This window comes from Zingiber officinale, chromosome 11B (assembly GCF_018446385.1).
Source record: "Zingiber officinale cultivar Zhangliang chromosome 11B, Zo_v1.1, whole genome shotgun sequence".
Taxonomy (NCBI): Eukaryota; Viridiplantae; Streptophyta; class Magnoliopsida; order Zingiberales; family Zingiberaceae; genus Zingiber; species Zingiber officinale.
In genome coordinates, this window is record NC_056007.1 from 23,396,080 (window position 1) to 23,468,168 (window position 72,089).

At 39.3% G+C, this 72,089-nt stretch overlaps 2 protein-coding genes and 1 long non-coding RNA gene across 3 annotated transcripts; 2 read left to right on the plus strand and 1 right to left on the minus strand.

The window, feature by feature from the left end:
• Positions 1–8,764: 8,764 nt before the first annotated feature.
• LOC122033838 lies at positions 8,765–38,706 on the plus strand. Its single transcript, XM_042593000.1, has 5 exons — positions 8,765–8,830; positions 10,390–10,518; positions 29,847–30,209; positions 37,512–37,616; positions 38,635–38,706. Exons 1-5 carry the CDS (start codon positions 8,765–8,767, stop codon positions 38,704–38,706), a joined length of 735 nt encoding a protein of 244 aa, XP_042448934.1.
• Positions 38,707–55,145: 16,439 nt separating this feature from the next.
• On the minus strand, positions 55,146–58,353 carry LOC122034461 (beta-glucosidase 12-like). Its single transcript, XM_042593723.1, has 13 exons — positions 58,177–58,353; positions 57,993–58,062; positions 57,482–57,540; positions 57,317–57,392; positions 57,159–57,236; positions 57,011–57,098; positions 56,652–56,907; positions 56,314–56,429; positions 56,024–56,241; positions 55,905–55,936; positions 55,698–55,800; positions 55,520–55,628; positions 55,146–55,385 (listed from the first exon to the last, which is right to left on the minus strand). The coding sequence occupies exons 1-13, from the start codon at positions 58,300–58,302 to the stop codon at positions 55,217–55,219; spliced, it is 1,500 nt and encodes a 499-aa protein (XP_042449657.1). The 5' UTR covers positions 58,303–58,353; the 3' UTR covers positions 55,146–55,216.
• A 4,409-nt stretch (positions 58,354–62,762) lies between these two features.
• Positions 62,763–65,242, plus strand: LOC122034641. The gene is made up of 2 exons (XR_006126747.1): positions 62,763–63,073; positions 65,043–65,242. It is a non-coding gene; the product is annotated as an uncharacterized LOC122034641 (long non-coding RNA).
• The last annotated feature ends 6,847 nt before the right edge of the window (positions 65,243–72,089 follow it).

The window sequence follows — 72,089 nt, forward strand, 5'->3', positions numbered from 1 at the left end:
AGCAAGTTTTCTATAGTAAATCCAACATATATGAAAAGCTGATTAACTTATTTTAACCTTCCCGATCAACTTGTTTCAATTAGACATAATAGGGTTTAGTCTATAATGTTTCTAAACTATTGAAAAGTTATAACTGTTTTCAAAATTTTTATGCCTTGTGACTTTCTGTGTTAAAACTAATAAAGTTTGCATTGAACTAAAGGTGAAGCATATGGGGCTTCTGTTTGGAAGATTCCTGAGCTCTATGGACAGTCGAATGCCCCACAACTCGAACAATTGGTCTCCCTTGACAAGCATTCTTTTAAGATCAAGTGGTAATCTCATTTTGGCATGTTTGTGTTTTCCAGTTTTTGCTGATATTAAAAGAAAAGAAGATACTTGGGCTCCAAGCACCTTTTAATGACTCCTTATTGGTATGCTTGTCAGCGTCCTTTGGTGGCCATCTGGGAAGCATGATAGACTAATCAGCATTGTTGAAGGAAATCTTTTCCTTTGGAGTATAGATTCGTCCAATGAAGTAGCCAAGGTAAGCTCCTTAAAGAACCTTCTATTATCTTTAGAAAGACTAATGGTTGTGCTATTAGGTTCCTTTGTGATATGAATGATAAACCTTGTAATGTGATAGTTGTCTATTGCTTTAGGTTTATATTAGTATATTTCAGCTGATTGTAAAATTTTGAATCTGTTATATAGAAAAAAATTACGAGAAGATAATTCTAAAGCTTTACCAAAATTTGAATCTGTAAAAAAATTTTGAATCTGTCAAACTGGGCAATGAAGGGGTTGTTGGCTTATTTATATGTATTATAGATGCGATCATGAAGCTTCATCAGTTGAAAATTTGAAATTCTGGTCACCAAAATGGAATTAGATTTTCTGTACTTTATTTGTTTGATTTCCTGATCATCTGAATTCCACGGATAGCTAAATCTGAAGAGGGAATTGGATTAAGGAGTTGAAAGTGAAAAGGATAGCGTGCTGGTTTTCCATTGCGGATTGACAGTAGGACCTAGAATCAAATAACTTGGTACCTAACCGCCTTATATACCAAGTATAAATTTTATTCTTTATTACTCATATCAATTTTATTATTTAAGAAGGTAGCTGCCTTCTTGCCGCATTCCTTGCTACTGTGGTTGGTAGCAGAAATCACAGAAAATAGGGGGCTTAGTGCAGGATATTCAGGATACCAAGATGGCATCAGAGGTAGTACAATAAATAGTATATCTCTTCATCAGAGGTAGCTTTGTTCTTCTATGCTTCCTTCACTGGATTTGTTGTGTAGTCATATTTCTTAGTTCAACCATTATCATGCCTAGTAAGTTGTTGTATGATGCTGTCGGTTCTTATCAATCTGTACACTTGAATTAGAAGGAGCAAATTATCTATGTTATATTCTACGCAGCATATACTAAGTGTCATATATGAAGGTTTTAGATTCTATGTTATATTCGTTATCTTCCACAGCAACCTTTAAAAACTCAGTATTCTATTTTATTTGATACATGTACACATTTGTTTTAGTTATTTGACATATGGTTGATTTATGTGTTTTTACCGTTTACAAATCTCAAGTACTCCAGAGTTGAAATTGATGAAGTGCGGTTCGAGTGGGCTGAATGCATGCTAGATTACATTTGAAGTGCGGTTCTACCTTGATGTGTTAAAAGAATGTTCTACCTTGATTTTGATATCTATTAGCTAGCTTTTGATGTAAAAAGAATGTTTTGGTATTTTATGGATACTGTTGTAAGAAGATTATTTATATAATTTGTGAATATTTGTGTATTTTATGGATATTGTTGAATGAAGAATATTTGTATAATTTGTGAATATTTGTGTTTTTTTTTATTATTGTCGGTTTTTCATTATTTCGGAAATCAAATTTGTGCTGTTAAAAAATATACATATTACATCGGTTTTCCACCGCTGCAAAACCGGTGTTATTAACTAATATTACATCGGTCATTTACCGCTGCCAAAACTGGTGTTATTAACATACAATATTACATCGGTTTTACACCGTTGATGAAACGGTGTTGTTAAGTGATACTACACCGGTTAATAACCGATTCGAAGACCGGTGTCGTTAAGTGATACTACACCGGTTTTAACCCGATGTCTAAAATGACAGACTTTTAACATCGGCTTCATAGACATCGGTCGAAAATGAAATAGACACCGGTGGAAAACCGATGTCTATGAGGGTTTTTGTTGTAGTGTTGAAAAGTCACCTAGGGCTAAGCATCTTCTCCAAGTGTCTCCTTGGTCGTCGTGTGTTATTGTCCTTCTTCATTTTTCTCACCGTCGTCCAGTAGACTAATTATTCTCTAATTTGTACATTACAAAACTTAAAGAAACCTCGAGTTACATTCGAGGGTAGTCTAAATTTACAACAAGAGTGATAAAAGATGAAGACACGACATGCAGGCCGTATTATGAATTACAACATACACACACATCCAATCACATTGGAGTTAAAGGTCATAACCATGCACCACGTCATATAACATTCACAATATTTCCGTGACATAAAATTTACTATGATTTCTACAAAGACTTATGAGTCGCAACACCATGGCGGTCTCGTTAGCCGGTTAGCGAGCGAGGGTCAAGGGGGCAGCGCCACTTGCGGGGGTTTCAGGGGGCAGCGCTTCCAAAGAAAAATTATTTTGCATACTCATTTTATGAGTTGCTGCCATAGCCGAGACCCTAAGCTCTAAAACCGACTTTGTTTTGTTCCCAACAAGACACCATTGGCCGAGACCTTGCTGGTCACAGTACCAATTATGTTTCGTTCCCAACAAAATAATTTTGGCCGAGACTCATAATCTGGCCGAGATCCTCAATTATGATTGAAACTCATAATATGACCGAAACTCATAATTTGAAGATCATAGTAAAGCTATCATGCAGTTTTATATCATATATAAAATTCTAACAACTTAGTATATCCCTTCGCAACCTGGCTCTGATACCACTATAAGGAACTAGGGCACTAAACACGCAAAAGAGTAGCGAAAAACATCTAGTTCCTTATCAAGAGGATCCATGCGAAGGGAAGAATAAACAACCTATACTAAGTTTCATGATAATTATACCTTTGGTGCGTGCACACGATCTCCTGACAACTAAGATCTCAGCACGATCAAGTGTTCGTACCTCTTTCGGTATCCCGTATCCACACGAACAAGTGTCTCCGTTTGTCTCATAAACTCTCAAAGTGGAGAAGAAAACTACCTTAGGTTGTGCTAGCAACCAAGAAGGTGAGTTTCGGCCAAGATGAGGAAAAGGAAGAAGAAGAAGAAAAAAAAATTTTCATCTAATGAAAATTATCATCCATAAATTTTCATTTATATCCATCTCATGAATACCAAAGGGTTTTACCCTTTCATCTTCCAATCCAATAGCTCAAAATTGACCATTCAATCCAATGGTTCAAAATTGACTATTCATCTTCCTTGGTGAACTTAAGTTCACCCAATGAGTCTAACTCATTAATTCTCATCCAATTTTAAATTCAATGAATTGTCATTTCATTCATTCGAATTGACTCCATGAGTCTAATTTGAATTGGACTCAATCCAATAATTAGATCTAATTGTGTCTAACTCAATAAGTCCAATTTAGATTAGACTTAATCCAATGATTCATCATATGAACTCATCTCTAAATTACTTGTTCTTTGTGTGTGACCCAATAGGTTCTTGTAACCTTGACAATGTATTCAAATCAATATTTAGATACATAAGCAATGAGTGACATCTAGCAAGACATCATTGCTACCCAACTGACGAGAAAGTTAAGATCTGACCTAACCTGTCTGTGGCTATTATCTTATATGACTTGGTCCTTCTATCCTTGATATCTAGATTGATCAATGAGGCATATACCGTGTCATCTTCTTATCAATCTTTGTATTTTTTGATCTTTAAGTAGACACATTCAATCAAATAAGCTCAATATCTTATATTGATTCATTTAATCATGGTCACGCTTTCTTGTATCCTACTAATCAACGGACCCAAAGATTTCACTTCCATTATATGGAAGGGATAGATCTCATCTACACCACTCACATCCCTCCACATAAGTTATAGCATACCCAGTGATCAACTTTATAGTCCACCCTGTTACAGGTGACGTTTGCCAATACCAAAGTATACAACGCCTTATGTAGGGAACCATAGTGACTTCAGATTTAAGGACTATTCATACCAATAGTCACATGAGAATGTTTATGGCACTCATATAACGATCCATGAAACATTCTCATAGCGGATCATTTAGTATATATTCTCTAATATATACCCATGTGTCAACCTGATATCTCATATCCATGACTTGTGAGATTAAGTCATCCATTGACCTACATGCTAATCTCAACACATTAATATTGTTCTTTCATATTAATGCTTGACTAGAAATAGTTTGTAATATTTCACTATCAATTCAACCAATTGATATGTTGTAGATTAGAACCCCCACTCCAGGACATTATTATACTTATTCATTCGGCAGTGAATTGAAATAAATATAATAACTGTTGGTGCAGCGGGGCCAGCAAGAGGGGAGGGGTGAATTGCCTGCAAATTAAAAGTACACTCCTCAAACTTTCAACTCTAAAATAATAGCAACAATAATAATAAGAAAATAAAATAAAGAAAGTAGGAAGGAAGACTCAGCAGTTGACTTGGTTACAACTAAGAGGCTTGTTAATCCAAGGCGGTGGAACATCGCACTATCAATCTCCTTCTTTGAAGGCGGACAAGCCTTTTACACACTAAGAATGCTCAGAAGTTGCTAGGAACTGAATACAAAGTTGAATGCTGAGTTGAATGACTAATTCCTAGCTCCAGGGGCCTTTATATAGCTCTTGGAAAACTTATCTCGAGCCTTGAGGGTGCCTCCAACGAAATTGAGGGCGCCTCCAGCCGAGGCATCGGATAAAACTCTATCCGAACTCGAAACAGTCATCTAGACTGGGTCGAGGGCACCCTCAATGGCCTTGAGGGTGCCCTGGACTGTTGGTTGCTACTCGGAAAGCCTAACGGTTCCACTGTACAAAAATTTTTGTACAAAGGTCTGAACCTTTTCCTAGCTACCATGTGTTCTTTTAAATTAAACTTGGATCGCCTGCGGAACTTTACACGTTTGATCCTAAGTTTAACTTATTTGTTCTTTTAGGTTTAGACTTGGATCTCCTGCGGAACTTAACACGTTCGATCCAAATCACCTAGGTTATTAATTCCATTAAATATTAATTTCCAAAATTGGCTTCCAAGACTGCATGGCGAGGCACATGGCCTTCTTGGATATGGGAGCAACCACCACCGCCTAGACAAAGCCTTTTAAGGAAAGCTAATATTTAATTTCCTTAAATAACTCTAGGTTAACCAAAAAGAACAATCGAATCACAAGGAAAAGAAAAATAAAAGAACACAACATCGAAAACTATTTCGAAAAAAACTAGAATCGCATGCCTCTTGTATTTGGTGTTTTTTTTACAAAGAAATAAAACCAGTATGATGCGAAAATTAAATACTAGTGTACCTTTTCCTTTGCAAGCAAAAACCTCTAGGTCTTCTACTGTATTCCTCTTCTAATCCCGGACGTTGTGTGGGCAACGATCTTCCGAGACGAGAACCACCAAGGCACCTTCTTCTTCCTTCCTTCAAGTTTCGGCCAAGCATATCTTCTAAAGGATGAAGAACTTTTTCCACCAACCAAGCTCCAAGGGATACAAGCTTTCTCTCCTTCTTTCTCAAGCTAGATCCGGCCACCTCCTCCAAGCTCCAAGAGATAAAGGATTTCGGCCACACAAGAGGAAGAGAGAAAAGGAGAAGGGCCGACCACACCAAGGAAGAAAAGAGGGAGAAAATAGAATAGAGTCGTTACCATGAAGGCTCCTCTACCCCCTCTTTTATAATCCTTGGTCTTGGCAAATAAGGAAATTTAAATAAAAACTTCCTTAATTCTTTTGCCATGAAAAGGAAAATTTATTTAATTAAAAACAATTTTCTCTTCTCAATTTACAATGGCCGGCCACTTAAAAACAAAACAAGGAGAGTTTTAATTAATTAAAACTTCCTAATTTATCTCCGGAAATTTATAAAAAATTTCTCCAATAATTTTTCCCTTCATGGTGGTTTGTAAAAAGGAAATTTTATAAATTAAAATCTTTCTTTTAAACATGTGGATGAAAAGAAAGTTATCTCTAAAAATTAAAATCTCTTTTAATTTACAAATAAGGAAAGATATCTAATCTTTTCTTAATCTTTTGTAGAAGCTTATAAAAGAGAATATTTAATTTTTAAACTCCCTTTTAAATCATGAATATGATTAAAAAGGAAAGTTTTCTTAAAATTTAAAATCCACCTCAACAAATAAGGAAAGATTTCAAATTTTAAACTCTCATTTAAACATGTGGATGATTTATAAATAAGGAAAGTTTTTACCAAAAATTAAAATCATCCTTTTAATTTACAACAGAGGAAAAAGATTAATCTCTTCTTAATCTTTTGTAGAAAGCTATAAAAGGAAATTTTTTATTTTTAAACTCTCTTTTAAATTATGATATCCACATAAGAAATAATTTTAATAAAAATCCTTTTTAATAATCTAGTTGCCGGCCACCTAAGCTTGGGACCCAAGCTTTGGCCGGCCACCAACTTGGCTCATCCACTTGGTCTTGGCCGGCCCTAGCTTGGGTTCCAAGCTAGCTTGGCCGGCCCATTAGGATGGGTAAGAAGGTGGGTATGTGGTGGGTATAAATCTCTATATACAAGAGGCTACGATAGGGACCGAGAGGAGGAATTAGTTTTGGTCTCCCGATGAAATTAAGCTTCCCGTGTTCGCCCTGAACACACAACTTAACTTCATCAATAATAATTCATACCACTAAAGAATTATTATTGAACTACCGCACCAATCCCAAATTACATTTTTGGGCTCCTTCTTATTATGAGTGTGTTAGTCTCCCTGTGTTTAAGATGTTGAATGTCCACTAATTAAGTGAGTTATTGACAACTCATTTAATTAATATCTTAGTCCAAGAGTAGTACCACTCAACCTTATCATCATGTCGGACTAAGTCCACCTGCAGGGTTTAACATGATGATCCTTATGAGCTCCTCTTGGGGCATTCTCAACCTAGATTACTAGGACACAGTTTCCTTCTATAATCAACAACACACACTATAAGTGATATCATTTCCCAACTTATCGGGCTTATTGATTTATTGAACTAAATCTCACCCATTGATAAATTAAAGAAACAAATATCAAATATATGTCCTTGTTATTATATTAGGATTAAGAGCACACACTTCCATAATAACTGAGATCTTTGTTCCTTCATAAAGTCAGTATAAAAAGAAACGACTTCTAATGGTCCTACTCAATACACTCTAAGTGTACTAGTGTAATAATATAGTTAAGACAAACTAATACCTAATTACACTACGATCTTCCAATGGTTTGTTCCTTTCCATCTTGATCGTGAGCTACTATTTATAATTTATAAGGTACTGATAACATGATCCTCTGTGTGTGACACCACACACCATGTTATCTACAATATAATTTAATTGAACAACTATATTTATCATAAATGTAAATATTTGACCAATGTGATTCTTATTTCTAGATAAATGTTTATACCAAAAGCTTAGGATTTTAGTATACATCCTAACATGGACAAGGTTAAGGGCGCCCTCAGGGAAATGAGGGCGCCCTCAAGCCTGTAGGCAGCGCAGGCGCATTCAACACTTCATTGAGGGTGCCTTAAGCTTGTTTTTCCAGCTCCTTTTGACTCATTTTCTTCTTCCGAAGCTCCGATTGCTTGGCTGATTGCGGCCAACGAAAATAGGGCTCACCTGAACTCAATTTATGGCCTTCTCCTCGAGCAGGCTTTAGACCCGGCTTCTCGTCCCTCAAACACTAAACACGTTCTTCTCGTCCACTGTTGTACTCTTCCGTAGCTCTCTCGTCCTTCGGACGCATCGAGCCCGTCGGCTCCCTTCTCGTGCCATCGTTCTCGCTAGCTGCGTCTTCCGCTCGACTTCTTGCGCTCCTAAGCTCCTGCACACTTAGACATAGGGATCAAAACAAAACAGGACCTAACCTAACTTGGTTGATCACATCAAAATAACCACGGGGTCCAACAATAACCAACTTTTCCTTTTATTAATAATAAAATATGATACAAAAGGAGCCCTTTACCATCATCTCATAATTGATATTAGGGTAATACTAACAGAAAGAGAGTTGCTATCGTCCATAATCTCTTGCTTTTGCTTAGTAAGGATGCACAATTAGATTAAGCTACTATAGATAGTTAACATTAATGAAAATAATAACAACTTAAAAAGAATAAGTAAGAAGGCTGAATTTTACTCGGTTACAACGTAGGTGGTTGTTAATCCAAGGCATATGAAAATACTAGAAAAATCTTCTTTGTTGAAGGCGTAGAAGCCTCTTACACTCTTTGGTAGCTCAGAAAGATACTAGATAATGAATACTAAAGTTATTGTTAATTTCTTAGCTCCACGGGTCTTTTAATAGCCCCTAAAAAATCTTATCCGTGGCTTGGCGGTGCCTCCAAGGAGATCCAAGGTGCCTTCAACAAGATAAGTTTTATCTATTGAAGATGAAACTTTATCTTCAGCGAACGACTATTGAATGCGCCTTCAAACTTGAAGGCGCCTTCCATGAGGCATTGAGGGTGCCTTCCATAGGCTATGGAAGGCACCTTCCACAGGCTATGGAAGGTGCCTTACACAAGGTAGATCAGTCTCCAGTTGATGTTCTTCGCATGGGTGATACTCAGGTTATCCGGAGTTGAGCTCACTCGAACCCAACTCCGACCTCCTCAAGAAAGCTTTCTCCCTGGCTTCTTATCCCTCAAACGTTGCGCACGTCCTTCTCGTCCACCAGTGTACTCTTCCACAGCTCCTCATCCCTCGGATGCACCGAGCTCCTTGGCTCCTTTCCCGTGCCATCCTTCTCGTCTGTTGTTTATTTTACTTGACTTGTACTCCTAAGTTCTTGCACACTTAGACACAAGACATCAAATATAGATAGGACATAACTTAACTCAAAACTACCTAGAGTACTTACAGTTATTGTTGTGATATAGCTGTCAGAGTTTGAAGATGATCCAGTAAAAGTAAGTAATGTAAAACTAGAACTGACATCAAGAGGTTTTATGAGAGCACTTGAGAACCCAAATAAAAAGGGGCAGAAAAAACTGATGCCTGATTTGCATTATCAGATACACTTGACAAAGAGTTTGACGTAACAAAACTAATTTTTACAGACCAACTAGCAAAACTCAATCCAACAGAAGCCCTAAAAGAAAGACTTTGAAAACTATTACTAAACTAATACCATGCGATTGTAAATACAGAGAGAGGAACTGAAGAAGTACTAACAGTACTTGACAATACAATGTAATATAAGTACTTAGAGTGACAAAGTTGCTTGAAATGTAAATGGATGGCTCTGTAGACTCATTCATCCAAGTAGTGTCATCACTTATTTTGGAAGTTGAAGAAACATCAAAACTAGTTAAGTTCAAGATAGGTGAATATGACATACTTGACCGTGTGGCATCTCCCAATGCATTAACTGCTTTGACAACTTTATCAAAATCTGAGCTTGAAGATATGATTTTTCTGTTTTCATCACTTGTAAGAAAGTGAGCCATTAGAACCAACCGCTGCTGAAGGAGACGGGTGGATCCATAAATTTTAAGGAGGGCTAATAAAATTTTATTTTACAACTATAAATATATCTAATAACAACTCTCTTATTCCAAGACTTCCATGAATCATTATTACTTTCAATCTCTAAGATTTGAACTCCAAAAGGGTATATAGTTGTTGTACTCTTTTGGATACATGAGACCTTTTGTCTTCTATCACTTTCTTCTTGACCAACAACTTTCCTACTCCTTAACTTGTTTTGTCTGCAGTACCCAGTGATCATGCTCGTCCATGAACTCGCACTCCTTGAAACTGAGGTTGCTCTCTTGAACACTGACATAACACTTTCTAAGTGTTGAAACTTGTTGTGGAATTGGAGAAGTGAATCCTTGAAATCATCAAAACCAGTAGCACCCTTATAGTTTCCAAGTACCTTGATCACCAACCCATGGAGCTACAGCCCGACATCCATCACTCTAGCGTGAGCGCATGACCTGAGAACGTCACCAAGAGTAGCCAACCAACCAACTCTGGGCTCAAGAACTAGTGAACAATGACCACCAGTTCTCATGTGCATTTCGACAAACAATTAAAGTGCTTGATGGTGGGAGCCGTTAGAAGAGAGGGAAGAGATGACAACCGCAAAAGAGGTGTCATCTCTCAGTGACATTTGGTCGAATAGGTGAAGGATGGCAGAAGAGCAGCAACAGGCAACGAACAATTGCAGGAAGCGGTTGGCAAGGAGCAAACCAATAAGGTAGTGAAGGAGGCTGGGGCAGGTTTGATGGACGTGGGCATAGAGAGCGACACTGTAGGATGAATCCTTGGACTCGGTGCACTCCTTGATGAGGGACAAGTAAAGGTCCTCCTTCACCAGGAGCTACAGGGCATCCATGAGCATGAGGACATCAGAGGAAGAACACAAAGAGTCCTCCGAGCTGAGTTCATCATCTTTACAGATTTTGAAGATGTTTTTTTTAGAGGAAGGATTGTCTGGGAGCGGAATGGATTGGATCCGGTGGGAGGTTTCTAGGGTCGATACAGTGGCAATAGCTTAGAGGATTCTTGAGCAGTTGATGAGGACTGGGAAGGGATCTTCTTGAGAGCGGTCGAGACAATGCGCTTAAAAGACTGCATAGTGATGTCGCTGGTGGCTAGATGAACTCATCCTTGGCTCCTTCTCCAGAAGATCTTGGTTAGGGCTTCAACTTAATTATAGGAGACTGAACTTCCTTTCTTTTTCATGGTTACACCTAGATCTAGAGCTCTTTCAAGATAGCCTGGAATGCCCCTAACTATTTTTTTTAGTATGAGGATGTCTTGAATCACAATTGCATTTATAACCAAAACATACTCTCAATTTAACTAAGGTACATAAATAGTTCTTAAAACCATTAACTACTAGCAACATTAGGTATTCATCATACAGTTCCAGAATTAGTTTTCAAAGAAAACATTTAACTAATACAAAAATTAATCTGGAAGATCTTCGGGTTGTACTGCCATCGTCCTAAGCTTGCTCACCTGTCAATGCCTCCGACCTCATTCGTCTCATTACCTAAAATAGTTAAAATTTGTGAGTCGAGAGACTTAGCACATTCAAACCATACTGTGGATTAATTAGTTCCTATATCCATGTGTCCAAGAGGGGAATCCTAACTTAACTAAATCTTTATTCATAGCAAAGTATTTTCCTTGTATATGCATACTAAAGTATAAATGTAATCATACTGTATGCAAGGACATACACATGAACGTGAGCATAAGTGCATAGATGTGAGCATGAACATACATTGGCATAAACATAAACATATATGAGCATAGACGTGAATGTGAGCATAAGAGCATAGGCATATGAGCATGAACATACATAACATAAACATACACCTAAACATAAGCATGAACATAGGCCTTCATGATTTAGCGTGCTCCTATGGGCGTGAGTCCCTAGATCATACCACTGTCCTATACATGAAATTAACTGATTTCTTAGATAAGCTTTCCCGGCATGCTTGGGACATATCTTACCTGCCTCCTACTCCTACCATAATTGGTAGGGATCCGAGCCTTGGAACGGATACCCCTACCCATACATACTTTAACTAATACTAAAGTATAAGCTCCCCAGGCTTGCCCAAGGTATATCTTACCCATAGTGTGAGCTACTCGAGAGGGGATCCCCCGATTGATGCTCGAAGCTCTCCGGACAAAAGGTACATGACTAATTCTAATGGTAAGCTTCCCGGACATGGGTCCCCAAAACTTAACTGGGTAAGTGGCTCGGGCGTGGGTCTCCAGGGTCACACTAATTACACTTAAACATGTACATAAGCATAACCATGATCACCACTCAAGCATGAAACATAAATATAAACATGTGCATAAATGGGATCATTACATGAGCATGGATATAACCAAAAACATGCACCTAACATAAGCTTGATCACTTTATAAGTATCGACATAAGCATGTATATAAACATAAATATGATCCCTACATATGCATGAACATAAACATGTACATAAATATAAACATGATCACTACACAACCATAACACATAAATATAAACATGTGCATAAACATAAGCAGGATTATTTCATGAGCATCAACGTAACCATCAACATGCACTTAACATGAACTTGTTCACTTCTTAAGTATGAACAGAAACATGATTATGTACCTAAACATGTGAGCACTACATAACATAACATAATTTGAAATTATCTAACTTATCCAATACATCTAGAGTGTTGAGTAAGTTGCTAACTTATAATTGAAAACAAGTAGAAGAACCTAAACATGGCGGTGAAGTAAAAACATGGTATTAACCCCTAAAAACGGTGAGGAAACTATCTTCCACATAATTCAAATCTTACAACTCATGCAACCATCTAGAACAACAAGAAAGAAATTGTTAACTTCTAAATGGGAAATAAGTAGAAGGATCTAAACATGATGGTAAAGCCAAAAGATGATTTTAAACCCCATCCTAAACTGAAACTAACATCGCCTACAAAGGTATCAAACATGGTTGAGTTCGTGATATGCTGAAACTAAATTTCCAAAATTCATATATAATACAAGTTATCCAGACATGGTTGATCCCAAATATGCCACACCTACAGTCCGAGACTACCATGCAATATAAAGTTATCAAAACATGATTGAGTTATAACCTCCTAAACCTTTAGATCCAAACCCACATGAAAGCTAAAGTTATCAACACGTGCTTAAGTTCTAACATCCTAGACCATTGATCCGAAACTAATATGAAATCTAGAGTCATCAAAACATGGTTACTTTCATAGCCTATTAAACCCTAAAATATGAAATTAGCATATAGCCTACAATGTTATCAAGATAAGAAGTAAGAGGACACATAAGCAAACTAAACCTAATCTGAGATTAACTTATGATGTCCAAGGTGATCATGGTCAAAAATAAAAAGAACTTGAACATAATTACACCTAAAATCTGAAATTAACATATGACTTAAGGTTAGCATAACATGGATAGTTTGTTTGGCATATAATCCCTAAATCTGAAACCTTCATTAATCATGAAGTAGTTAAAACATATTTATCTCCTAACATTCTAAGCCTTCATATCCAAAAACCTATATTAAATATAAAGTTATCAAGATATATTTTATCTCATACATTCTAAACCAAGAACTGAACTAGCTTAAGACATCTATTGATACCATGATAAGAAAGAAGGAGAAATATAAGTATAACTAATCTAATCCTAACTCAACACCTCTACCAAGGAATCTAACATCCATAGTTTATAGGAACCAATAAATTCATAAGATAAGAAGAACATGCCTTTAACTCCTTCTTGCTACTAAGCCTCTTCTTCTTCACTTCCCCTTATAGGTTGGTCCGACGGTGGTGGAGGCTAGGGCCGACAATGGTGAGGGCTAGGGGTTTAGCGAAAATGCAAAAAAAAAAAATATATAGGAGCAAGGCTTTTCTTTCTAAAGGAGCATGTATATATTGGTTGTACCAAGTCTAATCCAAAAAATTTTGAAAGATTCCATAACAAATTAAAATTTTATACACATAAATTTTCATATCAATTTTCTATGGAAAATAAATTCAAATATATATATATATATATATATATATATATATTAATATCTCAAATTTATTACATACTATATGATGCGGTGATAAGGAGGGTCCCACCCTGCGGAGGGTCATTACAATGAGGGAGGTCAAAGTCAAGGCGGTCAACTCCCCTATATCATCGGCCGGTCAGGCAACCCACTCGCCCGTCTGGGATAAAGAAGGTCTAATCCGACATCATCATAGCTCGGCCATGCACAAGCTTTCGACGCTCAGGAAAATAGGATAGAAGTATTTGCAAGGGGCACGCCGAGCGGTCACCCCGCTCGGCCTTACATCAATCCTCGGAGCCAGTGAAACGGAGTCACGACCAAGCAGGCTATATTCAGACACAATGATATTGTAGCCGAGCGGCTCCCCCGCATAGCGCATCAGCGGAGCACTGACAGTGGAATGTTGGCCGAGCGGCCATCCCGCTCGGCCCAAGGGCAGAATAGCATTCGGAGGGCTGAAGGTTGATCGAGCGGCTCTTCCGCTCGGCCTAGTAACAGACAAAAGGAGGATTTGTCGATATCCTTTTGGGAGCCAGTGCCACCGACAGACGGCATGGTCAGCGACATTGTCAGGCAGGAGATCGTACGATGGAAGCTTCCACTGTCACATCAGAGATATGCTTAGTTCGTTAAGGTATTGTGTCAGGGATACTTTACTAACATATCTTTTCAGATAAAGCTTTGAGAAGCGTGTATAGCTTGAGAAGTGCGCACGCGTACACCTGGAGCCCTATATAAGGAGGTCCAAGCTTCAGCGAAGGTATGAGAGATTACTGTTGCTGCTACTATTTTTTTCTTCGTTGCTCCGCTGCTTCCACATATCTTCGATGACTGACTTGAGTGTCGTAGAGCCAACGCCAAGGAATCCTTCCCTGTCCTAGCACTGACATAGTTGTGGTTGTAGGTACAAGCAAAGGCTATGTGCGGTCAGCAGGAGCACCACATCCCCAGCATCCGTCACCTCGACTTTTGGATAGGATCAAATTTGGCGTTGTTTGTGGGAATCGTAACTTGCATCCGAGCTGAGAAGATAGAGGATGCTGGATGATTTCACACAGTAACACTCACCCAGGAAGAACTCGACATGCTCGTGCAAGCCTAAGCAGTAAAGATAGTCGAGCAACAACAGCAGAAGGCGCTAGCCGATCAGCAGACACAGCAAACAACATCAGCATCAGGAGGTCGAGCTGCACATGAGGACCGACCAGAGTAACTCTCTATCTGGGGACAAAGCAGAGGGCCAACCAGCACACAAGGAGAAGCGCCGCCCGCGCCTATACCCTTTCACCGAGCTCTGTTCCAGACACCCTCGGAGATAGCCCAAGCAAACCAAGAGCAGGGATCTGTTGGTGCGGGAAGCATCCGACGATCGAACCTTAGTTTTGATAATGGCAAAGGATTCAAAGTTAAGTTAGTGTGTGATCTAACATGTTTGAATGAGTGTTTCAGGAAAGTCCTAGCTGCGGTTAGGCAGGTGAAAAACCCTAAGGGGTGGTAACCTTAGGTCCTAGGGGGCGGTAACCCTAGGTGGAGGAAAACCCTAAGGGGCGGCAACCTTAGGTCCTAGGGGGTGGTAACCCTAGGTGGAGAAAAACCCTAGGGGGCGGTAACCCTAGGTCCTAGGGGGTGGAAACCCTAGGTGAAAAGTCCAGTCGGTCTGGAGGACCGGACTGGCATAAGGTAATCTCTCCTGAGGGGAGTAGGTGAGAACGCGTTCTCCGTAGAGGGAACAGTAGGCATCGGGTCGACCTAGGATTTCCGGTTGGAAATCCGAAGTCAGACTCGGACAGTCCGAAGACTATCAACTATTTTTTACTTATGAATTATCATATTCTAACATTGTCTTGCAGGGTATGCAATTGCTCGGACTAACCTTGTTTTGCAGGAGAAGCGGCTCCTGGAAAAAGGAGGTCCGGGCGCCCGGGATGGATCCGGGCGCCCGGGACCAAACTTTATCCCTGCCGCGACTTCGCCACGTGGAGCATCCTGGTTGGTTGGCCACGTCACACTCCAGGCGCCCGGAAGGGATCCAGGCGCCCGGAATGTCATATAAAAAGAGGGTCGAGGGTGCAGCCAAACGATGTCAAATACTAAGCTTTCTTTTGTGAAGTGCTGCCAACGAGGTGACCTTGAAGTGCTACTACTCGACGTCGACAACCCGAAACTCAGACTCTTCGATCTTTTATTGTCGGTATTAGTTTACTTATTGCATTAATTGTAATTCAAATTGTAATCTTTCCGATATATAGTTGTTGCCCACCGAAAGCGGTCAAGGACCACGGGCCTTCGAGTAGGAGTCGCCATAGGCTCCGAACGAAGTAAAACACCTGCGTCTCTGTGTGTTTGATTTTACTTTCCGCTGCGTTTCTATTCTGTATTTTAAATCGTTAAAATAGCCACGAGCGCTATTCACCCCCCCTCTAGCGCTTTCGATCCATCAGGATCCTCTTCAGACGAAGCGCCCATGCAGGATGCACGGAAGGGCAAGGCGCCCCGAGGTGACACATCTCCAGAATGGATCAATCGTCAGTTCTCTAAAGCAATATTGCAAGATCCCTTGCCAAGGCACTATGCTCCGTTGGTGATCGATGAATACAACTGGCCGGCCGACCTCGACGATCATCTGGGTAAATTCGACAATGCTGTTATGCTTCATCAATACACAGATGGAGTAAAGTGCTGAGTCTTCATCACCACGCTCTCCGGATCGACGCAACGCTGGTTCAAAAGGCTACCGGACGGATCAATACGAAGCTTCAAAGACTTCCGAATGACCTTCTTACACCATTTTGTGAGCAACAGATGCTACCAAAAGACGAGCGTCAGTTTATTTTCCTTGAGGCAGGGACCGAGAGAAGCTCTTCGAGCTTATATTCAGCACTTCAATCAGGTAGCCATATATATCCCTTTGGTCTCATCCGAGACCATGATGAATGTATTTGCTCAGGGGCTCGTCGAGGGAGAATTCTTCCGATCGCTCATAAGGAAGCCGCCCAAGGATTATGATCATTGGTGTAGCATCATTTATTTTAGGCATATAGATATATTGGTATCGTTCAAGGTCCTTGGACTTTCACAAAAGGCATATATTGAAAAGATGCTCATACGGTATGACATGCAGAACTATGAAACTGGTGACACATTTATATCTAGGGGTAACATTTAGTTTACAGTAATATCCACATATTGAACTTGAAATAAAAAGGGATGCAGAAATTCCTTTATGCGTCAGATATAGGGAGTCTTATACTCAGGTATGTATACTACCTAATATAGTGTGTATAGTAGGGATGTTAGGCAAGTTTTTAAGTAACCCAGGACTAGTGCACTGAAAAGGAGTGATGAGTGTAATATGGTATATTTGTAGAGAACTAAAGAATTTATACTTACGTATCAGAGATTTAGTCACTTGGAGATGATTGGATATTCAGAATCTGATTGTATTGGATGCCTAGATAGTAGAAGATTCAATTTAGACTATATTTATATGCTTATTGGAGGGGTTATCTCATGAAAAAACATTAAGAAAATGCAAAACATTAGACTATATTTATAGTCACTTCCACTATGGAAGTAGAATTAATAGTCTACTACGAAGCATCCAATTACTGGATTTGATTGCAAAACATTATCACAATGTTACAGAGCATTAATGGAATTGATAGACCATTAAAGATCAACTATGATAATTAAGTCGCAGAACTTTATACTAAGAATAATTGTAGCTCATCAAAGTCAAAGTACATCAGCATCAAGTTTCTGGCGGTTAAAGAAAGAGTTCAGAGTAACCAGGTAAGAATATAATATATAAACATAAATTTCATGTCAGATCCGCTCACTAAGGGGTTAACTCCCAAGGTGTTTTATGAGCATGTAATGTATATGAGGGTTCTTCTTTTAGAGGAAGTACCTATTTAGTGGGAGTTTGTATTTGGTCTTTTTTATGCTCTATATTAATAAAACACATGTATTTTATTTTGTTTTATTATACGGACTTAAGTTTGAAACATACATATGTATTTAATTTTATCACTCTGAAATAAAGTTATCATGATTTACTCTTATAGTTTTTTGTATTTGGGAATTGCAAACATGATATGGACTCATTTAAGTCATAAAGCGAGACTCAGTCTTGAGTCATATAGGTTAAATCATGATTTACTACTACGGTTTAGTATAATGTGTTTGCAAATATGATTATGCCCCCCCCCCCCCCCCCCCCCTTTTGAGTTATCAGGAGGACCAATTGAGAATTGACATGTGAAGATCACATTTCATACAATTCTCATATTACACATCTACATCTGATTTATGTCATTGACATTAGTATTATGATTATTATTGGGACTTGTTATAGTTATAATAACTATGACCTCTTTAGTCATATATCAATAGATTTAATGCATCAAATTGTTCTAAAGGGGTATTTTTACCCATAAAGTTTGACATTGTTGAGCTCAACTAAGGTTATATTTGTGTGTTACATATAGAATCACATGTAGCCCAAATGAGAGATTGTTAGATTTAATCTCATTATTCGATGGACTTACATGTTGTTTTCTAACGCATGGATTTTATGTTTAAAGGCAAACCCATTAAGTGATCTAATTAATTTTAATTGTGAGTTTATATGTGTAGAACCCGTTAATCCACATTTTTTTATTAATGATGGACTAATAACAAAATTGGGTCTATTACTATATATAGGGCGTGGTCTTCTTAAGATTAGATACCTTGAGATCTTCTTGCTTCCCATTGGTGAGGAGAGTACGACTTCATCACCCTAGCTCCTACCAAAGATCTGCCTCTTGTTTCTTATTCCCAAGATTGGGATTTTATGGATAATGCTGAGACGATGACAATTTTGCTACATTTAGGTTGTTAGAGTGTATACTAAAAACCTAGCTTTTTGTAAACATTTATTTTAGAAATAAGAATCACATTGGTCAAATGTCTACATTTATATGTTTAATGTAGTTGTACATTTAGTTTATATTGAAGATAACATGGTATGTGGTGTCACACACAGAAGATCATGTCATCAGTTCCTTATAAATTATAAACAATAGCTCACGACCAAAAATGGAAAGGGACAAACCATTGGTACGATCGTAGTGTAATTTAGCATTAGTCTATCTTGACTATAAAATTACACTAGTACACTATGAGTATATTGAGTAGGAACATTTGAGGTAGTTTCTTTTTATACAGACTACATAAAAGAGCAAACTCTGTTATTATGGAAGTGCATGCTCTTAATCCTAATATAAAAACAAGCGCGTATATTTAGTATATATCTCTTTAATTTATCAATGGGTGAGATTTAGTTTGATAAATCAAGAGTCCCGATAAGTTGAGAGATAATATCGTTTATATGGTGTGTTGTTGTTTATAGAAGGAAACTGTGTCCTAGTGATTTAAGCTGACGATGTCCCCAAGAGGAGCTCATAAGGGTTGTCATGTAAACCCTGCAGGTGGACTTAGTCCGACATGATAATAAAGCTGAGTGGTACTACTCTTGGATCTAGATATTAATTAAATGAGTTGTCAGTAGCTCATTTAGTTAATGGACATTCGATATCTTAAACATAGGGAGATTAATGTACTCATGATAAGAAGGAGCTCATAATGTAATATGAAATTGGTGCAGTAGTTCAATACTAACTCTTTAGTGGTATGAGTTATTATTGATGAACTCGAGTTGTGTGTTCGGGGCGAACACGGGAAGTTCAAGTTCAACAGGAGACCAAAATCAATTCCTCCTCTCGGTCCCTATCGTAACCTCTCATTTATAAAGTATTATACCCACCTATACCCACCTTCTTAACTACCTTTAGGTGGCCGGCCAAGCCAGGCTTGGAGCTCAAGCTTGGGTCGGCCAAGCTAAAGGATTAAGCCAAGTGGGTGACCGGCCAAAGCTTGGAGCCCAAGCTTAGGTGGCCGGCCAAAATAAAATTAAAGGGTTTTTATTTTTAAAATATTTCTTTATGTGGAAGCTATGATTTTAAAAGAGAGTTTAAAATTTAAATATTTCCTTTTATAGTTTTCTACAAAAGATTAAAAGAAAGATATAATATCTTTCCTTATTTGTAGTTGAAAGGAAGATTTTAATTTTGGAAAAAATTTTCCTTTTTTTAACCATCCACATGTTTTAAAAGAGAGATTTTAATTTATAAAAGTTTCCTTTTATAACCAACCATGAAGGGAATTTGAAAGATAAATTTTTATTTAAAATTTCCGGAAACAAATTAAGAAGTTTTAACTTTGTGTGTAAAACTTTCCTTGTTTGTAGCTTGATGGTGTGGCCGGTCATAGACATAGATAAAAAGAAAATTTTAATTAAAATTTTCTTTTTAGTTGGTGGCAAGGAAAATAAGGAAGTTTTAATTATATTTAAATTTCCTTATTTGCCATGACCAAGGATATAAAAGAGAGGGTAGGGGTGCCTTCATGAGACACAACATCTTCTATTCCTCTCTCTTTTCTTCCTTGGTGTGGCCGGCCATTGTTCATCTCTTCTCTTCCTTCTTTCTTCTTCTAGTGGCCGAACTTCATCTTCTCTTGGAGTTCTTGTGGTGGCCGGATCTTGCTTGGAGAAGAAGGAGAGAAAGGAGGCTTTATTTCTAGCATCCCTTAGAGCTTGGATTTGGTGGTGGCCGAAACTTACAAGGAGAAGAAGAAGGCTTGGGTGGATTCTCATCTCGGTAGATTGTCGCTCATACGACGTCCGAGATAAGAAGAGGAATACGACAGAAGATCGTGAGGTCTATAAATAACAAAAGGTATAATTAGTTATTAGTTTCCGCATCATAACTAGTTCATCTTTTGTATAGATCTAGGAAAACCAAACACAAGAGGCTATCGGTTTTATTTTATCGATTCGTTATTGGTTTTATTTTAATGTTTCAATCTTGTGCTTCTATTGTAGAGTCTCTATAGTTAAACCTAGTTTACGGTTAGAAGTTTAAATATTCGATTTCTTTGAAAGGTTTTGTCTAGGCAGTGGTGGATGATCTCATACCCAAGAAGGTTATGTGCCTCGCCACGTTTGTCCTGGGAGTCTATCCTTGAAATAGATATTTGATCAACTTCTGTAATATGGTTTAACTTAAGTAGAACACATCAGTTAAATTTAGATTAATAATGTTAAGTTCCGTTTGTAATCCAAATTTAACTTCTGAAGGACTACTTAGATCAATAATGTTAAGCATCGTTTGCGATCTAAATTTGGACTTCAGTAGAACACATGGTAGCTAGGAAAGTTCTGTGCTTATACAAAATTTTTGTACAAGGGAACAGAACAGTATCTAGGTGTAGCAACCAACATAGGTCACATTTAACTTTTGTCCATTGTCATTATTGTTTATTTTATATGTGTTGTAAATTTTTTTTCATTTAAAAATATTCAACATCCCTACTAAGTTATTCATGTTCTCTTTAAAGAACTTCTCATAAAGTTAATAACTAGCTTGAATTAAATAATTGGTAAACTTGTGTCATTCGTGACAATTTAAACATACAAATGCAGATGTACTCAATGAGTTATCAAGCTAATTTTCAGGGAATTGCTCCTTCAACAATTCTTTTTTTTATATACACTTAAGCCTCCATATATTCCAAATCTAAGAAATTCATCACCATCATTTTTCCTTTCCCTTTCAGTTAGATAGCTTTTTAGCCACTACCTTAAATTTCATAGACACTTACCTTTTCCATCTTCATCCTTAATTTTTCTTCTTCTCGCTCTCTAACTTACTTCCCTGTCCCATAGTGTTCCCTCTTTCCTCTTCTTTTCTCTTTTTCTTCATCTTTGAATTCTATCCTATCTTCTTTCCTTTCACACAATGTTCTTCCCTTTCTCCTATCTCTTTGATTTTGCTCCTCATTAGATTTATAACGGCATTGCATTGTACTTTAATTTTTAGTTAAGGGGAAAAAAAAGATCAATATTCCTTCCCAAGAGTTTGTTTGTTAACATATAAGCTTTTGAGAATTTTTAATCAATCATAATTGAAATTGTTCGAATATAAATTTCAACCTTTTACTTGCACTTCAACTTGTAGAGTTTAATTCTTTGAGCATGTTCATAGATGCTGGTTGCCAATGAAAAATTTAAAAAGTTATCCAAAAACTAGATGGCATATCTCTTCATAAATTTACAACTACTAATTACTATACTTCCAATCAAAATTAGATTGAAAAAAGTAGAACAAAAATGAGCAATGTAAAATACCGGAAAAATGGCGAATAATGATAAGGAAATTTTCTAGAAGTTTTAGAAATTTTTCGGGAATTTTTCGAAGCTCGTATGGACGAGTTTACGGGGATAAAAATGGAGCCCCAAGAATGTAAAATACCGGAAATAGGCGAATATGAATAAGGGAATTTTTTAAAATTTTTGGACATTCTTCGGGAATTTTTCGGAGTTCGTACGGACGAGTTAACGGGGATAAAAACGGGGTCCGAAAAAGCCTGTTTAGGCTACCCCATTTAAATGAGGAAAAGTTGAATTTCTGAATTCCTTTTCTTTATTTATTTTGCTTTTTCTTTTATTTTTCCGCCGTTCCCTCTTTCTCGCCAAACCCGAGCGGTCGAGTCCTCTTCTCCCCGACGTCGCCCGCGCGCCTTCTCCCCGTGCCCTAACCGGCCGCACGAGCGGTTCCCTCCTCCTTTCCCTCGTGCTTAATCCGTGACCAAGGGGTGAAGTCGACGCCCTCTTCGATCTCCTCACCGACTCTCCTTGCCCTAATCGTCGACGCCCCTCCTCACTGCCGCCGTGACGCCAGTGCCACTACACAGAGCCGGCGCCACCGCCGGCCACCCGGTGCCCTAGCCCTAGGATCATCGCGTTGGGAAGGGAGGACAACCCTCTCTCGGCCTTGTACCAGGCAACCACCCGACGCCTTCTGCTCTTCTCTGTGCCAAGGTCTTTACCTCTGCCTGTCGCCCTTTGCCCTAGATTCCTTCACACAATAACCATAGTGCTCTGCTCACTTTGGTGCCCTAATTGTGATCTGGAAGGTAAGGTTTGGTTTCAGAAATTAGGTTGTTGTTTAAATTTGGAATGCTTGGTTTTGTGATCTTCTCATCTTGATCCGATCCAGGGAGGGAGGTTTTGTGATTGTGAAGATGCTCTTGGGTTCCAGTAGTGCCGATTCTTGATTGTGGATCGAAGGATAAGGACTGTGAGGTGAAATTTAGTGCTGTAGATCAACAAGTGCGGCTGTGAGATTCTGTTCTGTTCTCTTCTGTGGTGTTCTTGATTTCAGCTCACTTTGTTCAAGCAGCACTCCTTCCAGCCAGTTCCTCTTTGGCTGCTGATTAAGAGCAGATATCTGTGATTTGAGGTAAGGTGTATAATTTGTTCCGATCTTAGGAGCCTACTTGGGAGAAATCAAGTTTATTTAGGTTTAGACCTAAAGCAAGTTGATTATGTGATGTCGATTAGGGTTTTGTCCTAATTTAGAGTTAGAGATTTCATTTAGCTATTTATAAGAATTGTAGCTAAATAAACTAAATATTATGACACAGGACTTTGACGCGAGACGGTATCTCGACGAGTATCTTGATTACCGGATTGGACCACTTTATTGGAGGCGGGTACTTTGACTTATGTCTTTTGATATGCATGATAAAGTGTCTAACATATAGCAAGAATTGTGTTTCCATTTGATTCGGTTGGTCACTACATGATCTATTACATGTTGTTTGTATATTTATTATGCACTGCATGTTATTATTTATCTGACCATACATGCTTTCGGTAGTGACCCAACCATGTGATATATCATGTTCAGGACCTAGGGTTTATATGATACCCTATCTGTTTGTGTACCTTCCATCCAATACATTGACTTGTGGTACACCTTTTATTTATGTATGGATCTTGCTATGCTATTCATGAGATTGCCATGCTTAGTATCATTCATCATGTTTGCATGCTGTGCGATTGTCGGCTCCACTATGGTTGAGCCCATCGCCAGTTACATGTACTGCACACACCACCACCACCCATGGATTAGTGGTATATCAGGCAGGTGTGTGGCGGTTCTGCTGTTTGGCTCCGTTGGTCTGAGGACTGGTAGTGGCCGTGGTCGATTCCTCTGTTTGGCTCACTGGCATTTAGTGTAGCGTGGTGGCCGTGAGATGGTGGACTCTGTTTGGCTCCGTTGGTCGGAGACTCAGCGTGGTAGCCGGCAGAGATTTCCTCCTCGATTGTGTCGGAGATGAGAGCATTGAGCTCCCCCATTTATGATTTGGGGCCAGAGGACAGGAGTACTCCGACAGCATTACGTCCACTCAGTCACTGTCAGGAGCAGTGATGTTCGAGTGCACGGTCACCATATGCATTTATTGCATTTTATTGTTGTGATTGCTGCACTGATATGCTGCATTTGTATGGATGCATTTGATTGGCATGCATACAGGATTATGATTTCTTCGGTCTGACGACCTGTTACCTTTGTACCTTGATTCCGGTTAGTACAGTTATCTCCTGATTTCATTTCAGTTGCATTTATTCCTTCTCGTATTCAGGAGACTGTACGCATGATTAGTGTTGTCTGTTATTTGTTTTATTATGCATATCAGTTGTACCTGCTGAGTGTTGGACTCACCCCGCCTCCATTGTTGATATTTTCAGGTTGAGGCTGTCCGGAGCAGTTCCAGTCGCTGGCCCCCCATCTGCACGTAGAGCCAGTTCTCTACTAGTTCGTTATTTGTTTTTATTTGGCCTTTTTCTATATCAGACTTTGTTTTAGTATTGTCTTTGGATTTTTCCTATGGATATTGTATGGAGTGATATCTTTTGATGGATTTTTGATATGATATTGGATTTCATTCTACTACGTGCCTGCCTGGACGGTAGAAGAGGTGAGTTCGTTGGATTTGAGCTTTACGAGTGTAGTGGAGTAGGGTGGATTTCGAGTCAGAGTCTTATTGTTATTTATTACTATTATTAACTGCGTGGTTGTAACAGCCAGAGGCTGAATATCTTTATAAACTGCGTGGTATTTGTTTTAATTTGTGTTATTATTCCAGCCGCATGTGGCTGAGGTGTATAGTGCTTGTAGAAAAGTTTCAGATTGTCCGCCGTACAGGGGAGATGCTGCCAAAATTTCTTCGGACAAAGACTCCTCCGGGGCGTGACAATTTAGTGGTATCAGAGCACAGGTATACGATCTTTTGTTTTCGTATTTTTGATGTTTGGGATAACCTGATACCAATTTATTTACTTGGTATCAGAGCTCCAAGTTTGGCGATACTGGTTGGATTTTTGTATTTTGGATTTTCGAGATTTATCTGATACCAATTTATTGGTATCAGAGCGGGTTATAATACCTGCTTTTGGTGTTCTGGAGATTTATCGGATACCTGTTGTTGGTATTCTGGATATTTGGTTAGCCAGGTTTGCGAGTCAAACTGGGCATTTTCGGATTTTTGATATGGTTATATTTCGGATTTCCGTTTCGGATTTATTTGGATTTTCGGCGATTTTTCTCGTTCAGAATTTTGAGGTCAAATTGGGGACTGGACAGCGACGGAACATCTCCAGACGGCATATAGGTATGATGTTTATTTTATGATAGTTAGGACATCTATTAGCACTTTATCTTTATTACCTGTCTGGATGTTGTAGCCATATTACATGTGATGGGTTAGCCACTGATCTTGCTCAACCCTAATAGAGATCAAGGATTATAGTCTCTGGTGATTTTATATATCTTACCACTAGTAGTTTTAGCTTTTGCTACTACTAGTTGGTTAGGAAATGGAGGCACATACCAGCCTCTGCTATTGTTAGCTGGCTAATGGATGATACCTACATATTCCTGTTGACTTAGCCAGTAGAGTTTTTATACTCATATATTTTGGATATTAAGGTACCCGATACGATGAAAATTGGTCATTGAGGAGTTAGCAAGTTTGATCATTGTTGAGAATGTTTGAAGTTAAGGGATATTGTGAGATCAGATATTGTGATATGTTGATTTCTAATGGTTTGTGAGAGTAAATGTTATGTGGTTGTCTGATTATCTATTACTGGATATTTGTTTTGATGGTGACATAGTGAGTGTCAATTATTTTTTTGATGATCTATTATTTGGGTTGTTGTTGATGGCGACATAGTGAGTGTCATGTATGATATTCACAGGTTTGATGATTATAGTTGGTGATCATATTATAATCGGGTGCTAGAGAGAGTTTACGGTTAAATGTGCCGATGAGATTTTAATAAATCTGGTTAGTTGTGGTTAGTTAACAGGATGATAAAGTTGATATTTGCTTCCTTTGATAGTAGACTATGTGGATAAATAATGATTTGATGTTTTGAATGCTAACTTGCCCTCATGGGGAGTAGAGACTGATTCATCTGATATTATGTGGGCTGATATTTTTGAGGATAAAAATGAGAGTGTCTTGATGTTCTTGAATTCTGACTTTTTCTTTTGGGTTGTACACATGTATACATATGATATTATGTGGGTTGACATTCTCTAGTTTGAGTTGATGTAATTAGTGTTAAATTGACCCATGAACTGATTTAGTTATTTGACAATTTATTTGGGGTCAAGTTGTTATTTGCTCTGGTGTCTATAAGGGTGGATTCCTTCGGATAGTTTTGTATGGATTATGGATAAATGAATTGATAGGATTTTTGTTGTGCTGCCTTTGGTTGTCATAGTTGAAAATTTTTCTGGGTCGGCTGAGTGGATACATGTATGGAACATGATATTTGGTTGATTATGATTGGATTGGTTGTGAATTCTGGCAAAAAAAATTTGATCATATAACTCCATATGAAAGATTAGTAATGATTTCAGATATTGAGGATATAAATTTGATTGAAGTGTTAAATGTAAGCAATTTTTTTTGTCAATGTCAAGGTTGGATGAAAATGGTTGAGTATTGTGTTGGATTTGGATAACATAGAAGGTAAAATATGGAATGTCAGGTAGATTGGATTAAATATGCTGGGTAGGTATATCTATGTGGTGTATACTTACTCAGTTATGATTATTGTGGGTGTCTAGTAGATTATACCTTAGTGGTTAGACATACATGTCTGATTGTTTATGGGAGGTATTTCGTTGATTAAATCTATGTTGTGAAATGGGCACATGTGTTTGTGTGTTTTATTTGGAGGTATCTTATCGATTTAATATGAGTTCTGATATGTGCAGATGTGTACGGTGTAATATTCGAGGTATTTTATTGATTATATTTGATTTGTGGATGCACTTGTGTTTATTAGGTTTTCTTGGAATTATTACGTTGATTATACTCAATTGGTATGTGTTGTGAGTATTATTAGAGGTGTATTGACGATTATACTTAGGTTGATATATGCACACGGTTTCGGTATGCATTGTTGGAGGTATTACGATGATTTATACCTATGTTGTGAGTATCCTTGGTGTGTATTAATTCGAGGATTATGTCGATCATACATATGTTGTGTGTGCATGTGTACCAGGTGTATGGTGGGTAGCATCATGATGATTCTACCTATGTTGAATGTAGAATGCTGAGTGTCTACATTATGTTATTGGTTGTTATAACCCTGTCAACTAATTCTCCTATTAGTGGGTGACCAACCCACTAGGATGATGATAGAGTTGACTATGGATTTGATTTGTTTACTAGGTTGTATATACCTTTGGCTGCCCACAGTGATATGTGGTTTAGTGATCTCGTGCAGCCTCTAGTTGGATAGTTAGGTGCCTTGGACACTTATGGATCGTTGTGGTGGAGCGGAGTTCCCACATATACATATTTCGGATTGCTTGTAGCGGAGCATTGCTCCCATATCTATTGTAGATACATGTTATAGATTATTTGTAGTGGAGTGTTACTCCTACATATTGAGGATTTCATGTGGTAGAGCGTTGCTCCCACATATGTGGTATTTTCTGTGATGGAGCGTTGCTCTCACACTGGAGGATCTATGCTTAGATGATTTATATCGTTGGTGATCATATTTCAGACTTATTGTCGAGGATCTTATGGATTGGGAATGTCTGTGATACGGACATTATGTGTATTGGTTTTACCATTAGGGCTTGCGGAGCCTTAGATGTTTTCATGGACTAGATGACTTGGGTATCCCTAGGATATTGGATCAGAATTCGTTATCGTTGTTGACGACGTTGTGTTTTATTCCTGATCTGAGGGGTATCACGCATATCATCTTTACATAGTTCTAGAGATGTTTCGATGGAAACGTCTAGATGTGAAGATCAGTAGCGCGTTTTTTTGATTGTCTTCTGTGAGATGTTTGAGACACACGGTCACCAGTAGGAGTATACCGTGGTTTCACAGGAGATTGAGGTCGTTACCGTTGGAAGTAGACGAAGTCTATAGAAGAGGCTCGCAACTTCCTTTGTTTGGCTCGATATTTCCGGAGATACGTTGAGGGTTTCTCTCGAATAGTTATGTCACTTACACGCCTGACCTGGAAAGGCGTGAAGTTCACTTGGACTGAAGATGACAAGACCAGCTTCTAGGAGCTGAAGCGGAGACTAGTGTCGGTTCCAATTTTTGAATTTTTACCTTCTGGAGAGGACAGATATGTCCTCTGCACCGACGCATCTATTCAGGGTTTGAGTGCTGTTCTGATGCAGCACGATATGGTAGTTTCCTATGCTTCTCGTCGGTTGAAGGAGCATGAGAAGAACTACCCTGTGCATGATCTAGAGTAAGTCGCCATTATTTTTGCCATGAAGATTTGGCGACATTATTTATATGGCGTTACATTTGAGATTCTCACTGACCATAAGAGTCTCAAATATCTGTTTACTTAAAAGGAACTTAATCTCCGATAGAGGAGATGGATGGAGTTCCTGAAGGATTATGATTGTACCATTAGCTATCACCTGGGAAGAGCTAATGTGGTTGCCGATGCACTTAGCAGGAAGTCCAGAGGAACTTTAGCTTGCCACCGAGTTGTGGTCACAGATTTGATTTAAGGTTTCTCCGGTTTGGGCCTTGAGGGGTAAGGACAGACAGAGCAGGGTACTCTGGTTACCATGGTTGCTCAGTCGTTGCTCAGGATGAGGATACGAGAGCCCTAGGCTGCTGATCAGTATTTGCAGTCTATTTGCAGCTAGATAGCTTCCGGGCAGCAGACCGAGTTCACACGAGACGAGGAAGGTGTTATACACTTCCGAGGCAGATTTTGCGTACTTCAGTCTCATCCGGTCTTATAGGAGTTACTTCCGGAGGCTCGTCGCTCATGATTTGCTGTCCACCCAGGCGGTACCCGTATGTACCAAGATTTGAGGTGTTTCTATTGGTGGAACGACATGAAGGACGACATGAAGAAAGACATTGCATAATTTGTAGCGAGATGTCTTGTCTGTCAGCAAGTGAAGGCCGAGCATCAGAGATCTGCCGACTTACTTCAGCAGATTTCTATTCCTGAGTGGAAATGAGAACGCATTACTATGGACTTTGTGGTGAGTTTGCCGAGGACACGACGAGGCCATAACACGATTTGGGTAATCGTTGATCAATTAACCAAATTCGCGCATTTCTTAGCGATCCGAAAGACTGATTTCCTGGATCGATTGGCAGATCTGTATTGCCGGGAGATCATTAGATTACATGGTGTCCCTTTGACTATTATTTCGGATAGAGACCCCGGTTCACGTCTTGTTTTTGACAGAGACTGTAGCAGACCTTGGGCACGCAGCTCTGTTTCAGTACAACTTTCTATCCGCAGACAGATGGACCGTTAGAGCGGACCTTTCAGACTCTAGAGGACTTGCTGAGGTCTTGTGTATTGGATTTTCAGAGGCAGTTGGGAGGACCATTTGACATTTGTAAAGTTCGCCTACAACAATGGTTTGCATTCGGCTATCCAAATGCCACCGTTGAAGTGTTGTATAGTAGGCCTTGTCGGACACCCACCCTTTGGGATGAGGTTGGAGAGGCCTAGTTGTTGGGACCTCATAGAGTTCAGCAGGATGCAGAGTTGGTCCGTACTATCAGACGGAGGAATGTCAGAGGCGCAGGATCGCCAGAAGAGTTACGCTGATCGGAGACGCAGACTACTAGAGTTCTCTGTTGGCGACCATGTATTTCTGCGAGTTTCACCTACGAAAGGGGTGAAGAGATTTGGCCTCAGAGGTAAGTTAGCTCCGCGGTATATTGGCCCTTTCGAGATCTTGGAGAGGATCGGAGCGGTAGCTTACCGGTTAGCACTACCACCATCCCTGGCAGGCGTACACGATGTATTCCACGTATCTATGCTGAGGAGATACGTGCCCGACCCGACACATGTGCTGGCAGATATTCCAGTTCCAGTTCAGCCTGACATTTCATATGAGGAGGTTCCGGTGCGGATTCTGGACCGGAAAGAGCTGTTAGGACCAAAAGTAGCTAGAGGGGGGGTGAATAGCTCGTCGCGTGCTCGTCGCTTGGCGTTGCTTGTTTCTTCAAGGATATGCAGCGGAAAATACAGAAACAAATACAACCACGCTAACACTAGGATTTTACTTGGTATCCACCTCCAAAGGAGGTGACTAATCCAAGGATCCACACCACGCACGCACCCTCCACTATGAAACACTCCTTTTCGGTAACTACCGAGGGCGGAGAAGCCCTACAAGACTCTCAGTACAAGAAGAAGAAGGGGTAGTAAAGATTAAGTAAAAGCTTACAAGAAATGCAGTGAAAACCCTAACCCTAACTTCTTCCTCTTGCAATGGATCCGCCTCTTGACTTGGAAAGCCTCCAAGAACCTTCAAGAACTGGCGATCACGTGCTTGTAGAGAGCTGTGGAGGAGCTGGAATGAATCTGAGAAGAGCTCGTAAAGCGATGCCGAAGACCACGCTCGCCTGCGGCTTTAAACCCGACGCAACGGTCGGATCCCGATCGATTCGAATGTTCGAATCGATCGGGGGCTAGATCGATCCACGGATCGATCGGGCGCCGTGCTCGAAGCGCGCTGGATCGATCCGGCGCTTATTGCGGCGGCATCGTCGATCGATCGGTGATCGATCGGGACCTGGATCGATCACGGATCGATCCAAGTCTTTGCTCTGGGAAGAATCTGGATCGATGATCGATCCACGCCTGGATCGATCCACGGATCGATCCAGCACTTGGTTTTGCCCAAAACCAAGTCCCAAACCTCTAACCAACATCCGGTCAACCTTGACTGTTGGTACATCATGCCTCGCATCTGGTCACTCCCTTGACCTGCCGGACTCACTAAGTGTCGGTCAATCCCTTTGACCCACTTGGACTTTTACTCGTCGTGCCAAGTATCCGGTCACTCCATTGACCTACTTGGACTTCCACCAGATGTCTGGTCAACCTTGACCCATCTGGACTTCCTTCCTTGCCAAGTATCCAGTCAATCCTTTGACCTACTTGGACTTCCCAACACCAGATGTCCGATCATCCTTGATCCATCTGGATTTCCTTCCTTGCCTGGCTTCACTCACCAGGACTTTCACCTAGCTTCACTCACTAGGGTTTTCCATCTGCCTAGCTTCACTCACTAGGACTTTCACCTAGCTTCACTCACTAGGGTTTTCCATCTGCCTAGCTTCACTCACTAGGACTTTCACCTGGCTTCACTCACCAGGATTTCCTTCTGCCTAGCTTCACTCACTAGGACTTTCACATGGCTTCACTCACCAAGATTTCCTTCTGCCTAGCTTCACTCACTAGGACTTTCCTTCTGCCTGACATTCCAGTTAGGACTTCCCAGTCAAGTATCCAGTCAACCTTGACCTACTTGACTCTTCTTCAATCAATATCTTATTGTCAAACATCTAAACCCTAACCAAGACTCAGCTTGGTTAACCAGGTCACCCTTGACCTGAGGGATATTGCACCAACAATCTCCCCCTTTTTGATGTTTGACAATACCACAATAACACTTACAATCCCACATGTAAGTTAGGCTAATCCTATAGCCTCCTTCTTCATGCCACTAGGTAATGAACCCATAAATTAAGCTTTTCATTCTCCCCCTAAGAGGGCAAACTCCCTCTAGGTAATGACCTCTAGGTAATGAAAACCTAACTTACTTCCTTTCATTCTCCCCCTATTGGCACACATCAACCCCCTACTAATAAAACACATCAACCCGTCTTTGGACACACATCAACCTATGCTCCAATTTTGGGCACACTTCAACAACTCCATTTGTTGAAGACTCTCCCCCTGAAGAGTTGCTCATCGTGATCACAATTTCACTCATTGTGATCAACTCAATATTGAAGGTCCCATACCCTTCATTATCCTTAACTTCTCCCTCAATGTTGACAAATACCCAACCTTGAGCATTTTCAACCACTTGAGTTGCCACTTGAAATGATGAGGATATCCACTCCCCATTTATCCTCATTTCAAGTTTAAATGCTCAACCTTGAGCAAGTTCACAATAGAAGGTTAACCACCTTCCAAGGTTCATGAAAAATAATTTTCATGTCTTTAAAGAGTCCCTCCCCCTAAAGACATGGTGGTAACTTCTGTCATTGCACCAACAATGACTTGGAATCCCTAAACCATTAGGAAAACCAATTTTAGAAGTTTTGAGGTTCAAATATTCAAAATTTGAAACAAACCTCAACCTAAACTTCAGCTTAGCCTTCCTTAACCAATCCATCCTTGTTTTCACATGAAAACACCCTTTTTATGTATACAAATGTATTTTATGGGTTTGGAATGGTTACCTAGACTAAAATCGGTTCAAAGATGCTGAAATCAGGCCTTCCCAGCCAAAATCAGCAACTTGGATCGATTGGAGTTGGGTTCCAATCGATTGAACCTCTCTGAATCGATCCACTGATCGATTCAGACACCCTGGATCGATCGGCTGATCGATCCAGCGAGCTTCTGCTCACGGGAAATGCCTTCTGAATCGATCCACGGATCGATTCAGGCACTCCAATCGATCCATGGATCGATCGGAGCTCTGATAGTTGCTGAAATTCCATTTCAGTCAACTTCAGAAACCCCTAGAAAATTCTACAAAAATCCAAAAATCATGAAATTTTGTGTAGACTTTGTTTAGGGTATATAATATCAAGGAAAAATAGTTTTCTATGAAAATACATCATATTTTCAAAGATTGACACAAACTTAAAAACTTGCAAAAACTGTATTGTTTTCTTCAAGTTTGTGTCTAACTATTCAATGGTGATTACTATCAAAAGATAGCCTTCACCAATATTTTCCAAAATCATTTTGAAAACATTTTCAAAACCAATATCCCACCATGTTCCTTGGGCTTAATGCACATGACTTGTACATTAGCTTTCCCAATGATGGGAAAACACATAACTATGTGTTTTGATGAACCTAAAACTCAAAAGAATGCACTAAATCAACATCTTGAGTTTTGTTCATCTTCCTAACATCTCACTTGTATCTAATGTGCACTAAAACACATACAAGTCATCTTATAGTCCTTGTGAGATGTAAGATTTTGGTTTTATCCTATTCTAGGGATCATGCATATCTATCTAGGCATTTTAGATATATACTAGACATCCACCAAGGATGTCACTTGTTAATAATTGTTGTTAAATGCCTTTTGTCCTTAATTACAAGGAATTAAACTAATGCATGATAATGTTATGGCATACATCAAAATAAAATAACTTTCAAAAGAAATATTCCTATAACTACATGATGTCTGCATGACATGACATGGTATTTTTGTATTTTTCATAATAAAATATGAATGCAAAAATAGTTATGATGTCATGGCATATGATGGGCAAACAATCATGACAAGATTTAGCATAAATAAAATATACCTAGATTAACTATCTAAGCATCCTTAAAATCTTAGCTAAACTTACAACTTACACCTAGATTGCCCTAAAGTGCTTCAAGAAAATACCAAAGCCTAAATTGGCATTTCTAATTCCCTTGATTAATGTATGCCAATTGAAATTAAGCGTATTCCTCAAATATTGGCAAATTTCAATTTTTCCACAAAAGTAGCACTTTTAAATTTAAGGCCCGGATTGCCTTAAATTTCCTAAGAACATACCAAAATCCCAACTTGGTAGTTCTCAAGATTTTCCTAATTTGTGCCATTTTAAGATAAACTCAATTTTCCACCATTAGGCACATTTTACTCTTTCAAGGAGTAAATAATAATTCCATTTCATTTTCAAAGGTTAACAAAAACCTTGAAAATGCTCCTTGAGTGTCAATTTCCTCAAAGTTGGGTTACCTACCCTTCTAATCGGAGTTGACACTCTCTAACCCATCTATGGGGTAGAGAAGATGCTCCTAGGAACCCAACACCTATTGGTGCTCCTTGGATGCTCTAGGTATTCACTAGGGATAACTTCCCTAGATACCTTCCTAGTGACCTTGTTTGGCTTCTTATAAGCCTTGGTCACTTTTCTAGGTCAACTCTAGGGATAGCCTCCCTTGTGACCTTGTTGGTGACTTTCTTAGACTTCTTAGAAGCCTTAGTCACTTTTATTGCAAAAACACTCTTAGGGATGACCTCCCTAGTATTTTTGACTTGACCACTAGACCTAGGGTTTGTTCCATAACTGTATGGAACTCTATGATAAGAGGGAGCATCCTTCTTAACCTTTGGTTTGTATCCCAAACCTCTATGGCCATTGGATGACCTTTGTGCTCCTAGCCCTAGGTATTGCTCATTTTGCCCTTTTAGGATATTTTCCATCCTTTTTAGGGTCTTTTCCATTTTATCAAGTCTTGACCTCAAGACTTGATTTTCTATCATTAAATCCTTAGGTTTTGGTCCATGAGCATTTTTGATCTTGGGCATGTATCTATTTTCCTTAGTGTTCCCGCCCAAGTGTCTATCTACCTTCCTAACCTTAGGTTGGGTAGTTTTGGCATGTAGGGCCACATGCTTTTCCTTAAAGCCCTCATGCTTTCTATTTTTATGGTAAATAGCATTAAAATGATAAAAATTAGAACTATCATGCTTTTTACCATGATGTAAAGGGGTGGGCTCAATAAATGTTACCTTTCTTTTTACCTTGGAGGCTCTCCCTTGAGATGAGCTTCCTCCTTGAGCCTTGACCGTCTTCTTCCCCTTAGGGCATTGACTCCGGTAATGCCCCTTTTGATTGCAAGAGAAGCATATTATATGCTCCTTGCTCTTCTTCGTTCCGGGGATGGTCTCCTTGGGCTTCACCTTGCCCTTTTGTGCCACTTGGCCCTTCTTCTTGGCCAATTTAGGGCACTTGCTCTTGTAGTGCCCGCTTTCCCTACACTCAAAACATATTATATGATTTTTATTTTTAATTGAAATATTATTACCTTCGCTTGTAGGGGTGGCATCTTTTTCTTTGGATCCGGAGGTAGAGACTTCCTCTTGATCGGACCTTGATTCTCCTCCATTTGATTTTTCTTGACTTGTGGAGGTAGAATCTTCTTCCTCCTCTTCGTCTCTTGACCCGGATGTAGAAGCTTCTCCTTCTTCTTGATCCGGCGTCACCAAGGATTGCTCCCCCTCAATCCTAGAGGTGGAGGCTTCATCATCTTGAATATGAAACAAGGAGTATGCTCTCTCCTTGTTCCCTTCGTTGCATTCCCTTGAGGATGAAGCTTCTTGGATTTCCTCTTCTTCGGAGGTTGAGCATCTCTCAACCTCGGAATCCTCCTCTTGGTCTTGCTCCAAAGAGTCACCCTCTCTGGATTCTTCTTGATCTCGTACAGTGGAGGGGATCTCTTCATGAAGCTTGGCCAATTTGCTCCAAAGCTCCTTGGCATCTTCGAATTCTCCAACTTGAGCCAAGATGTGGCTAGGCAATAAGTTGACCAAAAGCTTGGTCACTTTGTCATTTGCCTCGCCCCTTTGAATTTGCTCCGAGCTCCATCTGCTTTTCTTTAGAAGCTTGCCCTTGGAGTTCGTTGGAGCTTTGAAGCCTTCCATTAGAGCAAACCATTGCTCTATCTCCATCATAAGAAAATTTTCGATTCTTGATCTCCAAGAATCGAAGCTTGCCGATGTGTATGGTGGAGCTACCCTTGTGTCAAATCCAAGTCCATCTTGGAATTGCATCTTGAAGTTGAGCTTGATAAAATCTTGAACTTGAAGAAATTGCTTCAACTTCTTCACCCTCTAGCTTTTCTTGTTACGCTTGACCCTTCCGGCGATGATTCCGGTGAAGAGCGGCCTCGCTCTGATACCAATTGTTAGGACCAAAAGTAGCTAGAGGGGGGGGGGGGTGAATAGCTCGTCGCGTGCTCGTCGCGTGCTCGTCGCTTGGCGTTGCTTGTTTCTTCAAGGATATGCAGCGGAAAATACAGAAACAAATACAACCACGCTAACACTAGGATTTTACTTGGTATCCACCTCCAAAGGAGGTGACTAATCCAAGGATCCACACCACGCACGCACCCTCCACTATGAAACACTCCTTTTCGGTAACTACCGAGGGCGGAGAAGCCCTACAAGACTCTCAGTACAAGAAGAAGAAGGGGTAGTAAAGATTAAGTAAAAGCTTACAAGAAATGCAGTGAAAACCCTAACCCTAACTTCTTCCTCTTGCAATGGATCCGCCTCTTGACTTGGAAAGCCTCCAAGAACCTTCAAGAACTGGCGATCACGTGCTTGTAGAGAGCTGTGGAGGAGCTGGAATGAATCTGAGAAGAGCTCGTAAAGAGATCCAGAAGACCACGCTCGCCTGCGGCTTTAAACCCGACGCAACGGTCGGATCCCGATCGATTCGAATGTTCCGAATCGATCGGGGAGGCTTTAGATCGATCCACGGATCGATCCAGCGCTTATGCTCAGAAGCGCGCTGGATCGATCCACGGATCGATCCGGCGCTGTGCGCGGCGGCATCGTCGTCGATCGGTGATCGATCGGGACCTGAATCGATCACGGATCGATCCGAGCTTCTGACCGGCGGGAAGAATCGGATCGATCCGATCGATCCACGGCTGGATCGATCCACGGATCGATCCAGAGGGTTTTTGCCCAAACCAAGTCCCAAACCTCTAACCAACATCCGGTCAACCTTGACCTGTTGGTACATCATGCCTCGCATCGGTCACCCTTGACCTGCCAGGACTCCCCACTAAGTGTCCGGTCAATCCCTTTGACCCACTTGGACTTTTACTCGTCGTGCCAAGTATCCGGTCACTCCATTGACCTACTTGGACTTCCACCGGATGTCTGGTCAACCTTGACCCATCTGGACTTCCTCTTGCCAAGTATCCATCAATCCTTTGACCTACTTGGACTTCCCAACACCGGATGTCCGATCATCCTTGATCCATCTGGATTTCCTTCCTTGCCGCTTCACTCAGGACTTTCACCTAGCTTCACTCACTAGGGTTTTCACCTAGCTTCACTCACTAGGACTTTCACCTAGCTTCACTCACTAGGGTTTTCCATCTGCCTAGCTTCACTCACTAGGACTTTCACCTGGCTTCACTCACCAGGATTTCCTTCTGCCTAGCTTCACTCACTAGGACTTTCACATGGCTTCACTCACCAAGATTTCCTTCTGCCTAGCTTCACTCACTAGGACTTTCCTTCTGCCTGACATTCCAGTTAGGACTTCCCAGTCAAGTATCCAGTCAACCTTGACCTACTTGACTCTTCTTCAATCAATATCTTATTGTCAAACATCTAAACTCTAACCAAGACTCAGCTTGGTTAACCAGGTCACCCTTGACCTGAGGGATATTGCACCAACAAGAGCGTCAGTTGCGGAACAAGACTATCCGGCTAGTTAAAGTCGGATGGCAGCATCATTCAGACGAGGAGGCTACTTGGGAGCTCGAGGATACTATCCGAGCTCGATATCCCCATCTTTTCACTTGAGGTATGTGATTTATTTACCGTTCAATATTTATACTCTATATCTGTTGTTAGTAATTGCTGATGGTAGATAACGAAATTTGGGGACCAAATTTTTATAAGTGGGGGAGAATGTAAAATACCGGAAATAGGCGAATATGAATAAGGGAATTTTTCGGAATTTTTGGACATTCTTCGGGAATTTTTCGGAGTTCGTACGGACGAGTTAACGGGGATAAAAACGAGGTCTGGAAAAGCCTGTTTAGGTTACCCCATTTAAATGAGGAAAAGTTGAATTTCTGAATTCCTTTTCTTTATTTATTTTGATTTTTCTTTTATTTTTCCGCCGTTCCCTCTTTCTCGTCGAACCCGAGCGGCCGAGTCCTCTTCTCCCCGACGTCGCCCGCGCGCCTTCTCCCCGTGCCCTAACCGGCCGCACGAGCGGTTCCCTCCTCCTTTCCCTCGTGCTTAATCCGTGACCAAGGGGTGAAGTCGACGCCCTCTTCGATCTCCTCACCGACTCTCCTTGCCCTAATCGCCGACGCCCCTCCTCACTGCCGCCGTGACGCCACCGCCGGCCACCCGGTGCCCTAGCCCTAGGATCATCGCGTTGGGAAGGGAGGACAACCCTCTCTCGGCCTTGTACCAGGCAACCACCCGACGTCTTCTGCTCTTCTCTGTGCCGAGGTCTTTACCTCTGCCTGTCGCCCTTTGCCCTAGATTCCTTCACACAATAACCATAGTGCTCTGCTCACTTTGGTGCCCTAATTGTGATCTGGAAGGTAAGGTTTGGTTTCAGAAATTAGGTTGTTGTTTAAATTTGGAATGCTTGGTTTTGTGATCTTCTCATCTTGGTCCGAATCAGGGAGGGAGGTTTTGTGATTGTGAAGATGCTCTTGGGTTCCAGTAGTGCCGATTCTTGATTGTGGATCGAAGGATAAGGACTGTGAGGTGAAATTTAGTGCTGTAGATCAACAAGTGCGGCTGTGAGATTCTGTTCTGTTCTCTTCTGTGGTGTTCTTGATTTCAGCTCACTTTATTCAAGCAGCACTCCTTCCAGCCAGTTCCTCTTTGGCTGCTGATTAAGAACAGAAATCTGTGATTTGAGGTAAGGTGTATAATTTGTTCCGATCTTAGGAGCCTACTTGGGAGAAATCAAGTTTATTTAGGTTTAGACCTAAAGCAAGTTGATTATGTGATGTTGATTAGGGTTTTGTCCTAATTTAGGGTTAGAGATTTCATTTAGCTATTTATGGGAATTGTAGCTAAATAAACTAAATATTATGACACAGGACTTTGACGCGAGACGGTATCTCGACGAGTATCTTGATTACCGGATTGGACCACTTTATTGGAGGCGGGTACTTTGACTTATGTCTTTTGATATGCATGATAAAGTGTCTAACATATAGCAAGAATTGTGTTTCCATTTGATTCGGTTGGTCACTACATGATCTGTTACATGTTGTTTGTTTATTTATTATGCACTGCATGTTATTATTTATCTGACCATACATGCTTTCGGTAGTGACCCAACCATGTGATACATCATGTTCAGGACCTAGGGTTTATATGATACCCTATCTGTTTGTGTACCTTCCATCCGATACATTGACTTGTGGTACACATTTTATTTATGTATGGATCTTGCTATGCTATTCATGAGATTGCCATGCTTAGTATCATGCATCATGTTTGCATGCTGTGCGATTGTCGGCTCCACTATGGTTGAGCCCATCGCCAGTTACATGTACTGCACACACCACCACCACCCATGGATTAGTGGTATATCAAGCAGGTGTGTGGCGGTTCTGTTGTTTGGCTCCGTTGGTCTGAGGACTCAGCGTGGTAGCCGGCAGTCAGTTCCGCTCTGTTTGGCTCTGCTGGCATTTAGTGTAGCAGCGTGGTAGCCGGCAGATGGTGGACTCTGTTTGGCTCCGTTGGTCAGGAGATTCAGCGTGGTAGCCGGGATTTTCCTCCCGTCATTGTGTACGGGAGATGAGAGCATTGAGCAACCCCATTTATGATTTGGGGCGGAGGGCGAGTGCTCAAAGCGGCATTACGTCCACTCGATCCTTGTCGGGAGGCGATGATGTTGAGTCTGCAGTCACCATATGCATTTATTGCATTTTATTGTTGTGATTCTTGCATATATCTGTATTTGTATGGATGCATTTGATTGACATGCATACAGGTTGATTTTCTTGATCTGACGACCTGTTACCTTTGTACCTTGATTCGGTTAATACGATTATCACCGATTTCGTTTGATTGCATTTATTCCTTCGTATTGAGGTATCGCATGATTAGTGTTATCATTATTTGTTTTATTATGCATATCGTTGTACTTGAGTGTTGGACTCACCCATTTCCATTGTTGATATTTTCGGGTTGAAATTTGTCGGGCAGTTCCATTCGCTGGCCCCCATCTGCACGTAGAGCCAGTTCTCTACTAGTTTGTTATTTGTTTTATTTTGGCCTTTTTCTATATCAGACTTTGTTTTAGTATTGTCTTTGGATTTTTCCTATGGATATTGTATGGAGTGATACCTTTTGATGGATTTTTGATATGATATTGGATTTCATTCTACTACGTGCCTGCCTGGACGGCAGAAGAGGTGAGTTCGTTGGATTTGAGCTTTACGAGTGTAGTGGAGTAGGGTGGATTTCGAGTCAGAGTCCTATTGTTATTGATTACTATTATTAACTGCGTGGTTGTGATAGCCAGAGGCTGAATATCTTTATAAACTGCGTGGTGTTTGTTTTAATTTGTGTTATTATTCCAGCCGCATGTGGCTGAGGTGTATAGTGCTTGTAGAAAAGTTTCAGATTGTCCGCCGTACAGGGGAGATGCTGCCGAAATTTCTTCGGACAAAGACTCCTCCGGGGCGTGACAAGGAAAGCCTGTTTAGGCTACCCCATTTAAGCGAGGAAATATTTATTTTCTTAATTTCCTTTTCTTTTTCTTTATTTTCTTTTTTTATTCCCTTTGTTTTCTTCCCGTGTGCCCGACACCCCCACGCCTTCTCCTTCTTCCCTCACTCTCCGCGACACCGAAGCCCTAACCGGCGCCGCTCGGCGGTTTCCTTCTTCCTCGCGAACAAAAGCCGAGCCCTATCTCTTCTCTTCTCATCTTCTTCCTCACCGATTCTGCCCTAGGTGCCGACGCCGAGCCGATCTTCTTCTCTTCCACGCCATGCCCTAGCCGGAAGTCGACGCCAACCCGATTGTCTTCGACGGCGACGCTCGATCTCCACTACTTCTCTTCCCCTTTGCCCTAGCGCCGACAGCCGAGCCCTCTTCGCCGGAAGACCAGGTGTGCAGCCGTGTCCTAGGCTCCGCCCTCCTCTCCTCTTTCTTACCCGTGCCCTAGTCTCCAGCCGACGCCTCCTCGCTGGCAGCCCGAGTCCCTAGCCCTCTGCCGGACTTCACTACATCTTTTCTCCTGATTGTCGTGAGTAGCCAACCTCAACACCTCATTCCTCTGTTTCCTATTTCCGTAGGCAACTAGATTGAGGTAAGCCATGTTTTGTGAATTAGAGTGTGATCGGTGATGATTTGGAGCGGTTTGTAGCTCTGATGTGCAATTCAGTGTGTAAATCTCAGACATCGCCGCACTGCATCCTTTGTCGGGAGTGCATCGCAGCCATCAGCACTAGAACTCGTAGTGTTTTCTTGTCGGCACTCATTGTTGGGATCTTAGATGGCTAGAGGGGGGGTGAATAGCCTCTTAAAAACAAAAACAAAATTTCTACACAGAGATTTGTTAGCACAGCGGAAATAATCAAAACAAACACTTATGCAAAGAAGAAAACACACCACCACTAACACAATGATGTACGAGGTTCGGGGATTACTTGCCCCTACTCCTCGGCGTGTTCGTAAGGTGGACGATCCCTTGATCTTTCGGTAGATCAACCCCCGGACAGATTCCGGCTAAGTATTTCTCCTTCTAGGTGGAGAAACCTCCCACAAAGTCTCAAAACAGATTTAGAATGAAGCACAAGACTTAGACATATAGAATTTTGTGGCTACAATGAATGCACAATCAACTTACAGCCACAATGAATGCAGAGAGTGAAGAAGAAGTAGATTCACAGCCAAGAGCTTCACAAAACACCCTTGCTTGAACGTCGACAGAGAGTTTGCTACCTCAGAAAGAATTCTTACCAAACCTCTCTTCTACCTCCTTCTTATTTCTCTGCTCTCTTGCTGTCTTCAGCCAGAGCCAAACCACTGCATCGAATCACGTCAACCAGTAGCGTATCACTGTCGTCGAACCAGGCGTCGCCAATCACGCTTCTTCCTCATCTGATTATCTGAGCTCACACCAATACCATCCTTGGTCTTCACTGGTGTCTCTGAGCTCGAACCAATAAGGAAGAGTCAAGCTGACTGCAGCCAGTGAGCCAACTGAACAAGCTAGTGAACGTTGACGCTTCTTTTGCACAATTTGCAGCGATAACCAGTGGAAAAACCATTTTGTTTTATTCCTTTGATAATCATTGATTTGAATTCAAGCATCACCATGGTACCTGCAACCTGTTACTCAAAAAGCTCACAAGCAGATGTTAGATCAGACGCATCAGAAACGAATCAGAAATCAGCAGAAACTGACAGTGTGTGCAGACAGTGTGGTGGATCGGTCAGCGGACCGATCCACACCTTTGGATTGATGTCTGATCGGTCGTGAAGACCGATCAGGGTATGGCCTGATCGGTCTGCAGACCGATCAGGGCTTAATGAGTGCGGTTCCTCGCACTCCTGAGATCGTCACCTGATCGGTCTCAAGACCGATCAGGATATGACCTGATCGGTCCTACAGACCGATCAGGGTTTATATAGATCGGTCCACGGACCGATCCACTGCCTTTTTCCTTCTTGCGACATCATCTCCTGATCGGTCTACAGACCGATCAGATTACACTCAGTAGGCTACTGAGTGTTTCCTGATCGGTCTACAGACCGATCAGATTACACTCAGTGTGCTACTAAGTGTTTCCTGATCGGTCGCCAGACCGATCAGCAAACATAGTTTCACCAGATCGGTCTGTGCACTGATCAGGCAATCAAAATCCCACTGGATCGATCTGTTGACCGATCCAACGCCCATGTGATATTAGGATTGGTCTTGAGAACGAGCTACCGAGCCCTCTCTGACCTAGTCCGGAGAACGAGCTACCGAGCCCTCTCTGACCTAGTCCGGAGAACGAGCTACCGAGCCCTCTCCGACTTCGTCCGGTCCAGAGAACGAGCTACCGAGCCCTCTCTGACCACTCCGTACCAAGTCTCCATACTTGGACTTTTCCCATGCCAAGCTCCCTGCTTGGACTTTTCACCAGATGTCTGATCAACCTTGACCTATCTGGATTTCCCTTGCCTGACTTCACTCACCAGGACTTTCCCTCCCAACGGATCAACCTCGATCAGTAGTCAGTCTGAGTTTGATTTATATCTGATACAAACTTAAATCAGTGTCAACATTAAAACAACAGCCAGGTCAAACTGTATCAACAATCTCCCCCTTTTTGTTGTTTGACAACACGATTTAAATTTAGATCAGAATTGTTCAAATTTTCATAATTTTAGGGGAATCAAGATCCTCCCCCTAAGACGGATACTACACTGTATGAGGGTCTTCAAATTTTCATAATTTTAGGGGAATCAAGATCCTCCCCCTAAGACGGATACTACACTGTATGAGGGTCTTCAAATTTTCATTCATCTAAACTTAGTTATCTTCTCCCCCTTTGTCAAACACCGAAAAGGTGCGAATAAGGTAAGATAACTTAAAGAACTCCCCCTTAACCCTTACTGTCTGTTTCGTAAAGCACTTAGAATGCCCTCTAAGTGTATTATAAGACAGTAATAAAGAATAAGAGACATACAAAACAAGGCATATGAAGAGTATAGTAACAACCAAGAAAAGAACAGCAAATATATAAAGAAGAATGAGTAGCGTAACAGTAAGTAGCATACAACCAGGTCAGACATAAGTATCTAGCAACCATCATCCAAAACATACAATCAATATGATATCATAGAACAGTGTGTCTCAGTCAGCCTCCTCATCATGAGGAGCATCAGCAATATCAGCGGGAGGAAAGGATCCCTGAGGTGGCAAGCCGCTGCTCGAAGATGGATAGCCCGGGAAATCCTGCGGAGGTGGATATCTGGCCATCCAGTCCATAATCGTCTGACGGGTCGCCAGCTGCTGACTGCGCAAATCATCGTAGCGCTGGTCAATCCGGACGCGTAGCCCATCGAACTCAGCAGCCATCATCTCCTCGTGGCAATCAAATCGGCTCTCCAACTCAGCGATCTGCCAGCGCAGATCTGGATCCGCCTCGCCATATGCAGCAGCAGCAGCAACCTGTCGTCGAGGTAACTCACCTAGTGCCCTCCCATCCTTCCACCTAACAGCCCCAGCCTGTCCTAAGATTCCAGACTTGGAAAACGCACGTTTCCCAAGTCGACAATCCTGTCTAACCATCTTTACTATCCTCCCCTTAGAGACGTCAATACCCAGGGTCTCAAGCCAGTCAGTAATTACATGCCCAAAAGGCATATAGATGGTGTAACCGCTTGGCTCGCTATGGGATATGATAGAAGTATAGACACTCGACATGATATCAAAGTCAAGACGCCTACGCAACCCATAAAGCATCAGACAATGATACGGTCGAATCTCTGCCAATGGTTTAGAGGTAATAGGTAGAAGACAATTTGTGACAATTTTGAAAAGAATGTAATCAGGAGCAGAAAGGCCAAGGGCTGCAAATGTAGGAAAATCGACATCTAACTCATCTAATCCATCCGGTCTCGGATGTCCAAAGAAGTACTCATAAATCGAGTCAGATGAGACATCAAGAGGATGAGGCACGGGTTCAGGCAAAGCAGGATAGAATGAGAACACCGTCCCCGAACACATACGACAGCCTAAATAACCAAAGAAGGCAATTAAGCTGAAATCAACGTTTTGCTTAGCCACTCTTGATCTATAACTACCATCAATAGTCTGATGAAGGTTGTTATAGAATTCAGAAACTAGGTCAAAGTTGATATCCCTCTCTAAATATACCAAGGAATCAAGTTTATAGTAGGCTATGATCTCCGTAATCGCTGGACAAAACTCATTCATGTATTTTTGATCGACTGATCTACATGGAAGCAACTTGAAGGTCCTTTCCTTAAAGGATTTTTTAAACTGTTGGTTGGGGAATCTCCCCGAACTGGACGGTTGAGGTCGAGAGGGAGCAGGAGCTTTGGATTTATCTTTGGACTTGGAAGTACCCTCACCTACTGGTTTCTTTCTAATGGGACACAATGGGAAAAAGAAGAGCACAGGAGCCACCCGAAACACAAAGCCACAGATATGTGAGAAATGAAATCGAAATGCCAAAGTTCTAGAGAAATAGGAGTTACCTTGGTGCCATTGAACTCTTGGCTAGAGCTTCGGAGGGCTAGACCTGCGACTAGTGTTCCGGCGTGCAAAGAGAAGAGAAAGGGTGAGCTGGTGGGAAGAGTCGGCTAGGGTTTCGCGTGAATGAGGAAAAGAAGGGATCGGGAGGTTTTAAGGGTTTAGATGGGTGTACAGTGAAGAAATGATCGGACGGTTGTCCGATCAGAAGGTATCAGAAGCCTCCTGATCGGTCTCCAGACCGATCCAGGAACATCCTGATCGGTCCGTGACGATCAGTGGCTTTTGTGCCGAATTGGTCTGATCGGTCTCCGGACCGATCAGGGAACTCTCTGATCGGTCTGTAGACCGATCAGAAAGGGATCAGTAGCGGGCTCGAGCGTTCCAGGCTGACCTGATCGGTCCGTAGACCGATCAGTGTCTGATACTAGTATCTCCCGTAATTTCAGTAACTGAAAATAGTAATTTCAGTAACTCGTGTTCGATAATTCGTGGAAGTTTCTCTAGGAAAACTTCCAAGTTCAGAGCCTAGAACCTGGAGGATCTACAAGCATAGCTCTTACCTAAAAGTTATGGTCTGAACTTGTTTATAGCCTTAAGGTTGCAGACATTTAGAAAACAAACAACTTAAGGCCTGAAAATTGAAAATTTTCACCTTTGTTATGTACAATTTCAAGTTTGTCAAAATATATTCAAAATGCTAGAATTACTTCAATAGCCTATCTTATTTTTCATTCAAAATCATGAACAGCCATATCAAACAACCCATTAATCAAAATCAGATCAAATCTAGGCAAAGGCCCAACCAAGTTTCCTTAGTTGGAATATATGAGTAAGATCTAGGAGCCAAATACACATGAATTATGTAATGGCCTTCCCCATACTCAATTTATGTCTCTTCAACCTAATTATTCAAGGGATGCATGATACATTTTGAATAATTTGGTTGATCCTAGCATCTCACCCCATTTCTAGCAAGCAAAAACATTTTGTTCAACCTTATAGTTTGTGTGAGATGTTCCCAAGTTGCCCAAAATCATTCCCAATTTCTCTTGTCATTTTAATTGTCCTTATTGATCATGATGAAGTCCTAAGGACCTAATGAGCCAAACACATCCCCAACTCCCTCCTTAAATGACTAAATTCATTTTCCGGAAGGGGTTTGGTGAAAATGTCGGCTAGGTTTGACTTTGACTCCACATATGTGAGCACAATGTCACCCCTAGCTACGTGATCTCTAATGAAGTGATGACGCACTTCAATGTGCTTGGTCCTTGAATGATGGACTGGATTTTTAGTTAGGTTGATCGTGCTAATGTTGTCACATAGCACTTGTACACCCTTATAAGAAAGTCCATAATCCTCTAGGGTGTGTATCATCCACAACAATTATGATACACTCTCTCCCATGGCAATGTATTCAGCCTCGGTCGTGGAGAGAGCAACACAATGTTGCTTCCGACTTGACCAACTAACTAATGATGAACCTAAGAATTGACAACCCCCACTAGTGCTTTTCCGATCCAATTTGCACCCAGCATAATCGGAATCGGTATAGCCTACCAAGTCAAAAGACTCTGTACGAGGGTACCATAGACCTACTCGAATTGTGCCCTTAAGGTATCTCAATATTCTCTTAACTGCAATTAAATGAGATTCCTTGGCACAGACTTGATATCTAGCGCACATGCCCACAACAAAAAGTATGTCAGGCCTACTAGCTGTGAGATATAGAAGACTACCAATCATGCTTCTATACTGCGTTAGATCAACTGGTTTTCCACTCTCATCATTGTCAAGGCGAGTGTTTGTCGCCATAGGAGTGGATACTTCCTTAGAGTCACTCATGTTGAATTTCTTGAGCATCTCTTGAGTGTATTTCGTCTGATGGACATAAATGCCATCTCGAGTTTGTTTGATTTCAAGCCCAAGGAAGAATGTCAATTCTCCTACTAGACTCATCTCAAACTCACTCTCCATGTGAGAAATAAATTCATTCAAATAGCCCTTGTTATTTGAGCCACAAATTATGTCATCGACATATACTTGGGCTACAAAAATATTTTCACCATCTCTACGCAGAAATAGTGTTGGGTCTATTTGGCCTCTCACAAAACCCTTTTCTAGTAAATATGTTGACAACCTTTCGTACCAAGCTCGTGGTGCTTGTTTAAGCCCATAAAGTGCTTTTTTGAGCTTGTACACGTGGTTTGGAGCTTCGGTATTCACAAACCCCGGTGGTTGTTCAACATAGACTTCTTCTTTAATAAAATCATTTAAGAAGGCATATTTAACATCCATTTGATAGAGTTTGAAACCTCTATGTGCAGCAAAAGCTAGCATCAAACGAATGGACTCTAATCGTGCCACGGGAGCATAAGTTTCATCATAATCGAGACCTTCGACTTGACTATAGCCCTTGGCTACAAGTCTTGCCTTGTTTCTTACAACTTCTCCCTTTTGATTTAACTTATTTTTGAAGACCCATTTAGTTCCAATAATGGTGGTCTTTTTCGGTCTAGGAACCAAGTCCCACACTTGGCTCCTTTCAAATTGACCTAATTCGTCTTGCATAGCTATGATCCAATCAGGATCGTGCAATGCTTCATCAACTAGTCTTGGTTCAATCTCTGAAATCAATGCGACTTCATTAGACTCATTTCTAAAGAATGACCTAGTCCTAACCCCTTGTTGGATATCTCCCACAATTTGGTCTTGGGGATGACTAGTGGTTATCCTAGATTGTCTTGGTGTTGGTGGTGCCTCATGAATGGTCTCACTAGGCACAGGCAAGGACTCAATATCAGGCAAGGGATCAACCGGAGCCCTTTGTTGCCTTTGCTCATCGTCATCAGAGTCAACCTCGACTCTTTCTTCATTTTGATCATTCAAACTTAGATTTCTAAGTTCAAATTGAATTTCTCCTACATCCCTTGATTGATCATTTGAGTTGGGGATTTCTTCAAACGCTACATCTGAGGACTCTTCAATCAATTTAGTCCTATTGTTGTAGACTCGATAGGCTTTGCTGGTGAGAGAGTACCCGACCAGTATCCCTTCATCAGCCTTAGCCGTGAACTTCCCAAGATGATCCTTTGTGTTCAAGATAAACACCTTACAACCAAACACCCTAAGATGTTTAATTGTAGGGGGTCTCCCAAACCAAAGTTCATGGGGGTCTTTCCTAAAAACCTATGTATCAATATTCGGTTTTGCACATAACACGCTGTATTTACAGCTTCAGCCCACAAGTAACTCGGTAGTGAGTACTCATTAAGCATGCTTCGTGCAGCCTCTTGCAAGACTCGGTTCTTTCTCTCCACAACCCCATTTTGCTGTGGGGTCCTTGGAGTTGAGAACTCATGTCTATACCCTTTTGCTTGACAAAATTCTAAGAACCTATTGTTTTGAAATTCACCACCATGATCACTTCTAATGGTTTTAATTGTTGTTGATTTTTCATTTTCAGTTCTTCTACAAAAAGAAATAAAAATATCTATGGTTTGATCCTTAGTTTTCAAAAAGAAAGTCCATGTGTATCTAGTAAAATCATCAATAATTACTAAACAATATCTACTACCATTCAATGAAATAACATTGTTACAATCAAACAAGTCCTATGTAATAAGTCTAAGGCAGTAGATGTACTCACAGTGCTTTTACCTTTATGAGGTGCTTTTGTTTGCTTACCCATTTGACATGCATCACATAGTTTGTTCTTTTGGTACTTGATGCTTGGTAAGCCTCGTACTAGTCCTTTGTTGGCCAACTTCCGAATGTTCTTCATATTTACATGTGTCAACCTTCCATGCCAAAGCCAAGACTCTTCTTCTTTTGACATGAAACACTTAATCAAAGCATTAGTAGCACTTTTAAACGATACTTGATAAATATTATCAACCCTTGTGCCTACTAGTACCGTGTCAAGTGTGTCAATGTGTTTAACCAAACATTGACTTGAATGAAATTCAATTGTGTAACCCGTATCACACAATTGACTGACACTTAGGAGATTAAAAGTCATCCCCTTGACTAGAAGGACATTCTTGATATGGAGACATTCGGATATATGAATGTCTCCAACTCCTACAACCTTAAGGCTACCATTATTACCAAAAGACACATTACCTCTACTTTTGTTTTGAATGGTTGTAAACAGTGATTTGTTCCCGGTCATGTGCTTGGAGCATCCACTATCAACAAACCAAGTTGATAGATGCTCCCCCTCGACCAATGCCTACAAGACACGGAAGATAGAGGTTTTAGGTACCCAAATATTGGGACCTAATGCTTCTACAACGAAAGACCTAGGAACCCATGCCTTGGTCATACCTTTCCTAGTTCCATGAGCCCTAGAAACATGTAATCTACTATCTTGAGTTCTAGACATTAGAGAAATGAAACTTGACTCCTTGGGTTGATACCCTAGCCTGGCCTTGTTGTAGACTGCCCTTTGGGCATTTAGAATCATGTCTAGAGTCTTAGAGCTAGTTGAGAACTTCTCAAGCATTTTCTTGAGTTTCTCAACCTCACCCTTTAAAGCCTTGTTCTCATCCTCAAGGACTTCTAGATGTAGGTCATCGACCTCATCTTCCCTAAGGGTCCTTAAGGTTTTACTTCTTCTTTTAACAATTTATTTTCTGTTTTTGACTTTTTAAGCAATGTAGATAAATGAGTGATAGTCTTATAACACTTTTCTATATGAGAAGAGGTTACCTCTTCATCATCCGACGATGATGAAGCCGCGGTTGAGGCGTCGCTCGAATCTCCCTCACTTCCGGAGTCCGAAACCTCCCTTGCCATGAGTGCTAATTGTCGTGTGCTCTTTTCCATCTTCTCTTCTTCCTCCGATGAGCTTGATGAGAACTCATCCCAAGTGGCCTTGAGAGCCTTCTTCTTCTTGGCTCTTTCCTCCTTCTTTTTGGCTCGTTCCTCCTTCTTCTTAAGTTTTGGACACTCACTTCGATAGTGTCCCTTTTTGCTGCACTCATAGCATGTAACATTAGTTTTGTCAAAATTTTGTTCACTAGGTTTACCTTTTCCCTTGTATCTCCTGCTCCTTCTCATGATTCTTCTTACGAAATTCGCCATCTCACTTGATGATGATCCACTTTCATCATCGGATTCTGAGGAAGAGGTGGATGAGGAAATCTCCTTTTCTTTCTTCTTTTCCTTCTTCCTTCCTCCATCCTTGCTCTTTGGTCCTGCAAACAGAGCAATACCCTTCTCTTTTTGACCTTTGTTAGCAAGCTCATGAAGTTCCATCTCATAGAAAAATTCATCTAATTTAACAATGGAAAGATCCTTGGATACCTTGTAGGCATCTACCATAGATGACCACAAGGCATTCCTAGGAAAAGCTTTTAGAGCATACCTTACTAGATCGTGATTCTCCACTCGTTCGTCCACAGAGTGTAGATCGTTGATGATCTCCTTGAATCTCCCATGAAGTTCACTTATCGTTTCACTGTCCTTCATGGTTAGATTTTGAAGCTGATTCAAGAATAGGTCCCTCTTGGCAATCCGAGAATCTCGAGTTCCCTCTTGGAGCTCGATGAGTTTGTTCCATAGGTCTCTTGCACTCGAGAACGGACCTACCTTGACGAGTTGGTCCTTGGCGATTCCACATTGCAAGGTGACCATAGCCTTGGCATCGGCTTGTGCTTTGCGGAGTTGTTCGGTTGACCACCTTGACGAATCAAGTTCCTTACCTTCTTCATCTTTTGGTGGTGTAAAACCCTCCTTGACGGAAAACCACATGGAGATATCGGTCTTGAGGTAATACTCCATGCGGCTTTTCCAGTATTGGAAATCTGCTCCCTCGAAATAGGGTGGACGGTTGGTGCTGAATCCCTCCTTCATGGCCATTGTTTAGCTCTTTGGGTTGTTAAGTCGAAATGAAGAGCACCAGGCTCTGATACCACTTGTTGGGATCTTAGATGGCTAGAGGGGGGGGTGAATAGCCTCTTAAAAACAAAAACAAAATTTCTACACAGAGATTTGTTAGCACAGTGGAAATAATCAAAACAAACACTTATGCAAAGAAGAAAACACACCACCACTAACACAATGATGTACGAGGTTCGGGGATAACTTGCCCCTACTCCTCGACGTGTCCGTAAGGTGGACGATCCCTTGATCTTTCGGTAAATCAACCCCCGGACAGATTCCGGTTAAGTATTTCTCCTTCTCGGTGGATAAACCTCCCACAAAGTCTCAAAACAGATTTAGAATGAAGCACAAGACTTAGACTTACAGAATTTTGTGGCTACAATGAATGCACAATCAACTTACAGCCACAATGAATGCAGAGAGTGAAGAAGAAGTAGATTCACAGCCAAGAGCTTCACAGAACACCCTTGCTTGAACGTCGACAGAGAGTTTGCTACCTCAGAAAGAATTCTTACCAAACCTCTCTTCTACCTCCTTCTTATTTCTCTGCTCTCTTGCTGTCTTCAGCCAGAGCCAAACCACTACATCGAATCACGTCAACCAGTAGCGTATCACTGTCGTCGAACCAGGCGTCGCCAATCACGCTTCTTCCTCATCTGATTATCTGAGCTCACACCAATACCATCCTTGGTCTTCACTGGCGTCTCTGAGCTCGAACCAATAAGGAAGAATCAAGTTGACTGCAGCCAGTGAGCCAACTGAACAAGCCAGTGAACGTTGACGCTTCTTTTGCACAATTTGCAGCGATAACCAGTGGAAAAATCATTTTGTTTTATTCCTTTGATAGTCATTGATTTGAATTCAAGCATCACCATGGTACCTGCAACCTGTTACTCAAAAAGCTCACAAGCAGATGTTAGATCAGACGCATCAGAAATGAATCAGAAATCAGCAGAAACTGGCAGTGTGTGCAGACAGTGTGGTGGATCGGTCAGCAGACCGATCCACACCTTTGGATTGATGTCTGATCGGTCGTGAAGACCGATCAGGGTATGGCCTGATCGGTCGACCGATCAGGGCTTAATGAGTGCGGTTCCTCGCACTCCTGAGATCGTCACCTGATCGGTCTCAAGACCGATCAGGATATGACCTGATCGATCCTACAGACCGATCAGGGTTCATATGGATCGGTCCACGGACCGATCCACTGCCTTTTTCCTTCTTGCGACATCATCTCCTGATCGGTCTACAGACCGATCAGATTACACTCAGTAGGCTACTGAGTGTTTCCTGATCGGTCTACAGACCGATCAGATTACACTCAGTGTGCTACTGAGTGTTTCCTGATAAGTCGCCAGACCGATCAGCAAACATAGTTTCACCAGATCGGTCTGTGCACCGATCAGACAATCAAAATCCCACTGGATCGGTCTGTTGACCGATCCAACGCCCATGTGATATTAGGATTGGTCTTGAGAACGAGCTACCGAGCCCTCTCTGACCTAGTCCGGAGAACGAGCTACTGAGCCCTCTCCGACTTCGTCCGGTCCAGAGAACGAGCTACCGAGCCCTCTCTGACCACTCCGTGCCAAGTCTCCATACTTGGACTTTTACCATGCCAAGCTCCCTGCTTGGACTTTTCACCAGATGTCTGATCAACCTTGACCTATCTGGATTTCCCTTGCCTGGCTTCACTCACCAGGACTTTCCCTCCCAACGGATCAACCTCGATCAGTAGTCAGTCTGAGTTTGATTTATATCTGATACAAACTTAAATCAGTGTCAACATCAAAACAACAACCAGGTCAGACTGTATCAACACTCATAAGGTAAACTGCTGCCACTTATTTTGTGGATGTTTAGTCTGTTCTTAGTACTAATCTGAGGTATTTTAGGTTGGTGGACAGCAATGTCAGGTTATTTCGGCCACATTATCCAGCAGTGATTCTTTCAATCGAGGGCTGATAACTTCGAAAATTGGTAAGTTGTGGAGGTAACTCCGAGTACGAACTAGATCTTATTCTAGTTGTGGAATAATTTAGGGTTAATGAAACTAATCCAAGTTTGATGAATTGGATTAAGTGGATTGCTATTTTAGGGATATTTGATTAGGTGGACAGCCGCTTGATCAGCCGCGTGATCAGGGCAGTGCGGTTAGGAGAGGTTATGTTCTGTGCTGGGGGATATTCTTGTTCCGGCAGCAACCCTTCCAATAGCAATAGCCACTTAGTCCCAACAGCTTGTTCGGCTGTGAATCGAGGACTTTGACATGAGACGAGCACCTCGACGACGGATTTGGACTGGATTTGGACCTTCTTATTGGAGACGAGTACCTCTTGACTTATCTTTTATGATATTGTCAATTGGATATGCATAGTATTTTATAGCTACAAGCAATGATCATGTTTGCCATTGGTGTGTCACGGTTTGATACCCATAGCATGTTCTGTTTTGTCGCTTGTTATATAACCATGTTTATACCTCGTGATTATTGCCATGAGTACCTTAGTTCCTAGAGTAAGTGACATACCATGTTTTTCTGAGTTTAGGACTAGATTCTGGATTTTTATTATCTGGCATGTGTACCTATATTTTTATATCATATCTAATTTGTGTACCTAGACCCTTTTTCTTTGATCCATGTATATTGTTGGTACATATTTTATGGAGATGGATATGTTCAGGACCTAGGTTGTTATACCATAGAGGACCTGTATACCCTAGATCTGTGGATTTGACTTACTGGTACTAGAGTACACATTCTTATATATATGTGGATTGGTTCAGGATATTGCCATGCTTAGTGTCATGCATCATTCGCATGATTGCATGCTGCATGATAGTCTGCTCCATTATTGTTGAGCACATCGCCAGTTTCATCACTGTTCGGTGCTCCGTTGGTCCGCTCATGGGTAGCATGATGCAACGTGGTAGCACGTCATTTTTTCTCTGTTCGGTGCTCCATTGGTCCGCTCATGGGTAGTGTGACACAGCGTGGTAACACGTCAAGGATCCCTCCCCGTCATGGTGTACCGGGAGATGAGAGCATTACGCTCCCCCATTTATGATTTGGGGTAGGAGTATGTGTGTACTCCGACAGCATCACGTCCACTCGGTCACTCATCAGGAGCAGTGATGGCAGAGTGCACGGTTGTCACAGCCCTACCCACTCGGTCTCATCATTGTGCGTGAGATGACTGACTGGCGTCAAGGGTGGCTATGCCATTGGCATCATATGCATTGATGCATTTATTGCTTGTGCTTGTTGCATTTATTTGCTGCATTTGGTTGGATGCATATGTTTGACATGCATACAGGATTTATGACACTCTCGGTTTGACGACCCTTTTGTTCTGGATAGGAGTTCCTGGTGAGTACAGCTTCCTCAGTTACCTTTCAGTTTTGCGTATTTCCTATATATGATTAGGAAGCTGTATTCCATGTTTATTGCTGTTAGATATATCTTACTAGGCATGTCTATTGATATTCGCTGAGTTGTTGAACTCACCCCCGTAGACACTATCTTTTCTAGGTACCAGGTTGTTTATGGAGTCGCTTGGAGTATCCTGCCTGCTGGTCCCCATGTCACATCAGAAGACATGTCTTTGCTGTTGTCCATTTGTATTTTGGTATTTGTGTATTTAGCTTGTGTTTCGGTTTTGTTTCCGGAGTGTTGTGTTGTTATGTGGTGTAAGCCTAGCCGACTAGCAGTGTTTTGTTTTGTTTTGTATGGGCTTGTCTTTATGTTTTTTCGCTGTGTTGGTTTTGATTACAGCCGAGTGGGCTGATAAAAATATATATAACTGCGTGGTTGTTGTTATATTTGTCCAGCCGTGTAGGCTGAGATTATTAACTGCGTGGTTGTGTATATATATATTCCAACCGCATGTGGTTGATGTATTTTGTGTCTGTAGAAATGTTTCAGATTGTCACCAGTACAGGGGAGGTGCTGCCGAAATTTCTTCGGATAAAGACTTCCCCAGAGCGTGACAAGCAATGCTGAAACAAATCTGAAGAGCATCAATAGCGAAGAAGATATAGTAGAAACGAAGATATATCGAATAGTGAAAGATTGTTCTCTTGATTGCATATAGATGTAAGCACGTAATCTCTCTAGAGGTACAATATAAATCTCATCAAGCTGTAGCATCACACACATATCTTAATTTTTTTTTGTTTTTCATTAACTTAATTATGTCTAGCAACTTCAAAAGGAGAAGACAACTTACATTAGTAGAATGGCAATTGAGAGGTAAACAACCTTTTTACTATGATTATTGCTAATATAGGTCTTAGAAAATTAACTATTGAGAAATTGTTGAAACCAGAAGGTAGATCTCTTGGGGTATCTCTTTAATCCATTTCTGTAATCCACATATATGATACCAAATCGAACTGTGTAGCCATTCAACCATTCAAAGTTATCTAACAATGACCATGCAAAGTATCCTCTCACATTAGCTCCCTCCCTGCCAGAGTAACACATATATATAAGTAAAAAATAATCAAAAATGATAATTAGCTTTCCATATGTTTTTAAAGATATATCAAATTCTCTTTCGAGTCGAAGTAGATAAACTTTAATAATGTTTTAATACCATACCTGATAGCTTCCCCAACAAAGTGTAAATGTTGTTTGTAGTAATCAATCCTCGTATCATCTTGAAGGGCTTTGTCCAGTGGCCATGATGCATTATTCACCTCATCAACTCCTAATGAGCAGAATCAGTCACACAAAGAAATAAATTATATTTCAAGGAACTATCAGATAGATCCCCTACCATTCTCTGTGATGTAGATGAGTGGATTGTTGTATTTGTTCTTGAGATACAAAATTATCTCTCTTATCCCTCTTGGGTAGATAAAGAGCCAACTAGAGGCCGCCTACATGGATCACATACCTTCTTTTTATGCATGTTTTATAACAAAAATAGTTTGTCTCCTAAAGTTTTTATTTATTCATCTTTTCTCAAGCTAACAATACATACCTGTGTGCCAATTCTAACTCCTTTGCGTATACCTGTAATATCGAATACAGTTAGATGAAACCAACCGCATGAGTTCAGGAATTAGTAGCTTATTCGATTTGAGTTTACTGAATCATTACCAGTTTGCAGGCTATGAGAATCTGAATCATAGCTAACATTAACTCTTGACAAGAGTGAAATGGAATCGGCAAAGTATGTGGTATAGTAATTAAGTCCGATGAAATCAAATGATGATTTAACCAATTGAGATTGCTCCGTGCTAAACTTTGGAAGGCGATCCCCGACAATGGCTCTCATTGTGAAAGGATAGTCCCCTTGAGTCAAGGGGTCCATGAACCTGCAATAAAATTATTTCATGCATGAATAATTATCATTAGAAAAGAAAAGCGAGATGAATGACAGAGCTCACCATCCAAACATGAAATCTAGAGAACGAGAGACTGCATCTTCATCCTCTTTGGTGTTGGAGTAAGGCACAAACCAGTGGCTTACTAGTGTTATGCCTATCAATCCCTTTTGAGATACCTAAGAATGGATTAAAATAATTCTTAATCCAGTCACTAATCTGAAAGAATTTTGATCGAAATCTCCGGCCATCAATTATTAGAAATCTTTTATATCATATACTGAACAAAGACTGTCACTATATCACGGTTATTCTTTCATATTCCATTTTTTTTTCTGTTGAAGTTTTCTTGGTCTAAATGAAGATGTACAAAAACATATGCTTTGGAGGAAAAAGGATACCTGATATTTGTCTCTGTAAATCTTGGCAGCAGTTGCATGAGCCAGTAATTGATGATGAGCACAGAGGTAGGGCTCTATGGATGAATTGCCTTTTCCACACTTAACAAATTCAAAGGGAGAGCATCGGTTAGGAGGGAACAAACCACTCGAGTACCCACTGCTGCAATATGACCATGGCTCATTGAATGTAATCCAGTGCTTCACTCGATCTCCAAATTCCTTGAAGCACAGCTCGGCGTAATCTCTGAAGTCATCTCTGTCATCACACAAAGTGGTGATTGTCTCTTCTTCCTTTTCTTTTTTTTTTTTTTTCCTAATGAAGTTGAAAATTGAATTAATGAATTATCATCTGAACTCACACGACAAGGGGACTAAGGAAGCCCAAGTACTCTGATTCAAGACTCTGAGGAAGGTCCCAGTGGAAGAGGGTCACAAACGGCTGCAAATCTGCACAAACACAGTTCCTGTTTAAGTTTCAGCTTCTTGATTGTAATAGCTAGTGATTACCATTGTCAAGAAGATCATTGATGAGGTTGTTGTAGAAATCTATGCCCTCCCTGTTGATTCCACCACTTGAGCTTCCATCTGAAAGTTTAGAATTCTTTATTCATCTCAAAGTTCTATTCGCAATAGCTTAATTAATTATTTTAATGTAGATTCCATACTTGGTAGGATTCTAGACCATGAGATAGAGAACCTGAAAGCATCCATCCCCATATATTTTAAGAACTTTATATCTTCCTGTAATAATCCATGCTCAAATAGAGTTAATTAATCAGTAATATAAATCTATAAATAGATAGATTATCTTTAATATGGTTACGTAGTACCTTAAAACGATGATAAAAATCAACAGCCACATCACCATTGCTCTTATCTGCTATTGCTTCTGTCAAAACATTAATCTCGAGCGAGTCAGTCAAGTTTTGGATTAAATATTAGTCTATTCTGTGGAAATTTTAAATGGCAGAAAAGGATGGTCGACTGGTCGTCGGCGTATATTTCTTTATCAGAAACGAGTTTTCTTGTTTTTATCCTCTGTTTTTTCTAATTGTAATACTGCTGCTGCACGTAACAAATGATGGATGGACTTAATTTATGCAAAAATTTAAAAGCATTGAAATAATTTAAAAATATTTATAATTTAATATGAAATTTATACATATAAACTAAATTAAAATGGTTGGTTGAACTAAACGAAAACATCCCAACCACATGCAATTTTAACTATATATATTATTATACACGTTGATAGTTAGTCATGAACTACGTTGTTAACTTGTAAACAGTGAGTTTATAAGTAGATTAAGCCTTCACACTGTCTACTTCATGCGTGATTACCTGGGTAAGTGTGGGTGAAGGTATCCCAAATACTCGGTCCTCTCCCCCCTTCTGAAACTGCTCCTTCATACTGTAAACGTTAAGCACTTGTATAAAGCTTTAAACTTTATATATATAGCAAGGGAATTGTGCAGCTTCATCGGTATTTGGAAGACACAAGGGGAGTTGAAGGCGAGCTAGGGACCTGGTAAGAAGAGGAGGCTGCGCCGAAGACGAAACCGGTCGGAAAACTGCTTCTTTTAGCGAGTGCAGCAGGGAGAAGGAGAAGAAGAAGAAGCAGCAGCAGCGTGGAGAAGAAAGCGAGAGCCATGAGACTGGAGGCGATGGCGAGAAGTTGGCTAGTAACGTTAAATATAAGAAGGAAGGATATGAGAAAGCATGTGCAGTGGAACTGCCCCTTCCCTTTCAGCTAGTAACGTTAAATATGCTTTTGCATATGGGATTGGTGGAGCAGGCTATGGCAGACGACCACTCAGCATGTGCTTTGGCTTGATTTACTATAAGGAGATCCAGATCTTTGAGAAAAAAGGCTTGGCGTTCCACGTCACCATGCTCATTAGGAAAGACAATGAGCGACGGTTCAAAGCTCAAATAGAGGCTTCCGCGTGAGTTTGCCTCGCACGGCCACAATCGGCGGCCCCATGCGCTTAAGTTCACCTCACACGATTGCAACCGGAGGCCCCACACACTTGAGTTCGCCTCGTGTGGTCGTGGCCAGCGGTTTAGCACGAGTCGATGATTTTTTTTCCCCTCTTTCTTTTTTTGTCCCTTTCCTCCGAGATTTTTTTTTTCTTACCATTTCCTATGAATTTTGTTCCACCGTAAATCCCTTTTCTTAACCGCTAGTAAATAAAACGTAAGACTCCCTTTCATAGAGAATTGAATTGTACCTTTAATTTTTTGTATACCCTTTAGAAAATGATGTATCGAACTCAATTCATTTCTCAGCATCTTTAACGTCTTCAGGCAAAGCGCTGCACCCAACTTTTGTATAACGAGCTGCTTTATTCAAAAAAAAAAAAAAAAAGTTATCTTAAATTTTATATTTTACATTTTAAAAAAAATATTTTTACATGATTACTCTATTTATTCTTTAAATTTAAATTTCATGAATAATATTTTTTTAAATTTAAAAAATAAAATTCATTCTCTAAATATTAAAATATTATTTAATTTGAAAGATAAAAAAAATAAAGAGAATAAATTAGATAATAAGAAATAGATATTACTTACAAAGAGAAAAAATAATTAAAAAAAATAAAAGATAAAAAGGGAAAAAATAAAAAAATAAACATAATGAAAATTTTAAATTAGTTTATATAGTGTATAGTAAAAAATAATTATTTAAATTTATTAAAGTGAATAATTTATTCTAAATTCATCATTTTCTGATTCAACAAATCCGAATTTCCTTTATTCATCTTTTAAAAAGCAAATTCAATGTTTGGACAATGATGCAACGATTAGACCATTCAAGCGACTAATCAATTATTTAAGGTTTAGATTTCAACTACGACGTACTAAAAAAAAATTTCTAGTGGAACAATAAATTTAAGAAGTTAATCACTCATATAGACCTTCACTAAAGCTTCCATAGTCAATTAGAAATTTTTATGAGATCGAGCGTTTCAATGTAGTAAATACCTAAATTCAAAAACTAAATACCTAAATTGAAAAAAAAAAACAAATTATATAGTAAAAGTATCCTGGGGTCATTTGGATTCTTTCTTAGCGTTTCAATGTAATGTTTCATAGCCTCGGGCTGCGCCAGTAACAATATCAATTATCACACACTATAACTCATGCAAATAAAAGTGACTTCAATGCAAAATGATAGTTAAGTCCATCAAAAATATTCGAATCAAACACTAATTAAGTGCTCCCCTTACAAAAAAAAATAGAGTCTATCCCTAGAGCCGATCACATAGATATAAATGTCAGTAAATATATAGAAATCCAAACCGGCAAGTAAATGGAAGAAGGTCCAACAAAGGATGATAACTTTCCCCATCAAAATTTAACCTCTGATTTCTAGTGTCATTACCTATGCATCCACCGGCTGAGCTAACCCGGGAGACAACTCAATGAAAACCATCCTCATTATATGTATACAAATTTTAATACAATGAATACGATGATTGGAACAAGAATCTAAAGCATACATAGTATTCTAATCTGTGAATACAAAATAAATTCATCCATTCAACATATAGTTTTATTGAATTTTATAGAGAATAAACATAATAGCAAACGATGTCGCAATAAATTAAACAAAATCTGATTGTAACAAAAGTGTCATTGCAGCATCGTATTCGAAATCCATGGCCTAGATTGATTGTGCCGCATTGAAGGACCGAGACATGTGATAATCTATTTGGACTTTAATCCGAGAGTTTATTTTTGGATTCAAGAAGAAGCTCATATATCTAAGAATTTCGATGTACATTTAACTATTTTAGCCTTTTGTTCATCTGATCAACTTTAAATCCCCAAATCAAAATTTGCAATTAACTTGAGAATATTTTATATATATATAAGTCCTATCATCGATCGATTAGTATAGATAAATTATAATTTCTAGCTATGCCACTGACGGTATTATTTTCATCAATGGGAAGCATACAGATATGTCACAATATCTAATCTTTTGAAGACCACGCTCTATATATAGTGCTGGATTCAATTATGTTATCAGTCTATCATTGATAACAGAATCGCTTAATATGTTTTACATATATAAACTCTCATTCAATAACTCAAACTCATAAATAGTTTAATTAGATCACTTACAAGTACATGGAACAAGATAAAATGACAACAAAAGATCCAAATATGCTGCTGAAGTTACTTTGAGTAGCATTTGTAAAAAAAAAAATCAATCATCATGTCAAGTCAAGCTCTAACATAATTAGTAGTGTTCAAGATAAGGTGAGAAAGATGATGGATTTTGTGAATGAAGTTATAAGATAACAATGAAACACTCACCTTAAAAAAAAAATGCACTATCCGCTAACCAAGAAATTCATTAATGGAAAGTTCACAAAAAAATATCACAAAACACCTATCAAGAATAAAAATGGTTAGTCCTTCCAAATAGTTAATCAGACATCTAAAGTTTAAATTTTAACTGTGACGACGTATTATATGAATTTTCTTTCAATAAGATGATAAATCTAAAACATTAGCCACTTGGATAGATCTTTGTAAGTATTTCCTAATTTACTCTGGTAGCAAATGAAAAATTTTATGACATCGAATCAATCATCTTTAGGATTAGTCGATTTAAAAAATTTAATACATCAATTATTAAAAAAAATAGTACATTTCTCCCATTCCTCGTATGCTAATTTAGAAGATATTTGTTGGAGATAATAAAATTATAGAGATTAAGATTAGAATATCGTTTAGGGCATGTTTTAACTTTTTTAAGAATATTATGGTCTTCTAAAAATTTTAAGTATGAACTCATAAGAATTTTGGTAAGTTGAGGAATCCATGTGTAAGTTTTTTTTAGAGGCTATCAAGACTTGAAAAAGGTAAAAGAATATGAATTTAAAAATTCAAGGGTTATACATGTAAAATTACCAGCTAACTGTTAAACGTTAGCAATGATATCAATATTTAGAATTTTATAAATTTAGGGGTCAAATATGTAATATTGTAGTTAAGGACATAAGTTTAAAAAATGAAGCACATGTAATTTATAAAGGTTGAAGTGAGAAATAGACTTTGAAGGGTCTACGGTTTATTTTATTAAAGGGTCTACGGTTTATTTTATTAGAGTTAAATTGACAATTAAAAAAAAACCTCGTGAGGCAATTTGTATTAAGCAGGAATGTGAATCAGATAATTTTAAGGGGTTAAATACGTATTATTTGCCAATTAAGAGTATAAGATGTTCTTTGAAGTGAAAAAAAAAGGGTAAAGAACGTGAATTCAATGGTATTAAGGGGCAGTTCATAAATTCATATCATAACCTCGTAGAGCATGGATTTTTGCATATGTCCTTACAAACTCAAAGACACATATTAAATTAAAAAATAAAACTTAATTTAATCATTTTAGGGCAATATTCAAAAAGGTGTCCTTTTTTATTAGAATAATCAAAGAGACTTCTTTTATATATATATATATATATATATATATATATATATATATATATAATCAAATTGGGGTCCTACCTATCAACCCTTTAAAATTACATACTTATTCTTAAGTGCACTTGTAACACCCCAAATTTTATGATTTGGACTCCTAAAAGACCTTATTAAAATCTAGAAATACTTTAGAAAAATTCTAGAGATTTTTAAAAATTTTTAGAGTATTTTTATGAAATTTTTGGAGGTCGTTTGGTATTTTTACCAAAAAAAAAAAGTTGTGACAAAAAAATGTTGAAGCCGGGTTTTGAACCCAAGACCCCGGAACTGAATCCGGACTTAGCCAACCAACTGGTCTGGAAACGTTTTGTTAATAATATGTGAGATAAAGTGTATATGATGTAGAACATGGTGATGGAGAATAATAAGAAAGAAAATAAATTGAAGAAGCTGGGTTTCGAACCGAGCTCCTCGGCCCAAGCAAAACTCGGCCCGACCAACCGAGCTGTGCTCGATTTGTTATCTAGATATGAGAACAAATTTATATAAGGTATAGTTAGACACATTTAAAATAAAAGAGGAAGAAAAAGGCTCGGCTGAGGATTTGAACCCATGACCTGAGGTTCGGCGAAAACAAAACCAACCAACGGTTCTGCGAGTATTTCGTGAAAAGATAAGGAGCGAAATATTCTTAAGCCATAACAGAATACCCTCGGTTATAAAAAGGGATAAGTTAAGAGAGAAAGGGATTGGCTCACGAAACCCTTTCTCCCTCTTGTGCGCGCGACGGCTCTCGGGCGAAGAAGGCGGCGGAGCTAGGGTTCTCTCCCTCCGGCGGCCGGCGAAGGCTTTTTCCGGCCGGTCTTCACCGTACGTGACCACCTCGATGAGGAGAGCTCAGAAACACAAAGAAGCCGCCGAAACTCAAGCTTCTCCGCGAACCCTAGAGCCTCCCTCTTTTCGGTTGTGAGTTCAAGGAGCAAGGTAAGTTGCTTACTCACCTGCAGAAGAGTAGTTTTGGATTTCCCGTTAGCCTTTTCTTTCTGATTTTTGCAGCATGTTTGCTTCCTTAAGTTGCTGCCGCGAATTGAGGATTTAAATCCTTGTATCTTCTTGATGTTTATTTTGAAACATGCTATAAGGAATAGGTTGTAAAGGGTTAGTACACAGTTTGAGTTTTACAGAATTCGGATTTAAGCTGTAAGATTTGTTGCTTAAGCTTTCTGCCGTGAATCTCAATTTCAGATTTGTTTAGAGTTGAACAAATTGATCAGATGAGCATGTAGTTTAGCATTTCAGCTTGTGGAGATTCTGGAATAGATTTCTTTTGGTTTTAGTCTTTGCTTATGGTTCGAGCAGATTTAGTTACCTTACTACTTGATAGATTCATACTTCATGGAGAGGGAGTTCCTAAATCCAAAATTTGTATAGATTTTAGAAGAGATGGCACCTATAGTAGCAGAATGCATTTAATTTGGAGCAGATCATTGATAGATTAAGGTTTGATTAGAGAAGTTTTTCATTTTTCTTATTGCTGCTGATTAGTGGACTGATTGCTGATGGAAATAAGACCTAGGGATGGAGATGTATGTTTTTGTTATTGGTTCTGGAAACTTGGATTGGGTTTATGGGGACTAAGTTTTTTGATTGATGATGTACTGTTGGAATTTTCTCTAGTGCTGTTGTACACAGATTTTGATAGAATTAGACATAAGAATGAAGATGTTGTGTTCTTTGATGGTTTATGATCCATTTCTGTGGAAGGCTAAGGTAGTAGCATAAATGTTGATTGAATTTGTTTTCCCTTGATGCAACAAGGGTTCGGACAGATTATGGTAGAGTCAATCCCTGATATTTCCGTATCATTAAATAGATAAAGTTTTCTAAAGGTTCGGACAGATTATGGTAGAGTTAATCCTTGATATAACGAGTCATGTATAAAGGACTTATAGGAATGAACAATCCAGTTCTGTGAATTTTGATTTGCTTTAGAGATTATAGTGTAGAAATTTATTAGCTAAGAATGCAGAATTCCGAGTAGCATGTTATGTAGAATCTTAGATAAGCTTAGTATGCAGATTTTAGATAAGCTTAGTATGCAGATTTTATAAGTATGGTATGCAGATTTTATAAGTATAGCATGCAGATTTTTATAAGTATAGTATGCAGATTTCAGATAAGCTTAATATGCAGATTTTAGTTAAGCTTAGCATGTAGATTCATGTTAAGCTTTGTATGCAGATTTTTGTTTAAGCATTTTTAGAATTTGTTTAAACATTTCAGTCTTGTAAGAAGCATTCTTTTATTAGAAGAATCAATCAAGACATGTTCTGAGATGGTGGTATGATCTGGGGACCTAAGCCCGGTGAGCGCGCCAGAATCAACCAAGATATGTTCTGGGATGGTGGTATGATCCGGGGACCTAAGCCCGGTGAGCGCGCCAGAATCAATTAAGATATGTTCTGGGATGGTGGTATGATCCGGGGACCTAAGCCCGGTGAGCGCGCCAGAATCAATTAAGATATATTCTGGGATGGTGGTATGATCCGGGGACCTAAGCCCGGTGAGCGCGCCAGAATAGAAGGGAACTCCGGTCCTAAGTTCGGACCCCTACCAACCTAGCGCTAGGGTAGTTGTCTGATCAACAACTTATGTTAAGGTATTGCTAAGTGTAACTAGATCACCACAATAGTAGGTTTATAAGTACGCATACAAGTATGTTCAAGTCATGTTCATGATTATGCCTATGTTTATGTTTATGTTGCACTAGCTCTACATGTTTAGCATTTCAGCATGTCCTGTTTCTTTTAGTAGTAGATGAACATGAGTAGTCTTCAGTAAGTAATCAGTTAGATCATGTTATGGATGTATGTACATGCATATCGAGATTTTGTGAGTTAGATAGCGCTTACTAAGCAATTTTGCTTATAGATACTATTTCCTCTTACTGCAGATCAAAGAAAGGAAAAGCTATAGGAAAGGAAGGCGACAAGGAGATGCAAGAGAAGTGTGTGATGTCTGGACTATGGAGAGATCTGGGAATTGCTAAGAATTTATTAAGATTGCTTCCGCTAAATTGTTAAGAGAACTTAGAACTTGTACTTGTAAATCTTTGGTTCGTTTTATCGTGCATTGCTAGAGTTGCTTCTTTTAGTATCATGATTTCTTTTGTTTTTGACATATATAAACTGCGTGGTGTTTGATGCATGTTCCAGCCGCCTGTGGCTGAAGTATACTATGTATGTATTAATGTTTATGGTCACCGGTACAAGGAAGATTCTGTCGAAATTTTTCGGTAGGGTTTCCTTGTGATTTTAATCATACCGGTTAAGTAGAATTAGTAGTTAAGTAACGGTCACTCTTAGGTAGTAGTAGTAGTAAGAAGGATGGTCGTTACAACACTATTCGGTTAATTTTAACTTTTTGATAGATGAATTTTGATTTTTTTTATAGGCCAATTTTAAATTTGGACCTTAAATTGTCTAATATTAACATTGTAACTGCTATAATTTTATAAGTATTACAATGCATACTTAACTTGTTTAAAAGTATTCATGTTATAGTAGTTGTAGTTGTATAGTTACCATAATACAGATTTGATATGTTCATCAAACATTTATGTTATAGCAGCTATGAAATCGTAGTTACTATAACTCAGACTTGTCATATTAAACAACATTTGCGTTATAACAACTACAAACTGTAGTTGCTACAACTTGAACTTATCTTGTTTAACAACATTTATATTATAGTAATTATGAAACTGTAGTTACTATAACTATAGTAGCAACTACAAAACTATAAATGCTATAATATTTTATAACGGTTATGATTTAATAGTTACTACAATACGAACTTATCATATTCATATAATTGACTGACTGATTCAAAATTTAATACATGTGATAAGTAGTACATATGACAAGAAAGAATAATGTCGAATACATCAAAAGCCAACTACTCTTTGCTAAATTGATTAGGTTTTTTTATTGATGTAAAGTTTTGTACTAGATTTTGATGAATATTGAAATTGAATAATGACAATAATCATATATGGCATTCACTATTTCATTGGAAACTACAATTAAATACAATAGTATAAATGTACAATTGTTGAAAATATGTCTTTAAAATCTATGCAATAGTCATACTCTAAATTGTGTTAAATTAACTCTCTTGATCATATCAATTTAACAAGTTCGGATCTAGTTACTCAAGTCATCGACAAATCAATAACTTGAATTGATGGCACATCCGGATGACAATAGTAATTATATCCCTTTAAAAAGTTTAACATTGTCAGTAGATTGTATAATTATCACTAACTGACTGACTTTGCCATCAGCGGTTAAGATACCTTTTTGAATTTTGTAGACATGCCATTAATTGTTAAATGGGTGCTCCTTTTAAAAAAAACTTGCTAAATAAGAGTCCTACTATATTTTTATCTTTAGACTATCTTTACTTTCAATATTGTACCGCAGCTACGATTAACTGCTACAGCAGGTAACGGTTATCTTATAGTTATTATAATATGATAAAATAATAATTTACTTTAATCAAAATTATTATACATAGAATATTATTATATTAAAATATTTTTTTATCAATTTGTTCAAAATTGTTTAACCTCTATCAAAATTATTTTAAGTTGCTTAAAATCATTTCAAAAAATTTCTACTATTTATTAATAATTGCTACAATGTTGTATTAATTATTATAGTAATGGTAGCAGCTATACATGTGTAGTAGTTATCTTCAATATTATAACAGTGTTGTATAAGATGTTGCAATCAAGGGTGGAGCTACCCCTTGCGTTAGGGTGGGCTCCATCTCCATACATTTTTAAAAAAATTAAAATTAAAATTTTATTTAGCCCCATCGTAAAATCATGAATTCCCCCTATTCCCTCATATGGCACATCTGTTGGCCAAAGTTTTTAATTAAACCTAAATTTTTCTCTATTGCACGACTGCTTCACCTCCCCACACGCAATGCACTACTCGATCTACCGCACGAGTGGTCAACATTAGCATCGTCTTTCTTGTCCCTCCTCGTAGGCGTCTAGTTGTGACTTGACGAGCATAACCGCGACATCCTTTCTCCCTAATAGCACGCATGAGCGTCGCCACAGTCGCTACCCCAAGCCTATCATCGTTGTCTTCCTCCTTGAACACCACGACGTTGCATTCACTGTTCTTCTTGTTGCGAGTTTTATCGTCTCTTCTCTCCCTACCAAAAGGGGTGTTGACTCCGCCCTGTCGTAGCAACTTGGTAACAATTACCATCGTTGGAACACCAATGTTGGGCACCCATAGCTACCCCAACCCTGTGCCGTCATTGGCCATCGGGAACTATCGTCCAATACAGAAAAGGTAATCATTATGTTGATTTAATTTATTTTGATTAATTAATTAGTTAGTTAATAATAAGGATTAATCAATGACATGAGATCAGCTTAATTATATGATTAATATTATTAATCAATATAATTGACTTGATTAGTAATAATTAGTTTAATTTGTTAATTGATAAAAATGATTTGATGATAGCTATGTTGGATTATTAATTGCTTTATTCTTTATTAATAGCTCAATAAATTGATTAAATTTGTTAACATGTTTATTAATTAATTTGATTTTTTTTTCCTATGGAAGTTTTCTATCAACCATGTCTAGTCTATCACTAGAGGGTTTAACCATGACATCTGCCCTGGAGGCAAATTATTTAATTTGATTACTTTTCTTTATTATTGCTTTGATATTAGCAATATATGTTTTCGTATCATGCTATATTAGATTTACTACTAGTATCATGTTATATTAGATTTACTACTAGGGGGTATTTCTTTATCATTGGATGATGATGATTTATGCATTTATTCACTTTAACAGGGAATACTTAGAGAACGAAGAAAAGAAAATTATCAATTTATTTTTTAAAAGCAAAAGAGTTGACGTCGACAAGTTAAGGCATTCTCCATCCAATATTGATATATTAAATTTCAGTGATCAACAATCTAACAAATCTCTTATAATTGATGTTGATGTCAATTTTTTTGAACTTGATCCAGTATTATGTACTCTGATATGAAAATATTATATTAATCAACAACAACAACAATAACAACCAAGCCTTTTCCCACTAGGTGAGGTCGGCTGTATGAATCTTTTTACGCCATTGAGCTCTATCTCCTATTATATCATCATCTATATTTAAATAAATTTATCTTGTTTTATTGTTGCTAACCAAGTCTTTTTTTGTCTTCCTCTTCCTCGTTTGATATGCATATTTATCATAGTTTCACATCGCCTAACTGAAGCATTTGTTGGTCGTCTAAGTACATGTTCGTACCATCTTAAACGTGTCTATCGGAGTTTATCCTTAATAGATGCAACTCCGACTTTCTCTCTAATGCTCTCATTCCTTATTTTGTCCATCTTCGTATGTCCACACATCCACCTTAACATCCTCATCTTATGCTCATGTGCTCGAGTCATAGCCCAACATTCAGCTCCATATAACATAGCAGGTCTAACAGCGGTTTTATAAAACTTACCTTTAAGTTTAAGAGGTACTTTACGGTCACATAAAACACCCGACACTCCCCTCCATTTCACCCATCCTGCTTGTATTCTATGTAAGACGTCTCTCTCAATGCCTCCATCATTTTGTAAAAATGATCCTAAATATTTAAATCTCTCGGTTCCGGGCAACTCGTTCTCTCCTATCTTAACAATTGTTTCATTACTTCTAATATTGCTAAACTTAAATTCCATATATTCTATCTTTAATCTACTAATTAAGCTTAAAATCTTTCCCTTCTAGTGTTTCCCTCCAAGATTCTAGCTTAGCATTTACTCCTTCACGTGTCTCATCTACCAAAATAATATCATCTACAAATAACATACACCACGGTACTGTGTCTTGAATGTGCGCAGTGAGTTCGTCCATAATTAGTGTAAAAAGATAGGGACTTAGGGTTGATCCTTGATGTAACCCTATCTTTATTGGAAATATTTCAGTTACTCCGCCTGAAGTCTTTATTCTAGTCATTACATCCTCATACATATCCTTAATTAGTTCAATATATGTTACGCTAACACCTCTCTTTTCTAAAATTCTCCATATAATTTCTTTTGGGACTCTATCATAAGTTTTTTCTAAGTCAATGAATACCATGTGTAGATTTTATTTTTGCTCTCGATATTTTTTAATTAATTGTCTAAGGATGAAATTAAATTAGCTTATATTAAGATAGAGTCATATCAATCTATTAAGAATAAGTATCCACCGATCAAATTTGGAAGTCAAAATCAGCGATTTCAAAGTCATTGGATTAAGAAATTTACTTGATTAGAGTACTCTCCTTTGAAAGATGATGCATTTTGGTTTCCCAACTGCTTTTTGTTTGAACATGAGTATCCTCGCAATTCTACATTTACGAAAGATGGATTCAAATATTAGAAGTGAGTTAATGATGGGGATAAATGAACATTTTTATTCATATATGATGCAATATTTCACCATATAATAATGCTGTGAAATTTGTTGATAATTTAATGAATATACCTCATCATATTGATAAAGTGATGAATGCACGATCTTTAAAAGAAAAGTAGAAGAAGTCTTATAACAACTATTGAAAGCATTTGATGCTCACTTTGTAAGCATGTGCATCTTCATCTTCTAATAATTATGAAAATTTTATTGAGATGATAACACTATAGGGGAAATGAATGAGAGTATTGGAGACATCGTCTTAGAGAAAGCTCTAAAAAATAAAAATTATATCCACCAAATATTCAGAAAGATATCTTAAATATTCTTGTCAATAAAGTGATAACCAAGATTCATAAAGAAATCAAGGATGGAAAATTCTACATTTTAGTTGACGAAGCAAGAGATACATCTAAAAAAGAGCAGATGACTATTATATTATGATTTGTGGATATTGATGATTTTTTACGAGAGTGGTTCTTTGACATTGTTTATGTGACCATATAACTACTACAACACTTAAGAAAGAAATATTTAATGCTCTGGGTCATTATAACTTGCATATCCACAATATGTAGGGACAAAGATATGATGATGCAAGCAACATGCGTGACTCATTTCTTGAAAGATTGTTCATATGTTTATTATGTACATTGTTTTGTTCATCTACTTCAACTAGTATTAACTACAGCTACTGAAAAAAAGGTATCCATTAAATTATTCTTTTCAAAATTTAATTCCATTTGTAAACTCATTTATGCGTCTCCTAAACAACATGTTGAGTTATATTCTGCTCAAAGAATTGAAGTTGCAGATATGGTCGCTACTGGTGACCCTGATACTGATAGAGAATGTAATCAAATTGAAAATTTACTACGGCTTGGAAAGACTCGTTGTAGCTCTAATTTTTGACTTAATTGATAGCATGCTTGATATGTATAACTCTTTAATTATTGTGTTAGAAAGTATGGTGGATAATGGATCTTCTAACTCTATTTGTGATAAAACTAGTAGTTTGTTAATTATGATGAAGTATTTGGAATTCATATTTATATTACACTTGATATAAAAGATAATGGGGATAACAAATCAGCTTTGTCGAGCATTGCAATTGAAATCTTTAGATATTTTAAATGCAATGGATTAAATTTCAAATACTAAATCTTTGCTTCATACTTTGAGAGAAGAAGGATTTGCTCTTCAATTTAGTTGTGTGAAAGAAGTTTGTGCCAAGTATGACATTGAGATACCTTACATGAAAGCTCATTATAAATCTATAAGTTGTTCTTGTCGACGAAATGACTCAATCACAGTCGAGCACAACTATATATTTGATATATATTGCGGCAATATATTTTCAAGTCAAAGAGCTTAATAGTATATCAAGGATGAGATAGTCGAACTTCTTAAGCTTAGCCATGTTAGTTAGAGTCCTAGAGCCAATCATTTGATGATTGTTGTATGGACTCGTTATATCATATTCTTATATATAAAGACATTTGTTTATGGTTATTATGCTTACTTGTATTGGTGCCAAATAACTAAGTATAATAGCGTCTTTGAGTAGAATGTTCTTACCTATATCAATCGGTTAGTTGAATCGATAGTGAGATAATATAGGGAACACTACTCTTAATCATTCCTAGTCAACTATTAGCATTCAGGGACAATATTAATGCGATGAGACTAGCATGTAGGTCAACTCGATGACTTGATCTCACAAGTCATGGATATGGAGATATCAAGTTGACACATGGGTATGCATTGGAGAATGTATATTGAATGACCCGCCATGAGAAAGTATCATGGATCGTTATATGAGTGTCATATACTTTCTCATATGACTATTAATATGACTATTAGTCCTTGGACTTGAAGTCACCATGGTTCCCTACATAAGGAGTTACATACTTTGGCTTCGTCAAACGTCACCCGTAACATGGTGGACTATAAAGGCGATTATTGGGTATGTAACAAATTATGCGGAGGGATGTGAGTGATGTAGATGGGATCTATCCCTCCTATATGACGGGAGTGACATCGATATTCTTGATAGAGTGAGACCACTAAGTGCATGACCATGCCCAAATGTGTCAATATGAGATGTTGAGCTCATTTGATTGAGTGAGTCTACTTGGGATTCAAGATTTAGATTGATTAGAGGATGACACGGTCTATGCCTCACATTGATCAATCTAGATGTCAAGGATAGAATTGTTAGGATCTCTTCGTACGACTAGAGAGGGGGGTGTGAATAGCCGACCCCAATTGCTCGCGTTTCTTTCTACAAACTAGGGTTAGCGCAGCGGAAACTAAATGCAGAAAGAAAACAGGAGAAGAAATCAAACCTCTACGCAAGGATGTAACGAGGTTCGGAGATGAAACTCCTACTCCTCGGCGTATCCGTAAGGTGGACGAAGCCTATCAATCCGTCGGTGGATGAGTCCCCGAAAAACCGGCTAAATCAAACTCCTTGTGGGTGGAGAAACCTCGCCACAAT

Bases quoted from the DNA above. Each gene is read 5' to 3' on its own strand.
- LOC122033838 (XM_042593000.1), top strand. From the start codon at position 8,765: ATGGAAGGTGCCTTACACAAGGTAGATCAGTCTCCAGTTGATGTTCTT. The intron at 8,831-10,389 runs GTTATCCGGAGT...TTGGTCGAATAG, and splicing joins TTCGCATGGGTGATACTCAG to GTGAAGGATGGCAGAAGAGC. The intron at 37,617-38,634 runs CTTTTCACTTGA...TCTTGATTTCAG, and splicing joins TCCGAGCTCGATATCCCCAT to CTCACTTTATTCAAGCAGCA.
- LOC122034461 (XM_042593723.1), bottom strand. From the start codon at position 58,302: ATGGCTCTCGCTTTCTTCTCCACGCTGCTGCTGCTTCTTCTTCTTCTC. The intron at 56,908-57,010 runs GTGAGTTCAGAT...GTGTGATGACAG, and splicing joins TTCCTTAGTCCCCTTGTCGT to AGATGACTTCAGAGATTACG. The intron at 55,386-55,519 runs GTATGGTATTAA...TTACTCTGGCAG, and splicing joins TTTGTTGGGGAAGCTATCAG to GGAGGGAGCTAATGTGAGAG.